Source organism: Pollicipes pollicipes, unplaced genomic scaffold (assembly GCF_011947565.3).
Source record: "Pollicipes pollicipes isolate AB1234 unplaced genomic scaffold, Ppol_2.1 Scaffold_6052;HRSCAF=7182_pilon_pilon_pilon, whole genome shotgun sequence".
Classification (NCBI taxonomy): domain Eukaryota; kingdom Metazoa; phylum Arthropoda; class Thecostraca; order Pollicipedomorpha; family Pollicipedidae; genus Pollicipes; species Pollicipes pollicipes.
Window position 1 is genome coordinate 10,818,011 of NW_023596805.1, and position 71,098 is coordinate 10,889,108.

Consider the following 71,098-nt stretch of genomic DNA (forward strand, 5'->3'; position numbering starts at 1 on the left):
GTGGGTGGCAGGCAGCCGGACGGGCACTGGCTGGCTGGGGCTGTTGAGGACAGGCCGGGTACGGTGCCGCCCGGGGGGCCTGCTGGCCTGGGTTGGTGTGAGGACAGGCCGGTACCGGTTGCCGACCGGGGGCCTGCTGGCTGCGGGTGTGAGGACGGACCGGTGGTTAGGGTCCGCCGGGCGGTCCTGGCTGGGATGTGGGGACGGGCCGGTGGCAGGGTTGGTCTGGGGCCACTGACTCTACCCGGGCTTGCTTCGGCCTCAGCGTGTAATTTATTGCGTGTGTGGGCGCGCCACCACACACCGCGGATGTCGAGCGTGTTTCTATCGATTTTCTCGCGTTTTCAGCCGTTTTTAGTGACGACGTGTAATTTCGTGAAGCTTTTACGTTTTATCCACAAAGTCTGCACCATCCATGGTGTCAGTACGTACCTATGTGTGAATGTCCGCTGCAGGATTGCACCGATGTAGCGCATTCATAATGGCCGTGTTGTTGAAGTGCTGCGAGCGATCATCCCACCCCATCTATCAGCTTTCGGCAGAGATGCGGCGGCCAAATCATCAGGTGACCCGTTGTGACGTAGGCATTACTGTGCGTGCCTATTTGTTTGTGACGACTGTGCGGTATAACACATGTGGTCGTGACGCTGCTGTCAACGAATAAAACATTTGAATGAAAGCACCTATGTGCTGTTTCTCAACATTGCTAGAAATATTTTGTAACAGAATCGCAGTGAAGAGAGACGCCACGCCACGTAATGTATGGTCACGTGACGTCTGATCACGGTTGGTCACGTTTGATCACGTCACGTCTGGTCACGTGACGTCCGATCATGTCACGTCCGATCACACCTGGTCACGTCACGTCACGTCCGATCACACCTGGTCACGTCACATTTGATCACGTCACATCTGGTCGCGTCACGTCTGATCACGTCACGTCCGATTACACCTGGTCACGTCACGACGTCACGGCCCGCGTTGCTCCGCCCGCTCAAAATGTAGTTCCCAGGGCTAACACAGGACGGCGCCACGATCCAAGCTCCGCACTACCAACCGCAAGACTGGGACTAAAAACAGTAATTTTCGGGTGGCATTAGGAAATGACGAGTGCAACTGGACATTTTATGATAGGTAGGCCTCAATGACAGGTAAATTAAATCAACTGGCGTGGGACGAGTGCATGTGCCGGCGCGAACATCACCGTGAACGACGACACATGGCGATGTTTTAAAAAAACCTCATGCAAGATCTGGGCGCAGTTTGAAATCGCCTTTGGCGTCACGTTTAGTGACAAGAAAGGTAATTGAGGTGGCACGGGTGCGTGTGAACACCATGCTCTAGGTGGTGTGATCACTGACAGAGCGCGCACGGAGAAGTGCGTACGTAGTTACGCAGAAAAATTGGGTCCAAATGTGCAGGGGAAATCTTGAAAGTAAAAAACTTCCTCGAAAGGACATGAAAATTTGTTTACATTATCCTATTTATGTGCAAATAGGATAATGCACTGCTTCCCTGTGTGTTAGTAAGTTAGGCTGTATATGAGGTTTCCGAGGTTAACAAATCCGAGGTTAATGGTCGAGTCGGGCATATGTGCACGTGAAAGACTCGTCAGACTGTAAAGTTTCGCCAAAACCGGTCCAGGCGGTCAGCCCGCGTCTTTGCTATTCTTCTCATATCACGCGACCACACTCAAACACAGACTGCACATTCCCAACGTAAGGCGGTAACATTTGCCGTGACGTCAGGAAGCCAGTGACAAGCCAAAATAACACAACCGTACTATTCCTCAGCCTCTAGTATAGGCCTCAGTACTAGGTCTCCAATGAAAGGTGCGTGCTTTAATTCTCTTGAGGTCGCTGTGTAAGCTAGGATGAGATTACACTTTCTCTTGAGGTTGCTGTGTAAACTAGGACGAGATTACACTTAAGTCCAACCTTTAAGACTTTGTACTGCGCCGCATTCAGCAAGTTTCCAATATGCCGATTATTGGCAAGGTGATTGAAGTCTTTTTGTATGAAGACGCCACTCAGAACCGAAACTTAGCATTATAACTGAACATCGTACAATAACACGCTCATTTTGCGTCCTAGTTTCACTAACAATGTATTTTTCACAGATTGCGTTGGCACGATATTCGCCTTCCATGACATGTGTATTTGCAGTCGTACCCGACTCACAATTTTAAATCACCCCGCGCCCGGGTGGCCGGTTGAATACCGTTTGCTCGGGTGGGGTCAATTTGACCCCCTAAGGTCTAAGAAGCTAAGATAGCTTAAGACATTAAATCCACAGCGTAAATTGACCTGTACGTGAATACACTTGCCAAAATTTAAAGTTCATAGGACATGACCTTGGCATCGAATAAGGTCAAACAAGGTGAAACTCCAGATTGGTGTCTCAAGTATCTCCAGACCTCCTCATGCAAACGCCGCGAAGCTAGATACCTGTTCTAAACGAAAGGTTTATTAATTAATGGATCTTGTGTGACCTTTATAAGGTAAAGGTAACTCAATACCCACGAACTTGTTCCTATTTTGCTAAGAAGCGTCAGGAATTACGCTAAACGGCATGTTCTTAGCAACAAAATACTGACCTAGGTTACTCGAGGTCAGTGACCTACCCTGACCTTTACAAAATCCATAAGACATGTGTTGCGGTCCATGTCATTGGTAAATTCGAAATGAGCACCAGAAACCACCTTACTAAACCAAGCTATCAAAAAGAACAGCAGGTTAGCTTTCACCTCGTTCTGGCCTTCATACTTTACCCAAGGAATTACTCAATGCAATTAGCTTTAATTCTAAATTTAATTGGCCCGTCGTCTAAAAAACTATCTCAGATATGCATTGCTTTGTCTCACATATCGTTGGTTTATCACATTGAACGATTCCCTAGAAATGCCGTTTGCTGACAGCCATGGCCTGAATTTGACCTACCATAGGTTGGCGACCTTACAAGATGCGTATATTTTTTACATTTAGACATCCGACATTTAATTTTCTAAGGCTATGCCAAAACTGGCGTGGCTACGCCGCAGCGGTCAGAAATCATTTCGTAAAAACCTTTGAGGGTTAGTTTGACTTTCACCCGAAGGCATGCTAAACCTACCACTAGCTTGTCTTTCCGCAGTCTTAACCCGAGCCACCCTAGTCTGCTAGAGTGAATGTTCCTTCCTTCATAGTCAATACAATACTGTCACGTCCCGTTCGTTATGCATATTTAGACACACTTTCCCGTTACGGTTTAAATATACTTTGAACGTCGCACACTTTTCAATTTCACTACCCTGGCCAAAATGTCAATCGCATATTGTCCCAATTGGTGTCGTGTGGAAATTCTCCGGTTCGATCGTGTTCAATCGATAGCTTATTCGTGAAGCCAAGGCTCTCTCCACTCTATGAAGAGCTTTATTGGGCGCATCATTCACCAACATCGCAAATAGAGAGAGAAGCAAGCACCTGTCTTCCGGCGTCCAAAAGAGGGCAACGCTACCGATGGAGCATTAGCCATTGCCAGCTATCTGGTAATATAGGTACAATTGGTACAAACATTTCAGGGCATTATACAAGAGGCACTTTAGAGATGTAGGTTATAGGTGGCAGGCTGGTGGTTCACGATCTGGAACTCGACTTGATCGAATAAGCCTTATGTATAACGCCGGTTTAACTGAATCGAAACCGGCTCAAACGCCAGTTTTAGAAAAGGTGACCAAGCTAATTTCATAAGCGAGAGACACACCCATGGGATTTCTCAGCCCAGGTTGAATGTATCGCAGTATGGTTTTATGCATAACGACATAATACGCAACAAAAAATTTCATGATCTTACCCTTCTGAGGAAACTGCACGACAGCTGTCACGATGTTTTACGAGCAATTCCCTTCAGTCTTTTATAATTAGGTACATTCTGATCTCCGCCCCTCTATTTTGGAGCATATCCTGGAGCGCGGGCGTGCCGGGTGACAACGCTTTTATCACCAGATGATCAAAGAATTCCTTCACACGCTCGGACTGGTATTAAGGGGTCAGTGGGCCTCACGCAACAGCGCAGTCGCCCAAGGCGGACCTGGCGGTCGTTTCCAGATCAACGATCGATCGTGATCAGCCTCGGTCGCGCCAGCTCTCCATGTCAGTCGCAGGAGTTGTCAGTCCGATTTCAGTAGCTTTGCGGCAGCTGCAGCCACGGCGCACGAATAAATAAAAATAACCATACCGGATACGCTCAGCGCCGTTATATCAACCCGCATGATGAAGCCGGCTGAATCAGGGCTTCCAGGGAACCAGACGTTCCGTAAGTAAGGATAACGCCATCAAGCAGTGGGATCATATGTATTCGCCCGTCACGACACACAACACGAACTTTACTGCGTACAAAAGCTGCGCAACAAATATCTCACAACACATCAAATGGCGTGAGGGCAGTGTGGAGTCGGTTCATACGCAGACGGCATAACATTGCGTCGCGGCATTGTCAGACAGTGAGAACATGTGCGCTTTATAATATCTGCCTCGACTCCGTCATGAAGTCAAGAACCGCATCAGCGTGCGACCTGAACACAAACCGCGCGGATCACTACATCACTGCGTCACGTGACTGCAATGTTCACATCACACGTGTGACGGCAGCGGACACATCACACCGACTCACCCTTTCGCCGGGCATGTAGTCACACCGGCACACAATCCACAAGTTCGCACCAAAAGTACGGAAATTGGAACACTTATTGGTCCAACTGGCACATGCCAAACGGGAAAACCGCTCATGCAACCTCTGTCAACGAGCCAACATGCCGTGGCACATGGGCGCTGCAGAACAAACATGCCGTAGCACGTGGGCGTTGCATGGCAAACGCATGGTGTCACATGGGTGCTGCTCACCGCGCCGGGAACGCACCGGTGTCCCGCCCACGGTCGTGTGGGGATGGGCCACGGATGGCTCCGGAGATCAGATGAGTCGGTTCTTTAGCTGTTTCCGTTAAATCAATTTCTTTACATTCACTGATATAGGCCTGGTGGTATCGAACTGCTCTATGCTGGATTTATGGGAGCATTCAGTCAAACTTATGACGCCTAATTTTTCACGGCGCCCCGTGACGTCACAACTCAAGCGGATGAGAACAAAACATTTCCACCTCCACGCTGGATGGCAGCACACCACACAACGCGCGATCGCTGGCAGGTCCAGGACCGCCTCGTCCCGACCCTGACCGGCCATAGTTCGCATTGCACCCGCCCAAACTTGTACTTGATGAACCTTGTGTGGAGACGGTGCGCAGACCACCGCTCTCACTCACCGTTCTCAGACCAGCACACGCGGCCACAGTCCGCGTGCATTGTACCGGACGCATACGCAGGGTCCTCCACAGCAGACCAGACCCCGCACTCGCACTATCACCACACGCTTGTACTTCAGGCGGCCGGCGCCGCGCCCGGCCGACGTCTGCCGGCGCAGCGTCCGGCTCGACACCGGCGACCACATCGTCCAACCCCCCCCCCCCCCCCCCCCCGGCGGGCGACAGCGGCGCCGCTACTTCTTCTTGTCCTTGATGCAGCGGGGGCAGTACCACTTGCCGCGCGGGCTGGAGGTGAGGCCGACGCACGAGAAGTGGAACCACTCGATCGGGCAGTCCGTGTTGTCGCAGCCCACCATGTCGCCGTAGCTGACCTGGTTGCAGAGGCAGTAGGTGGGCTCGTTCGGGTCCACCGGCATGTCGAGGCCGTCGGTGGACACGGGCTGCGCCGGGTTGATCAGCTGACGGATGGCCGCCTCCACGGCCACCGGACTCTTGATGGCCTTGGCATAGAGCGCGTCCTCGTCGGCCGTCTTGCGCGACTTGCGGCTCGCCTTCGCCTTCTTCTTGGGGCGGGCCGGCTTGTCGGCCGGCCGCGCCGCCTGGCCCTGGACCTGCGCCTCGAACTTGGCCAGGTCCACGTCCAGGTTCTGGATGTACTTGTCCACCAGCTCGTACGTCTTGGTCGCCAGCGCCACGTTGTGCTCGCTGTGCTTCTTGAGCTTCTCGTACATCTTGACGATACTGTCCGGCGGGTGTGAGCCGCCTTCGGGCCCGAGGCCGGCCAGGTAGCGGTCGCAGCGCTCGTCGATCAGCCGCTGCAGCGTGTCGCACTTGTTGTTGCGATCGCGGATCATGGCGAAGTTCTGCTTCAGCTCCTGCGGCAGGTTCTCCAGGCTGTCCAGCAGCGTGTCACGCGAGGCGGCCATGGTTCACGTCACTGAAGGACGTCACTGGAGGGCTTTGCTGGCAGGTGACGGTGGTGAGCACCACTGGCAGACGTCTCTGAAAGACAGAGCCAACTGTCAATGCAATGTTGAAGGAAAGCATGATGCCAGTGCTCACCTTTCAATAGCTGCTGGATGATCATCCAGAAATACTATTCTGGAATGATCTACAATCCCTTCATTGAAATGAGCAACACCTACACATTGTCGGGTTAAGGTACATCATCTAGGTACCCAATGAAAAAACAAATTAAAATATTCAGACACACTCAGACACTTCATGATAAATACAATTCACAGCATTCTGTCCATATGAAAGACCAATGTACTGTACTAATTGAAAATGAGCCTAAAAATTGTCAAATTGCCCATTGGCATATTTGGCATATTATTATTGGCATATTAAATATATATATATATATATATATATATATATATATACATTCAGTGAAATTTTCTTGACTGTGATAGAGGCACTCCAAGCTCTCTGTTAATACTTCAATTTGGTATGAGTATCTGTTTGGCCTCTTTTAATGGCTCAAACACTCTATATTGAAATCAGGAGGTCCAATTTTCTGGCTTGGCACCCCAACAGTAGCTGCCTCAAACATATAGGCTCCCTAAGTACTCTATGGCATCTCAAACTGGCAAAAAAACTCTGGTTTTCTGCCTCAAGTAATCTTTGCAGCCTCTATGCAGGAAAATGTCACTTCAAGGGGAACAGGATACTATCACAACTTTTGGATAAGCTGGGAAAAGAGCCTGTAATGGGCAGAACCTATAGTTAATCAACAGTGCAGGCACCAGGCATATTCCAAGAGGCCTCTAGAGCTTAACAAGGCCTCCAAAATAAAAAACTCAGAGCCCATCAAGAGAGACACTCTTAGCTGAGGCAAGAGAGAGCCTAGGCTGCCAGGAGTTGCTCAGTCAGATCTGCCCACATCTTAGACAAAATTGTGGGTACATTACCCAGGAGGGTGTGTAGAATGAATAGCCTTGGTTGCAGAATGTTTGGAGGTATGGGCACCCTTGCAGATCAAGCACACCTATAGTGTCCTATGTGTCGCTTATTTAATGTGTCCTAACACTATGTATAGTGTCCTCATCAAGTGTCCTATCACCATGTCATTTAACATCATTGCTGCAAGGGCACATTAATTAAAATATTACATTCATAAAAATCTTAAATTTATAAACATTCCAGCACACACACCAAGATCAAGGATGCTAGAAATAGAGTTTAATTATATGCAATGCCAGCCATTCCTGCCACAATTAACAGCAGATGAAACCCCATAGCTTCATCAGCTGAACATGTTGTAAAGCCTCAATGACAATACCAGCACTGAGAAGCAATATTGACTTTGATGCGGACAGAAATTCACACATACCAGCTGCCACCACCTGTGGTGCAATGGTAAAGACTACTAGCACTTATTTCTTTTATGACATTATTAATGACATTATATCATGCTATTTGTTTTGTTATATTGTTTGCCTGGTACACATTCTCAGTGAGATCATAATGAGTGATGGCCAAGAGTACTTAAAGGGAGTATTCCAAATTTGTATGAGGTTCTTAACTGAAAATCCAACTTGCAAAAACTTTTGGAGCTGCTCACAATCCTGCCCCATGTAATATCTAAGCCTCTCTTGTTTCTGAGTTACACTTGAGTGAAATGAGAAAAGGTATATATGGGTAAAGGTATTTCAAATCATCTCAGTATTCAAGACAAGACTCCATAACAAGGTCATTCGAATATTTCTGTTCCATAACATGTGGGGCAATCTAGGCAAAAATATAGTTCATGAGATGTTCATATTGGGTGTTTGAGAGTGATCTCTAGGTGAATGGCTGCCAATTAGCCCTGAATTATTGCTGTGCATGGTATGCATACTTAATAAAACCATAACACATTAAGGAGCACATTAACTAAGCAAAAAATTGTGCTGTCTAGAATGGTCTTCCACTTAGAAAGTATACCAAATGATACCAAGTGAGCATACTTCATCTTATCTGATGCTTGCTTCAATGTCTTCAAAGGTGAAACAATCCCTTTATGGCATTATGCATTTAATAAGAGTAAAAATTAGTAATCATAAAGGGAACATCACATCATGGGGAGTCTTTGTGGGTCTCGGGCCCCTAATCATGCGGGAAAACCAAGCCCATGTCTTACATCAGTGCGTGACGGCCAAGAAATGTCCCAAAGTACTGAGCCCTGATGTCAATCCTTGACAGATATCAATACTCCTAAAGAAGTTACTTTTCCTACCTTCCTACCTTCCTATGTACACCCTTCCACGTTTGCACACAAAACCAGATATTTCGCTTTGTTCAAACTCTAATATTTGCTCTCAAAACTGGTATCCATCCATATTGCGAACAGCATGACATATGCAATGTCAGATTCCAAGGACATAAATAACGAGATCATGTAATCTGTTAAGTCTCCATATTTAAGTTAAAAAGTGTATATAATTCTACAGGTGAGGCATTTTTGGACGTTTTGTAGCTGCACAAGTTGCTCAAACCTGTAGCATGACTTGTTGTGCACCACTGAACTTTCACCCACATAGCGTCTGGCGCAAAAAGTACACCAAGAATTACCTGAAAAAATAACACCGTTCCTTACCTCGTAACTCAGTAATTTCCGCAGTTACCACCTAACACATGTACCCTTACACGTTCAATATCCCCTAAGCATTACAGGAACTGTTCGCACTGAATTTTCAAGGCCGTAAAAGACAGCTAAACCATCCGATGATTCTGGCTTTTTTCTCGCTTAAGGTTATCATGACGTCACTGGGGCCAACGCTTCAATGCGTGACTGGCCGCGAGACGCCGGACGCAATACCGAGGAGCAATTGGAACATCGAAATGATTTTGCGGATACAAATAAAATGCCGATAGCGGAAAATGTATGTGATAAACCAGCCGATTACGTGGAATTTTATGCGATTAGTATGATGTGCCCTGCAAGCCTATACGGCATATCAACAGAATGCAATAGCATGAAAACTGAAGACGCATGTGCAACACTTATTCGCAGTAAGACGGCAGGAACATCGGACTGTCTGCATACCAACAACGAACAAGCTGTGATTAGCAGACGAGTGTGAGCAGCGAGCCGATTGCGTAGATTTGATTATGAATATTGTGACACGCGTCGCAACCTTTACAGGCGGCAAGACATTACAATGCAACCTTCGGCCTCATACGGCCTCGCGCCCCGTACTCATAGGGCCGCCGAGGGTGCACGTGAGTGGCCAGCGTGGCGGGTGTGTTGTTCGTTGCATTTTTATTTACGCTAGATGTGCTACATGCACCGTGCTTGGTCCATGCCTACCTATATTCCGGCGTGCTCGGTCTGTACCTGCCGGCGGGGCCGGTCGTACTCGACCCGTACCCGCCTACATCCGTGCTTAGTCTGTGTCTGCCTACGAGACGGCCCGAGCTCGGTCTTTACCTGTGCGCGGGGCCGAGAGTGGCCGGTCCACATCTACCTGTACAGTTACCGTGAGTGTCAAGAAACGTATGCTGCGTTCTTGAGACTTTTTTTGCGTTGCTCTGTTTAACGCCCAAGTGGTATGGGGCAGCATTATAGCTGAACAAGTGGAGGTGAAGAGTACGTATGAACTCGGGAGTGGACAGCACGTATGAGATAAACAAACGGGGGTTAAGGGCAAGGGCACGCAGCACGTAACCCGGGTGTGTGCAAGAACGGTATCTGGGGCCCTGTTCTATTTACCCAGAACATCGTTACTGTACAGCGATGAATCTCTGTGTGTTTCATGCAAGTGGCAACGCGCTGCAATCACTACAAATACTACACCCCTGAGCATAGTTTGTTTTTCCACGACCGCTCAAAAGCCACGAAACCGCAACGATGTCAACCAACAGTCACGAGTGCAAAGAATCAGGGGCTGCACGCGCGTCAGTGTGAGCATGGCTCATCGCCGGCCGGTGTTGGTATCGGTCACTACTTGTGCAGTATTCCGTGGCAGCATTTGTGCCTTGCAACAAGAAAGGAGTTGCTTCGGTGCCTGCTCTATACCGCTGACTGAGACGGCCTGAGCAGGGTTCAGTGGCCACCCAAGATCGGCAGGGTAAGCGGAGCCGAACATTACGACTCGTTAAATGAACCTTGCTCGGCACGGGTCCCCGTAACACTGTGCCTCGCAAAAAGGTTTGGGATAATCGTTCAGCGCATGCGCTACCCGGCTCATGATTTTGAGCACAGGGGCAACGGAAATTCTCCTTAATTGGAGGGGCTTATACAGCCTTTTTTGTTACTTTTTCAGTCAAAGTCCGTGGCGCCAATACCAAATTTCAAGAAAGGTGGGCATTTATTTCTCCTCCATAGTGTCCTTGCCCCCCTCCCCATAGGTGTATTCACTTCCTACGTCGATTGAATTGCATCGGCTTGTCGGAATATAAGCTTGCAGAGCATCCGATCATGCTTGTCATTTAATCCTACCTGATCGGTTTGCTCATATACGCATTGATCCGTAAGAATGTACTTTTTTCGCTTTTCACACGGATTACATTCTGAACCTAAGACAGATAAGCGCTTGTAATTAGCACATCAGAATACTCGCCATTGAGTGTCACGTGTCGGCTACGTGGTTATGCGCACTTACCCACAACAGTGATGGCGTGAGCAATGTGGGATGAGGGGGACAAGGACTTAATGAGGGGTCCCCAGCCGATGGGCCCCATACCGATGGGCCCTTTTATTTCATGATGACTTCTGATTCGGTCGTAAAACCAGACTGAATACCACTATATCTCAATGATTTTAAGTGCCTGCATCACCTCAACTGTGTGAAGGAGTCGCTTCGGTGCTTGCTACATGCCGCTGGCTGGGAAGGCCTGAGCCGAGGTTAGGGGCCGCCCAAAATCAGCGGGATGAGCCGAGCCGAACATTACGGCTCGTTAAACGAAGAGGACACGAGGACAAAGAAGGGTACATCGAGAGAGGCTCGAGGAGCCCTTGTGACTGACGATAAGGAACGAGGGCCGAAGGGCTCGCTGTAGGTCATGTTTAGGGTCCCGGCTCGCAGGCCTGGAACCTCAGTTGGCTGCCGGATGGCCTTTTGCAGTGGTGAAGTAAGCACAGGGACACTCGGGTCTTGATTCTGGCCAGGGACCACCAATACTGAACAGTCGGATCTTGCCGGTCTGACCACTGGGGTCCCATTTCCCAGGCAGGAACAAGGCCGGACCCGCGATTTGCACTGGTTGGGCCCCTGAAACAACGAGTGCCCAATGTTTCGGTCAGGGACCCACAGTGTCTAACAGTGGGTGCTATGTCTGCAAGGTGTACTGAGTCGGCCATGAGGACATTTGCTTAACAGGGACAGGGGCAGGACCCCGAATTCCAGAGGGCTTCTTACGTTGGTCGAGGCTCTCCAGCAATGAAAGGAGATGTAACAACTTGCGATGAGAGGCTACAATGAGACAATGGAGGAACTCTGTTTCAGTCAGGGGCTCCAGTACCGAATGGGGAGCCGTCCATTCGGTTAAAGACAGGGGTCCTTTTAGAACCGAACTGAAGTCTTTGTGCCAATTATTGAACACAATGGCGACAAAAGATGGGTCATCTGGGTGGGTCAGAAGGCCTCCGGCGTCAAGGAGGGGAGCAGTTTGATACGACGCATCCCTTTCGACGCCTCCGAATCGACCAGGGGACCTGCCGCCGTACCGCCAAAATGGCAGCCGGTAGGTACACTACGCTGAGACGGAATGGTCCTTCAGCCCCAGACCTTGGACGATAATGTGCCTCTGGCGCTCTTCCCACGGAACCCCTTGCCTGGCACAGGAAGAGTGGTCTCATGAGTGCTCAATGGGGTGGTGCGAAATTAGCTCAAAATGGAAAAAGTCATCCCATGTCTGCCTGGGGACGTTCATTTTTTATAAAGTCGGCATGTGAAAGAAATTGATAAAATATTCGAGCGTGCGCGCTCGAAAGCTTAAAAACAGCAATACTGATGACTGCGGCGGAATTTCCGTAAAAACCGAACAGCATTGGCCGCTGCAGATAACACTAGGCGGGTAGCAAGTCAATTTGTACCGTTCAAAGAGACTGGGGACATATTTCACCTGTACCATATTGGAGCTGCTCTCCAAGTTAGCTGACAGGTACAGCAAAATAAAAAAGTCATTCCATTCTTGAACCTACCATTTCCACCACCACCAGACTGCAGCCCAGATTGTGGTGTCGTAAATGCTAACACGTTCCTGCTATCAATCTTAAAATTGCACAGATAAATGAGGCGTTGCAGTTGATGTCCTAAAGCGATCAAAAGCTCTTATTTTAGATACCCATCACACGGGTGTCGATTTGTATTCTTTTGTGAGAGCCCTGCCCCCCCCCCTTTCCAATGTTGAGTTGAACCTCTCAAATGTTGGCTCGCCCCCTCCCAATGTTTTTGGCTGGAATACCACAAAAAACATTGGTAAAAGATAATCATAGCACGAAGACTATCTTCTTTCATCTTTCTGTGTAGTGGCGTCTCGTAGCACTCTCATAACAAAGAGCCATAGTTGCTCTCACCACAGGGTAAAAATCGTAACGGGTGAGTGGATAAACGATGGAATAAACTTCAAATACATAGCGTCATAGTATACGCAATGGTTTGTGAGGTTAAAGTGAAAAGCTCTGGAATATGGGGACGACCTATGTCGTTCATGGCTAACCCCGTCCCCGTCCCCCACAACCAAACTGCGTGTCGCCTCCCATGACCGTCATAGAAGAGCGCCATCAGCGCCCTAAGGTGGCCTTTAAAGGAGCGCCTTCACGTGTCGATCAGAAGAGACGCGTGCGTCCAGTGCCTGTTCCCTGGATGCAGCCCTGCCTGACTTCTACACTGCCTAAATTAAGGACTTTTGTAAATGATACAAAGATTAAAAACATACATTGCGTTTTATCAAAGCAAAGTGGGCTGAATCGGGTGATAAAAGAATGGGGGGGGGGGGTAGGTTGAACGGCCCCCGGTTCACCCCCCCCCCCCCCAATTATTCACAAAACTTGACGCACCTGCGTCATCATGTTTGTCAGCCTGTTAGCCGCCACCTAATGCTACCCACTGGGTTGTTACCGCGCGACCCTTAAGATTGCAAACCTGGGCGTCGGGACTTTTATGAGCATGCATGCTCAAAAGTCGTCCTTTAATTTTGTTCTAATTGATTCTGAACGGGGAATGGCCATTTATGGGCGGCAACGCTTACGTCATGGTGGGCCCAGGTGGTCAGCATTGAAGGGATTTTCACATTTGAAGATATTGAAGCAAGCACCGGATGTGATGAAACAACCTTGGTTATAACTATTGTCTATTGGTGTAATTTTTAAGTGGAAAAGACTGCTCTGGACAACGCATTTCTCTTTTTAGTCAAAATACTGCTCAGTGCGTCATGATCTTATTACGTCATCGTACTTTGCATAACATTCATTGAGAGCCAATTGATTGTCGTTACTTCGGGAAATTGCGCTCACGAACGCCAGATATGAACGCATCAACAACTATATTGCTTTTACCTTGATTGCCGCATGACTTATTGAATGGCAGGATTTCAACGACGTTATTATGATGTCATGAATGCCAAGGTGGCGTTGAAATACTCTCCCCGATATACCTTTCTCCATTTTTGCGGGCGTTTAGCTCAGAAACTAGATTGTCTTAGGGTCTTAAAGGACAGGATTGTGGATAGCACCGAGAGGTCTTCAAGATGGCTATTTCTTTTCAAAACCCCATATAAATTTGGAGCTCTCCCTTTAACAAGACATTTCCAATTGCGTTATACCACAAAAGACCATTACTGAAAATCAATTCGAAATATAAGGTGATTCATGAGGCCAGATGTTTCAGTTCAACTCACTTATACAACTAGTTAGAGCGGCACACTTTCATTATGTCATCGAAGCCCACATCACTAACGAGACGTTGGTGTGTCAAAAGGTTCCGGCTCGGGTAGATTTAAAATAAGCAGTTTTTCTCAATGTCATAAGCCGTCAGCCATCGCAGCTTGAAGGCATCCTCCGAGCCTTTCGGGCTTACACGAGCAAAGTAAGCCATCTTGGGAGCCTCTCTGTCCTGGCCTTCCCCAGGCAAGTGTGGAACTCACCGGCCAAGGATCAGACGGCGTCCGGCTAAAAGTCAGACAATGTGTAAGACAGACAGACAGACAGACAGACACAGACATTGGCGCTCACCACTTACATCAGTGCATAGCTCCACCCCGCCGCCACACCTTCCTACCACAGCTGAATCTCCCTGTGTGTTTTCTAACGTCACGCGTAAATGGAAATGGCCCTTGATTTTCGTTTGATACAAACGAACCTTAAAAACAAAGGTTCCGGTGGGCTCTAAATAATCTACAAAAATTTCCTCCTGTCGGTCTGAAGGTTATTGGCGACTAACGGGGTCTCGAGCGGTCTGCTGTCTACGATAGTTTTGTGTCTCTTTCTACTGACATGATGTACGCTGCCTCAGTATAGATTGCTGTGATGTTGATTAGACTGAGCTCTGAATTCTGATCATTTATCTTCTTATGCCGCACAGTCAGCTTAAACTCTTCCCGCGACATCTTTCCCCAGTCTTCCGTAAGCCTCTTCCGTAAGTAGCGATTCGGCACTGTGTGCGGTGGGTGAAATGACTTTACTTATTATCTTTGAAATTCTTACTAACGACTGGTAGATGTGCAGTCCAAAAGCGGTACATGGTATCTTTTCACAAGGGCCATAACCAGAATATCTTAATAGGACCCGGCTGCCGCTTCCATAGCGGGATTGTCTTCCTACGAACGAAGAAGACTGCACCACGCATGCGTGGTGCAGGAGAGGACTGCATGCGTGGTGCAGGAGAAGACTGCATGCGTGGTGCAGGAGAGGACTGCATGCGTGGTGCAGGAGAAGACTGCATGCGTGGTGCATGAGAAGACGAAGGTCTTAAGTCTTTATCAGGTAAGACTGGCGTCTCCTTTGTTAGGTAAGAGTAACCTCTTACGGGGGGGGGGGGGGATGGGCTTCTCGTGCTGGCTACGCCTATGGCTGGCTACACCCCGAAACTCTGCGACGGGTCGGTTGAAATATTGCACCCAAGAGATTTCTAGGCGGCCCGGTTGGGCTTGTGGGGGACCCATTATCGGACCTAAGAGGTTTTGGCATTTCGGAGTTCGCCATTCCTCCAGTTTGAACGTAGTTGCCGCGTCCCTATCGGCCTGTGTCTTTTCGGTTGCGCTGCTATCGGCCTGGGCCTTTTCTGGGTATAAAATATATATTTTCAAACCTAATGTGCGTCATTTCCGAGTTAAACAAGACGTGGGTCCATCCCGGGTCTAAAAGGTTAGAGGTGCTTTTTTGGCACGTGAGATGCTTACTTTTTCATCCTAAAATGGATAGTTCCCGATTAATAAGGGTCATTTTGAGCCCATTTTGGCTCTAACGGACCTGAACCTCCGATGGGCCCTTCCTGACCGAAAACGAGTCCTTCCCGGGGCCGGGGGGCCTTTCTGGGTCTATAGGGGGATCTATCTGGGTCGATGAGGTGGGGAGGGGGGGGGGGCTTATCCTGATCGGAGATGGATCAGTTCCAGGCCTAAACTTACAAAGGCGTTTATTACCAGGAAATGGGTTCCTTTCATGTCTAAGATGGGTACATCCTAACCCCACACGTGCCCGGTGGCCGGTTGAATACCCTTCACCCTGGTGGGAGTCAATTTGAGCCCCTGAGATCCTGGAGAGCTAAGATAGCTAGAGACACAAAATTCGCAGGGTGAGTTGCCCTATATGTGAACTCACTTATGGCTGAATTTGAGTTTCCTGGGTCGCAACCTTGGGGTCGATTAAGGTCAAACAAGGTCAAACTCCAGATTGGCGTCCCAAAGTGTCCCCAGACTTCTTCATACAAGGCCGCGAACCTAAATACCTATTCTAAGCAAGAGGCCAAAGGATTTCAGTTAAGATCAGTAACGTTATTTAGCCCTTAAGAGGTCTAGATAACCCAAAACTACGACATTACTGCTATTTTGTCATTCAAACAAGCGTCAGGGAATACTCTTGGTGGTATGTTCCCAAAAACGAGATGTTGGCATCGGTCATTTAGGTCAGTAACCTGATCTGGGCTTAAAAAGGCTCATGGAACACGTCTGCGGCCGTCCCTGTCAATAAATTGAAGCTTTTGGAATGGAGTACAAGAAAGTACTTCATATAGCAGGCTCTAACATAAAAATAGGTTTTGTTAAAATAGAGTACAAAAACAGGCTGTTGTGCTTAGTTTTGTTCTCGGTCTGACATTCATACCTGATCCTAGTTCAATGAAATTGGTTTTGAGTCTAAATTGAGTTGGTGTATTGCCTGAGAAACTGTCTCAGATGTGCATAGCGTCATCTAGCTCTTCGTTGTCGCATCAGATGGAACGATTTCCTAAAAATGGCCTTCACTGAGAGCAACAGCCTGATTTTGACCTGCTATAGATCAGCGACCTTTCAAAGCACCTTCAGTTTTTTATACAAAAAATCGGCTATTCAATTACATATGGCTATGTAAAGTTTGGCAGTGAAGACAGTGAAGGGTACGCAATCAGAGGGTGAAATGATCCTGTACCAGACACGAGTCCGGCAACGAACGTGGTCCCGGGGCTCCATCTCATTTCGGCCAGGGGCTCCATTCGCCGAAATGGAGTTATCTGCCAATTTTTGGACTCCTGCATTGGTAAGCGACCCCTTGGCGTTAATAAGGATCCCTACGCCGATCCCAATGTGTTTCGCGTCGTTACAGGATCAATGATCCGGTCTGACGACCTTCCGCGTCACGAAATTCCTAAAAACTCCGCCGAGGGGTCCGGCTTCTTGAAATTTGGGGAAAAGTTAGTTTTGGCCTTTGCCTCATGCATGGAGGGTACTTTGCCACGCGGGTACACAACCACTGGCCTTTTGAGCTCACAACCATCTGCCCATTTCAGACCAAAGATGGCCATTCCTAGGCCAAAAATTGAGACCAACCTTTTCCAAACCTCTGTTTTCCCGCGTTTCTCAGCGAATATTAGGTCCTTGACTCGAGACGAGCTTTTTGTAAATTTATAACGCAACTTTTCCAGACCTGAGAGAGCTCTCTTTGGGCCTGCGACGGGTCATGTTCCCGACCTGAGACGGATCCTTTTTAGCCTACAATGGGCCCTTTCAAGACCAGAATGGTGCCCCACCATGCTTGTAAGTGACATGGGTATTTTACTTTCTTAAACTGAGCTGTTTCCAACCTAAAATGGCCCTTCGCGGACACGAAACAATTCCTTTTTTCAATTCAGATAGGCTCTTTTCGTCATAACATTCAGATGAGCATTTCGTGTCACAAAATTCCTAAAAGAAATTTGACCCTAAGACGGTCAAAGTACTGTACAAAGTGTACGTGGGCTCTCTACGCTTGCTTTGATAACATAATAAGAAAGTATTGCCGCGTACAGGAGGATTTCTTTTGGCCACCTGAAACTACGGAGGATGAAAGTAGGCAAAAATTTAATGCTGCTTCCACCCCAAAATGATATGATGAGCTGAAGTTTGACCTAGTTCCCCCAAATAAGCCGCAACTGACCCCAAACAGCTTGTCCGTTATCGACGCGAGTGCAGTCCCGTGTCGATCTCTGCAGCAGTTCCCGCGTAAGCATTTTCAATTTACATGCCGATTTCATCACAATGGCCCGCCGCATAAGCTTGCAAAAAACGTGATCATATTCGCCATAAAGTTCACGTAATCAGCCTGTCGGTAAACTGCACCTGTACCCAACAGCTTACTCAAAATCTGTGCGAAGGTTCCCGCTGATCCGGCTACCCCGCAAGGTCACGCCCAGCGGCTATTGGCCATGTCGCATTGAAGTCTTGGCACCAGTGACGTCACTACCACGCACAGAACATTTGAAAACCTGACATATGGCAAAGCCCACACACAGCATCCCTCGCGAAAATGTTGAACCAATAATTGCAACAGATGCGTCAAACTGGATCTCTCATGGTGTGCCAGATATAGTTGATATAGAAGACATGCTCAAGATAAGACTAGGGTAATGGGAAGTGTATGTGTTCAAATTGCTAGCCATGAATCAAAACGTTGTAAATTCAGATTTTTCGGGTAAGAAATAGCTGTCTTCAACCTCGTTATATAGTTTATTTCACTCCATATCTTAGATATGCCGGATCTTTCTACTAAGCTGTAGTACAGTATCTAATTACCCAGTCGCGCTAACTGGCGCAAGCAATGCAAACTCGGCGCAGAATGGTTTGGCTACGGCGTGAGGTGGTTGAATTTTGACGCTTAGTACTTACAATTAGGATTTCTGCGCCGAGTGTGCTGGGGAGCGGGGAGGCCGAAAATACGGGTAACAGCTGTCCTCTGTGCTCGAATTGCCTCTTAGTATTACTTATAGTCCTGTTGTACGCTAACTGCCAGAATAATCTGCCCCGTGCCACTCAGTGGCCCAGCGGATTGACGGGCGTCGGCGTTCTGCTGCCGGTCATTCAACCCCTGCTGGAGCGGACGGCGGGCGACAGTGTCGGCTTGATAAGGTAAATGCACTACAGTTCTTTTTATGAGAGCAGGCTTCCAGTCGAAGTAAATCATATGTTCATGAGCGGTATGGTATGCAGGCAATAGGTCATATGATGCTAGGTTGGTGTGAGTTTAAAGTAGGTACCAGATCTATTGTATCCAGCAAAATGACTACTTGTAGCTGATAGTTCCACTCATACTTGGCTATGGTTGTGCCTGCCAGAGCCAGGGAGACAGAAGATGAGAGGAATGTTGTATTGCTTTGTCAGTTATCATTTTGGTGATAGTCCACATTGCAAATTAACATGGATGACTCCTGATATATGCTTATCTGCACATCAAAGCTGATTATCCACCCCTAGGATTATTTCTCTATTGTGGGGATGCACTATAGAATTGAAAGTGCTCTCTGACTTTGTTGTATGCTGTATTTTGTAGTCATAGACAAGGTCATGGTGGGCTGGGCATACTATGAGGGTGATAGCCAGACATTGCTGGAATCAAGAAAGAATCCCAGGATACAACAAGAGTGAGGTTTTGTGGGATCCTGGATCCACCCTTGCCATCCAGGCACATGTCTGGCAACAGCATGACCCATGAAGGTATCAGCTTCCTTCAAAATCATTTGACCAGATATTGTACAGATATTAGCATATGCAAGTGCAATGCAGGTAAAACTGTCATGATTGTCAAAGAAGCAATGACAATGGGACCACCAAAACAGACAACAAGGAAATATATACCAGAGAGTGAATAATATTTGGGGGCTCACATAATGCATCAGTTGCGAACATAGTATTACCCACATGCACAATGTATCATAAATGTTGTCTGATGCACAACTAAGCTGCATGTTTCTCAACTGATTTTGCAAAGCAGATGCAGCCAATGCTAATGCAGAAGTGAAGATGCACAAATGTTGACTATTGCAACCTTTAACATGGAACCCCTTGGCCTCCCAGATACCAGATAATCAGGCGCATGCTGACAACCAACATGGTTCATGGAGCAAAGCATGAAGTGTTGCAGGATGTAGTAGATAAGGAAATAGCAGGTCACACTTAGCCAATAATTACACTGTGCCCACAGTTCAGTGTTTCTCAAATCAAAGATGGTCCCCCCAGAGTCATTTGGTCTTTACCACCCTCCACCCCCCACAGGCCTCCACCCCCCACAGGCATTAAGGATCCACAAGGATCACAGGCAGTTGGCAGTTAAAGCTGGTGACAACGGTTCCACAACGTCTAAGATGCACCATAGGCTATCGTAAAGCTTGCAATGTATGGGACATTGCCTGCTGCTGGCAACCTTCTGAGGCTGTCATCCCAGCCCAGGCATTGCTTCAGTGTTGCAGATGCAGAGTTGTGCTACTGTTTTTTTTTATTCATTTTTTGAGTTATCCAATTTCCTTATGTTTGATACAATGTTTTTATAGTTTCTACACATGTGCTATTTGTTTCAGCTTATCATGGACACTTTGAATACACTAAGAGAAAAGGTTTCAGCGATTGGTAAGTTTTTTCATCAGATATTGTCTTGCTGTAATACAAAGAACTACCTATGTAATCCATAACAGTTGGTGAAGACCATGTTGCATGTTGCTAAATTAACATGTCAAAAGACTATGTGCACCAGGCATGAAATGTGCGCACATTGTCTATTTTTGGTCATGTGTGCATCATCATATGCACACATTTTTTTCACTCATGCATGCCAAGCAGCATTTTCTGAAACTACGTTTTTATATGATGCACGCATTGGGCCGGACATTAACTCGGAAAGCATGAATGGTGATGGAAACTGGCAGGCTATGCCGAAGTCCGTTACTTTTCGCGTGTTATGCCGTGCGACATAATTGCTGACAGAATGACAGGACTGACCGAACGATTTGCCTGGCAAAATGGCAGTCCAGAGATAATGACAGCATCTGACAAAACAATATTTCGGACCAAGTGGCAATCCTTGACAGTGACATGTCTGACAGGTTCGTAATTTCTGACGAAGTAGTGACCTCTGACACTGGGCATGTCTGATAAGTTAGGAGATCTCGCAGAGTAGCAGTCCCAGGTCATATGATGTCATGTCTGATTGGCATCACCTGCAGCGGGTCGGCAGAAGGACACATCCGACGTCTTCCCTATGTCTGACGTGTTGACTGAACATGTGACACAGTAGCATTCCGTATTGCGCGGGCCTTGTGTCGCGCGGTACCGATGACAGACCCTGACAAATTGACACATCTGACAAGCTGACCTGCTTTGCTTGGACGACTTCTGCTCTTGTCTCGAAAGAAACGTGTTGCCGAAATATCAACCCATCTATATCTCCATTCTCCCGGTTTTTCTCCAAGGAATAAGGCTATTACTTCTGTCTTTTCTAGGCGGCTTTCTGACGAAAATCTGGAGACCTGTCAAAATGACGGATCCTGACGTGTAGACTGACCAGGCAGTCGCGCCCGTAGTGGCAACCGCTGACGAAATGACAGATCCGAGAAAACCACGATGCCTGTCAAACTGTCAGGCGAAGGCGTCAGGCCAGCGTGGACAATTTCCATCGTGAGGAGATAAAACACTGAGATGGCGTGAACTACCACCATGTGATAACGTCGCGTGCTTTGAAAAGCGAGAGGTTGTCGGGAGCATTGATTACGTCAGTGAACGAAGCAGGCTGAAGTATATTGATATGTTGAACCAGACACGACTCCGCCTGCCCGAGATTGCTCTTGGATCAATGAGTCGTCGCCTGGATCACGGCCGGGGCTGGCCGTTTGGGTAAGGCAGGCCGGCGAACTTAAGGCAGAAGGACAGTCGGGATGTGGAAAACAACTGGATGATTCGTGTGGTATTCATGCACTCCCGAAGTGATTAAGTCGTTTGAATCGCACCCGACCGCTTTCACCGTCGCGCTAAGACAAGTCAAAATGCAGCGATACGGCTATACCAGCCAGCCTGCGTAGCATATTGCAGTCTGGTAAATGTTGCCGGTCGTATTTAAATCCCTCAAATCAGGGTCTTTCCGTTAGCTGAACATATGAACACTCAAGCTGCCAGGGTGCTTACGGCTGAAGGCCAAAGTGACGCCACATTTTCGTACCCCTCCATGTATGGATGAGGTGAATAAAGTCAGTTTATGCCGTCCAGATTTACAAACCAGGGCTGTAAAACCATGGATAAAGGTGCTGTAGATGTGATGTTATCTCGCAAGAAGGTATATCGGGTAGGTTCTTCTCCATTGTTGATAGCATTTCTCTCTATTCTTGCATCTTCGCTACAAAAATGTTGATCTTGATCTCTCCCTGTTTTGTACTTCGCTCTTTTATACACTATTATAACTTCTATGCGTCTTCTTTTTACACGTTTGAAGCTTCTTAATCAAGCATATTGAATGGATAAAACCTGCCGACATCTTTTTTAGTTGGATCCAAAACAAGCTGTCGCGCAGTCTCGCGATCTATGTAGCATCTGATCTGTGTCAGTTGTGTCTTCCCACGATGATAGCTCTGTAGCTCTCGGCTGGACATGGACCTGATGGGAGGTGAGCATGAGGCACTGATACCGCAGCTGACTCAGTATCCTGGGTGACCTAAACACCCCGCCTAATGATCAACACAGCCATGATAAACGCTGCCGTGAGCGCGGTGTGCACAGCGTCTCGAAGCGAAGGTTCTACAGCCGAGGGCACAGCGCAAAAGTAGCCATATTTCAGTCGGAAATTTGTTGAGTTTGACTAACCGCCCTTTGAACTTATTAATTTCTCGTCCACGTGTGAGATTTAGAGAATCGTTTGATATGCTGAGTTCATTTGATTTTATCTGAGACATTCAATGCAATGCGTCTGATTTTTCGTTGGATGGGTTGCGGCTGTTCTGGTAAGAATACATTTTGGATAGCAGAGCCTATTTTTGCAACACGAAATTATGAGCGTGTGTGCTTTAGAAGGATGTCGTGTAATGACATGGGCAAAACACAGTTCAAGTTCGCTTTAGCCTGTGATTAGTAAGTCATTCGTGGATATAGCTTTCCAATAAGCGTCGTGGCTTATTGCGAGTGGCCACACAATCATAGTGCGGTTAAAAGCGCATTGGTTCGAAGTTTTGTGTGAGCACCCTCAGGTGAAGCGCTGTTGAATGTTGGGCTTTGAGATCACCGACTGAATGGCAAAAGTTCGCGGAGCGGGAGTAAAGCAATGAAGACTGAACTTGGGGAGTTTTCAAAAGCTTAAAAACTGCATTTGTTGTATGACCTGTAGAAGTAGGCGTCATGCCACATCCCTCTGCAGCCAACAGCCACTGCCCAGCCACTATTTTGCCTGGTGGCGGGAAGAGCGGGAACAATTTAACTGGGAATATGATAGTAAATACCTTGTGTATGTTGGTGTCAGAACAATATAATTTCATCATTTGTAGTCTGAGCGTCTCATTCAGCGTGTCACATAAAAAGGAACGTGGCGCTTTGGAGTCAGAGTGTAGAGCTAACCGTTCTGGATGGCGTAAACGACTACAAAGCGATATTGCCAACCGTAGTCCTGCGAGCACGGACGGAGAATGTCGGCCGCAGCTGGTGTGGCCAGGCGGCCAGATTCAGCACGTTCCAAATGTCGATGTCGAACATTGTGCGACTGTTAGCGCTCAGCCAGCGCATTGACAAATGACGCGAAATTTATATGCAGGCGTGCGCGTACGACACATTGCTTGCGTACAATGCTATAGATATGGCGGTTGAACACATGGATGGATTTTTTCAACACAGTACAGGCGCCTCCCCGTCGGCCGCATGGTGGTGAGCCTGTCGACACCTAGACCCTCACCCCTACTCACGCGACGCCACGACGCACGCGTGTACCATCGCTGGGCCTCTTTGATGACAATAATTGTCCTGCACACCTGCGGCAGCGACAGTTGTGGGTTCTAAATGTGCTCTCGTGACGTCACGGACCACCCCCGGTGGAAGAAGGGTTGTTCGTATGCCCACTGCGCCTTATGCTTTCGTTACAGCCCGTTTTTGCAGCTCGCTGTACATGTGGCAGGCATTGGCGACATTAGAACGTCCAAATGGCGTTTTCATTGTTCGGTATGAGCCACTTGTGTTTTCAACACTTGCTTAGGTCCATCATCCCAACGTTTTCTGGAATGAATTGGATCGATTACACCCACTACAGCACAATGCTCGAAAGGTTCTGAGGCATTCCCCTATCTGTAGTGCTTTGAGACGTCCTTTTGGTATCATGTCTGCAAGTGTACAGCTGAAGATCGCAGGCAGCTGGCTATTAACTGTTAGGGAATGGTTTTGACGTCGCGTTTTGCTGAGTGAAGTTAAATGACTTCAAGCTTGCTGGAGATGCGACGAAACGCACCACAAATATTTCTTTGAAGGCAGAGTCCCCTACCAAGCATAATTTGTTGCGGGAACCAAGACCACCATCCCAGTGGAACAGTTCCAGTTCACGAGGATAATTGTCCCGGAACGACCGCACCACGCTGTCGCGGCGCTGGCGCCCGTTTTAGCGCGGCGCTGCGCCAGTTTTCAGTTGACCGTCAAAGACGAGCCAAACGCGTGCGTTTCTAGGGCACGAAGCCACATGTCTGTCGCACATCTCTAAACGTCTATGCTTTACCAGCTGATCTGCAGGGACAACCCCAGCTCAGGTGCAAGTGTTCAAACTACGACCGGGCAGAAAAACCACCGTCGAGGCCACGCGCAGCGCGCAATGTTACGTCGTAACGAAAGGGGCGTGGTCTGTGTCGTGACGTCACGCGTCGACGACGCACCTCCAAATCGATGGTAGCCCGGCTTCGGATTGGTCCAGGGGCGTCGGGCCACTAACCAGCTGACTGTATCGATTTTGCCGGGAGTCGCGCTAAGGTCCACACTCGCGTGCAACCCTATGGAGAGATAGACTGTTTGGAAGGCTGTCAATCCCGCGGGCGTTTGGTCCTTGATTCGAAGCGCTGTCTACACGTGAATACCACCAGGACCGGCTTCTCGTAAGGTCAGTGTGTGAGAAGCTCTTGCCGCCAGCTAGGTGGGCGCTGAGAAAGCCTGCCAGGGAAAAGCCGTTCATTTTTGACAGAGGTCTGTCGTGCAACTTGTGTGCCGCATGCGCTGTACTTATGTTGGGCCTGTGGTAACTGTTCACTGTGCTGTTTTCCTACCTTTCGCGACATTGAGTCTGTTGACGCGGCGTTCTGCGGTGTGTGCAAGTCATGTCGATTGTAGGAAGGTCAGCTGAGCAGGTTTGCACGTATCGTGGAGGTATTGCCAAGCCGGGTTTGGGGCGGGGGCAGCAGCGTCCAAACCTACGTGGGCATGGCCATGGGCTCCGCCACAGAGGAGTAGGGGAGGTGCAAGTGCCCCAAGTTAGGAATGACTTAACCTGACGCAAATGAATACTGCTTCGGAAAAATCTTAAAACCTCGGTGTTCCCCAAGTTAAAATTCGTGGGGAGGGGCCCTTGGCCCAGTTCACTATTCCAGACCTGACGGAAAATGGGCACAGGGCTGGTAGTAAGGGGCGGGCCAAATATTCAGAAATGAGATTACGTTACGTTACACATGGAGTTTTCCTATTGCGTACCCAATACTCAGCTAGGGGGAGGGAACAGCGTAACTTTACGCTCAGTAGTGTTTGCAAATCATGCTAGCATTCTTAAATGCTATAAATCCTTTGGGCCGGGTGTCATTCACTTTCTTCATGACAAGCAACACACCCGTTTTTGCTCTACACGTCTAGCTTAATGGGGGGGGGGGGGGGGGGTAAACCGACGTTGCTTTTAACGCAGCGAGCCAGGTGAGTCGGGTTTTACCCATTGCAATCTGCAAAATTGGGGCACCGGGTTGAAAATAGCAAAACGTTGTGACGTAATTAGTGGACGACCGTCGAATGTCGAAGCTAGACCGGGGCGGAATTTTGAAATCAGTGATTAAGTTTTGCAAAATCATCTGGGGAGAAGAGCTTTGCAGTGAAAATGGCTAAACTCATCCACGCCCCCCCCCCCCCCCGCTCCCCCAAGTTTCTTCCAGCTGCTTTAATCCATTTTCTTCTAAAGGTGCAATGGGTATATAACTCAATGGGAACGTGACCCCTTTTCTAAATCAAAGGTACTATGGGTCATGTGTATTGTTTTGTTTAAGGGAGTGGTGTGCATTTTCACGTGTTTTGAACTGAAATTAACACCTTTAAGGTCATGCGGTGTAGTTCGCAGTCCTGCCCTGTTTAAGAGCTAAACCCCTTCAGTTTCTGAACTAAACGCCCGCGAAGATGTGCAGACTTATCCAGGTTACCCAGGCATCTGTGGCGCCTTAATACCACTTGAATCCCGTCATCCCTCTAGCCACGTGGCGCTCAAGGCAAAACAGTTAAGTCCAGCCGCCCACACCTGGCGTTTGTGAGCATGATATTATACAGCGGTCGTTAGTGCGACCTCAACCGATGTTTTGCAACCTGGCTGACGCATGCAGTCTGTCCCGGACAAGCGAGGTGTCGCGAGGATGCAGAGCGAAGCGAGACAGTGGGGGTGGGGCATTGTCACGGATGGCTTTTAGTGCTACGCGATACAAAAAGTTGTGCATTCTCGCTAGTTATTACGGGAATAAGACTTGTAATGGAATGACTTAGGAATAGCGCTATAACCGAGTATGTAAATGCAAGTAAATTTATTAAACGCAAGGATAAATATGCAAGAGCTTCACGAGGAAGAGCCAAAACACGAGCATATACCGGTATTTGGCTCAGCAAGCACTTCCAGCCCGTACTGCCATCTCTCGGGAGATTGAAGACCCACGCGTGAGTGCTGTCATCTACACGTTCCATGACGCAATTAACAATGACGTTAACAATGACGTATTGAAAAGCATGTGCACTAAAAAGAGAAATTGCGTTGTCTAGAGCAGTTTTTCCGCTTGAAAGTACACCAAGTGGTACGAGTTACTTCATTTCATCATGTCTGATGCTTGCTTCAATATCGTCTAATGTGGAACGTTCCCTTAAAGTTCCGGCGTACGCCCCGCCCCCCACAGTTTATGGCGCGTTAATATGCACGTGACTAAACGGTCACCATTCAAAATTCCAGGTAGACGTGTGAAAATACGATGATCGAGAACATACGATACATACGATTTAAGTAGTTACAATACAATACGATACGTACGATACAACATGGACAACATGCTCTCATCCCCACTCCCCCCCCCCCCCCACCCCGCAAGCTCCCCCTGTCCCCACACATATAGCGTTAGGAGTGTTTCTGTGTGTAAAGGTCGACACCTCAGTGTACCGTAAGACCCATATGGAACATCCCAGTTGTGCCTGTGGCACACCTTGAAAGGGCTTTACAATTGGCCGTGGACCCGAAAGAGCAGCGTGGAACTAATGCTGCATGTCACATCTCATAGCTTTTAGTCGACATTTCCTACGTGCCCACGGATGTGCCATCATGTGGGAGTTCTGACCTAGGTTGAGAGGTTGACCTAGGCCCGTGCGCCTAATCTGGGTATCGTCGGATGAATAAAGACACTGCTATTCATGGGTACACACTTAAGAGGTTCCAAGAAAGTCCTAAACTTAAAAGAATAGGCAGGAACCATAGAGGTTAGTCCGTTATTCCAGGGAAAGGGCCTAGAAACCAGGGTCGGTCTGGCGCTCCGAAAAGGGACATTCCTCAAATTTCTGCTCTTCGTCAAAGCATGCGTCGACGAGCAGCCGACGGGCTTCAGTAACGTCCCCCCGCCCACCGTTCGCCCTGCTGCCCCGCGGCACCTCCGCCTGTCCCGCTGGGTCAATACCGGGCTCGGTGTGCCTCCCAGCAGGACGACACCGGCAGTACGGACAGGTCACTCCGTCAACACGGCACACTGTGTCGGGTAATGGGCCCCAGCGACTGTGGCTGCCGGTGCCACCGGGACTTGGATTGCCGCCGCCGGCTGATAGTTCCTAGTGTTTGCAGTGGTCGCTATATATATATATATATATATATATATATATATATATATATATATATATATAGATACACAATGTAGGCCACTATTTATAGTGTCCTGCATTTGGACTGTGGTGCTGTCAGTTTTCCTGTGGAACGAGAACGAGGGCACTCACGCGTCACACTGGTGGAATAATGCCCATTGCGGCAGTTTCCACTGGAGTGAATAGAGTCCAGCAGTGCCATGAATGGTACTTCATTTATGTGCTTTGTTCATGCAAAACAGCACCTATGAGAATGAGCCTCAGTGGTATTGCGGGTTTGTTCACGTTCCTGGCGATAACGTGTCGTTAGAGATCCTGATTAGACACGCTGTGGGTCCGCGAAGGTCTGAAGGTTTGGGGCAGCTTTTAGCCGCGCAGATAGAAGACTGGGTGCCCGTAAGCAGGAAAGACACTGCCAAGTTGGCAGACCAGCGCCGCCTCTACCCCGTGGCACATGGCTCCTGCCACACGAGTCCGGCGCGCTGTGACCATGACCCTTTCGAGGTCCAGGTCTCGGATCCAGGGTCCAGGTGTCCTGTGTCTCAAGGGTCCCGACAGACGCCGACTCCCTCGCGTTGTCGTTGACACAGGTCTTACGAGGGCGGTCCGGACGGGTCCAGGTCAGGGGAGCGTCGCGTCAGGCGCCGCCCTCGCCGCGTTTTGTTCCGCCCAGGCGGCGATCTGTCGCCGGTGGGCTATGGCGCCATGTCACACCGGCGATCTTTCGTCGGTGGGTTATGGCGCCGTGTCACACCGGCGATCTTTCGCCGGTGGGCTATGGCGCCGTGTCACGCCGGCGATCTTTCGCCGGTGGGCTATGGTGCCGTGTCACGCCGGCGATCTTTCGCCGGTGGGCTATGGCGCCGTGTCACGCCGGCGATCTTTCGCCGGTGGGCTATGGTGCCGTGTCATGCTGGCGCCTGCTGAGCATGACATGAGGGCCGGCGGCATCCGCCGTCGCCGTTGGTGGAGCCTCGTGCTATAACGTGCACAATCACGGCTAATACCGGACACAATGCAAACAGGTTGGCCTTTCTCCTTGCGCCTGCACGCGGCGTCGGTATTCGTGCCGTTCTTTCTGCTCTGTCCGTCGCTTCTCAAGGGCGCTCCGTAACCCTTGATCGACGCGCTGGTGGGCTTCAGCAGCTGTGACGGTAAGCAGCGGGACCTACATCAGCCCGTCGCCAGTGACCATGCCGCTGGAGTGTTGACGTCAGTGCTTTGAAGCCGCGCGGCCTCCGTTTTTCCGCCGTCTCGTGTCGGCGCAGGCCGGCTCCGCGGTCCGGAGACGCCGTCCGACGAGGTCTGCTGCTGACGGGGCAGTTGGCAGGCGGGGCTGGCAGCCGACGCTGCGCCGCCTGGCGCGCAGGGCCGCGAAGCCGGCCGCATCTCAAGGCCGCCGGCTGCCGACCCCTGTCTGGGTCACGCCGCTCCGTTCCGCTTGGGGCTAGTGCGGTAAGGGCTGTCAGCTTCCGCAGGAGTTGGCGTGGACAGTCGGTGTTTGCCATGTCCGGTCTCTCCAGCATGCGGTCGTCTCTCCAGTGTCCGCGTGTTACTCCGGTGTGCAGAGGAGTGCGGAGAGGTTGACACGGTGGTCGGATCACGGCACCGCGCCTGGCGCTCGGCGTGTGGGGCGGCGTAGTCCTGGTCCTCGAGTGCCAACTCGCAGCGACTGTGACCCCCAGCGACCGGTGACTGCGGCGGAGCGATCAGAGGTCGTGACGTGGCCAAGGGGGCGGGGATCATGCGGCTTTGTCTCCCCTCCCCCGTCAGGGCGGGGCGTAATTGATAGTTTTTAGCTTCTCACTAAGGCACTGAAATGCATTTCTGCAATGTTGAGATCAGGCTACTTCTGTTGGCTTCAAATCCCATTAAATATCATGGGCAGTTGCATGGCGCGCTTAACAGCACTTATCTGAGTACTTGTCCGCGTTTTTTGCATCGAAATTAGCTGTACTCCATTGGCTTGGGCATACAATATTGTAAGTTCAGTATCTGCCAGTAGTACATAAAGCGGAAGGGAACAGCAGCAGCTCAACGCCAAATACACCTGCACGTGTCGGTGCCCAAAATAGAGACCACGTCCCGGTGGGAGCCTGTGACGTTTGCATCCCTCACAGTCGATGTAGGCACCGAATGACTGGGGTTCAGGACTGGATCGCTGCCATGCCACGAACTAGCCGACTGGACTACCTGACTGGGCACGGACTAGCTGGACATCAGCGCTGGATCGGTGCCATAGAGCGTGCGCAGAAAAGCGTACAGATCGTGCGGGCCGTGTCGGAACAGCAGTTGACATGCTAAGGCAAGTAGGGCATACTGCTTCAGCTCGGATCTGTTTCTTCGCCATTCAGATCTGTCAGAGCCCGGAATGTAACTTAACATGCCTGGTTTGGCCGCGGCGTCGTAAACGCCGCCTGACGATGGTCGCCGGCGAACCTCCGCCAGGGGGCGCCGCCAGTCGTGCACGTGCGCCCGGCCGTGTTTCGGTGGGCCGGCGGCGGGCGGCGGCGGCCCGTCTGCGCGATCGCCGGCCCGGGCGGGCGGTCTGACCGGCTCCGGCAGCGGCGGCAGCGGAGCCGGTTAGGCTGCGGTCGCGGTGTCGACCGGGCAGGCCGGTACGGCACCCGGCCGCGCCGGTCAGCGGCGACGGATGACCGCAAGCCGCCCGGTCAGCGGGCCAGACGCAGCCACAGCTGCGGAGTGCGGTCGCTGCGGCGGGGCGTAGGACGGATACGACGCGTTCTCTCGGTCCTTCCGGTGTGCGTCGGCCTGTGGGAGGCCGTGGACGGGGGTCAGTGTGTGGTGGAAGAGCCTCCTTCCCGTCCGGCGAGCGTCCCGTCGCTCCACTGTACAGGTGCGCCCTGTGTGGTGGAACAGCCTCCTTCCCGTCCGGCGAGCGTCCCGTCGCTCCACTGTACAGGTGCGCCCTGTGTGGTGGAAGAGCCTCCTTCCCACCCGGGAGCGTCCCGTCGCTCCACTGTACAGGTACGCCCTGTGTGGTCGAACAGCCTCCTTCCCGCCCGGCGAGCGTCCCGTCACTCCACTGTACAGGTACGCCCTGTGTGGTCGAACAGCCTCCTTCCCGTCCGGCGAGCGCCCCGTCGCTCCACTGCACAGGTGCGCCCGTGGGAAGGCAGTGTCATACTCCGCACATAAATGCGGAGACTAACCTGGTGACTGCTATGACGGCGATATCCTCATACCGTGCCGGGATGCCCGGTGGTATCTAACGGCAAGTGCCCGCTGTATGCCCGAATATGTGACATTTTGGAATGTCGGTACGCCAGGATTGACATCCTCAGCACGGCTGATAATTTGTGCGTCCGCGTGGTCTCCGGCACCCAGCTTCTGACGCCAGGTGATCACGACAACGATGACGACATCAATGGCTTCTGTAAATGGATTTGCTCAACCGTGCGACCATTTTGATCGAATTTGAGCACTTGCACTTAGCTAGAAGAATATTGTGTCAGCTGTCGTGAGTGGAACGGGGAGTTTTGCGTGTTGAATTCTGGTGTTGCTTATCGACGCTGTTTGCTGGTCGAATAACGTAGAGCGTTCTTGACCTTGTCCAGTTAGGTGAACTAACTACTTAAAAACACGATGTAATGATCCACTTCCACTGAACCCTTGACACACATACAAGTGGAATGCTTCTGCGTTGTTTTGGAGGACATCTCCACCCGCCTTCAATTTATCAGAGGCATTGCCGTGGTATCCGTGTGTATCACTAGACATGTACAAGCGTCCCTCATCGGAGTGCTGTCAGGCCTCACCTTGAACTTGACCTCGCCCTCAAGTTGTTTGGACATTGCGAGACCCTTCATTAGGTGTTGATATTTCCCGTGTGTGCCCAGGCACCAGAAAGGCCTAGCCGGCTCGGTATGCTTGTCGATTTGATTTGCTGCTTGTTTGTAGTGCCCCTGCACTTAGTTGGGGGCACCCCTGCACCTAGGATTGGAGGGCGCCCCTACACGTAGGCTCGGGGACACTCCTGCACCCAGACCTGCGGGCGCACCTGTACGAGTGTTTGGGGTGCCTAGATAAGTCTGAGCGTGGATTCGCGTAGACCTTGAGTCACGATGCCTCGTAGGCTCGGAATGCTCATCTCTCAACATGTACGCACCCCCCCCCCCCCCCCCGTGCATATTAACACGCGCCCGGGTGGAGGGGGCCAAGTTGACCCCCCCCCCGGAGGTTTTTCCAGAATGGTTTCCGAACGGGGCGGCGCATCCGCGCCAAATTTTGCATAGTTGTAGAGAATTCAATAGCGGATCGTTTGGTAGAAAAATGTAGGTGTGCCTTGTAAGGTCGGTTACCTATGGCCGGTCAAACTCAGGCCATGGTTTCAGCGAAGTCAATTTCTAGGGAATCGTTCAATCTGATGAAACAACGGAGTGTTAGACGAAGCCATCCATCTCTGAGATGCTTTCTTAGGCAGCACCAATATTGAATGAACAAGTAACGTTGATCTAAGGTCAGGTATGAAGGTAAGACCAAGGTCAAAACCAACCTGTTTTACTGCTCTAGGGCTTGCTGTGTGGGGTTAGTTTTTGGTGCTCATTTCTAATTGTTTGATGGCAGGAACCGCATTATACATCTGCCATGGACTTCTTAGAGGTTATAATAGGTCATTGACCTAAAATGACCCAGGTCAACATTTTATTTTTAGAGATATACCGCCTAGCGTAATTGCTATCGCTTATTCAAATGCAAAACTCAGAGCAGTCTTGTATGATTTTGGTCACCATGACCTTCAGAAGGTGAAATAAGGTCAATGACCTTTACTGAGCGTGTGACCGTTTGCTTAGAAACAGTTAGCTAGGTTCTGGGGGCACTTTGGAGACCAACCTGAAATTTGACGTTGTTTGACCTTATTTGACCCGAAGGTCATGACCTAGGAACCCCAAATTTGACCTAAGTGGGTTCACGTACAGGTCAACATACCCTGTAAGTTTGGTGTCTCTAGCTCCTCTAGTTCCCGAGATCTCAGGGAGGGGGGGCTCAAATTGACCCCCACCCAAGCGAAAGGTATCTAGCCGGCCACCCGGGTGCGTGTTAAAAAGTACATCTGTTCTGGGACTTGGGGAAGAGGGGGGGGGGGGAGGGGATCTGCAGGTACGCTCATGGACTCCCATGTATCGTCTGTAGGCTTGCGTATACTTCCGTATCGACCTGCGGCGCTCCTCCGCTTCATGTTCTATGGGTGACCCTCTACAGGAATTCTGGAGCGCCTCTGCTAGGCTTAGTTGGGGGGGGGGGGGGGGGGGAAGGAGGGCAGGTGCTTTTGTACCCAGGGTTGGGTGACCCGTCTTCCCAAAGGATTGAGGGTGTTCATTTTCAGCGGCTTGTGCTCCACTCTGTCGGGGCATTGGACCGCTCCCCTAACATTACTATGAGTGCCACCCTTCCTGGAGTCTGGGGCATCCCTCCGCCTAGGCTTGCGCCTTTCTGTGTAAGCTTGGGATGTGGGCCCGCCTGGGACTGGCGGACGCCCCTCCACATGGACTTGGAACGCCTTCTGCCCGGGCTTAGAACTGTTCCTCGATGCCGGCTAGGAATGCTGTCTATCTGGGCTTAGGATGTTTCTCTGTCTGGGTTTTGCATCGTTCATTCATCGGGGCTTGAGGGCGCCGCTTTACGTATGTTTTGTGGGGCCTTTTGTGTCCTGGCTTCTTGGCGAAGGGAGTCTTGGTGGGACGACAGTGCGGCAAATGTCCATGTGCGAAGTGGGCCTGGGGCGCCCTGGGATGCGCCATATCCCCACCCATCCCCCATCCCTCATCCCCACATCCATCTCGTTCGTTCGTAAAGCGTGCCACTGCCGCGCTCATTACAGCGAGCGTCCCAAATCATTTGGTCCGCCTGTCGTGGGAGGGGGGGGGGGGGGGGCGGGCGGGCTGATGTGACCCGGCCTCGACGCAGCACAGATCGGCCGCAGCCGGGCACGCCACAACCAAATCAGACTTCGAAAGTGAACTCGCGGCGAACGGCAGAAATCGATGGCGCTAGTAACGAGGTTTGTCCTCGTTCAGGCCTCGAGCCAGCCGCCCAGAGGTTCCGGAATGGGGAGGAGCGTTGATGCAGGCACCTGCGCTAGGCATGTGTAGACGGCCTCTAGCGTTACGAAGGTCGGCGCGTGATGTGGGACCCGGCCTCGGGTTCCAGGAAAACTCTCCACCAGAGGGGATGAACTTCGTAGTGCCCCGTTCCCAACCTACGTCCTGCAATGTTTTGGTACGGGACAATCAAAGTGAATTACCGTTTGGAAATGTGTTATGATCACGGTGAAGCACATCAATACTTACGGGCTGGGTTCTGCCGGCGCGTTTCCTTGTTTTGGCACCAACGCACGACGCGGCTATTATACCGACAACCTCAGCCCGCGTGCGTGGGTCAGTCCGCTCGTGGCACCCCCCGTATGACTGCATTGCCCGCTGCGGGCCGATCGAAGAAGCACGAACCGCTTAGTGCGTGCTGGCTGGCGCGGGTGACGCCAAACCGCCGTTTGTGTGCGGTGTGGTCCCTGGTCGATGTGTTCAGCATGTAACTGACGTGTGTGCTGTTCAGTATGTAACCGGCGTGTGAGCAACCGAACGTGAGGCTGTACCCCCCTCCCCCCCCCCCCCCCCCCTCCGCCCCGTGTTTGAGAGTGGCGCTTATGGGCGCCGTAGGTGGCGCTGAGAACGCCGGTAGGCGGCGCTAGCGGCGGAGCGGACTTCGGTGTCCACAGCGTGTGACTGTGCCCGGTGTTCACAGTGGCGCTGATGGACCAGTACCTGGAGCCGATAGGCGGCGCCAGCGGCGCGGTGGCGCTGACCGCCGTGGCCGCCGCCGCCACCTACTACTACTCGCACCAGCCGACCCCGCTCACGCCTCTGGTGGACCTGGAGCTGCAGGCGGCAGAGGTGAGGCGCGCCCGACTCCCTGCCGGGCCGAGCGGCCGCTCCAGCCACTACAGCTGCGCGGACCGGGCCGGCCCCAGCTGACCCCGGTCACGCCCGCGGTCCAGCGGACGGGACCGGGCCGGGCCCAGCTGACCCCGGTCACGCCCGCGGTCCGGCGGACGGGACCGGCCCGGCCCCAGCAGACCCCGGTCACGCCCGCGGTCCAGCGGACGGGACGGGCGGGGAATGCTGGACTGGACGCATATTGATCCCGAAAGATGTAAAAAATGTCATCTGACAAAGATGTGTTGCAAAGCTACTAAATAAGAAAAGTGTTCTTACTCTGCTCCCACGCAACTATTGCATACAGATGACGTATTGCGAAAAGGCTGTTCGCATTTCTTGTGCGTGGGCGTGATCACGACTCTGAGATGGCGGTGACAATCAGGATTGGATGGGGGAGACTGGCATCTAGGAAAAAACCTGTAATGAAAACGACATTTGGAGTTGGAAGGTAAAAACAAGCCTTCTACAAGCAAAATTGGGGGGAGGGTAATCGCACAAATGGGCGTACAGTGCCCATAAACAATAGGGCAGACATGAATCCCTACGAGTAGTGACGTTTTTCGCGGACCTAGCGGCCCAGCGAGAAAACTGCTCATTGAGTGATTTTGCAGCATATTTTTTTCCACTAATGACGTTTTTGTGTCCCGTAATGAATACGCAAACAGGACAGCGAAAGTCGCCCCATGATGGTGACCGGGGTTAGCGCTCCGTCCGTTCAGGTGTTACGGGTGGTCGGAATCCCTGTAGCAGACCGACTCCGTGGTGTTGCATTCTGTGTGAAGTCCCCGCTTTTGTCTGGGATGCTCGCGGCACCCTAGACAATCTTGCATAGGTTTGCAGGTCTTATTCTATGCCACTCCACCACGTGATACAACAAAGGTCGAAGCTTTGTGATGCAATTGTCATTCTTGACTCGAAAAGTGAAAACAATATGGTCCCGCTGAAAATTATCACCAGCACACTTCTTACGGACTTACGCAGCTGATGACGTCATATATCACACCACGCTGCGTCATAGCTGCGCGCTTCCATGGTCGCGGGCCATTGTAGGATGACGCAGCTAACTGCGTAGTTCCGTACGATGACTCAGCACACAACGCGCATTTTCATCGAACAGCGCTGGCGTTGCCTGGACAACGTGTCCTTACGTCATTCTTGCGCAATCGTGGGTGTGACGTCATGCAGTCCCAAAATAAATCGGCAACAGATTTCGCCGTCGAACGAAAACAAGAAGGGACGGAAAATGATCCAACGGGGAACGCTGCCAAATTGTTTGTCACGTGCGTTTGCAACAAAGTGCCTGTAATATCCAAGGCCCTAAAACAACGCAATATCAAAACTGTTCGTAAATCAGTCTCAGTTCCTCGCGTCCTGCTGTACAAAAGCCCGTCCGACGAATATCGTTGTACGCCGTTGGAAGATTCCGTCCAATGGCAGTGCGACTATCGAACATCCGTCTGTTCTCCTCGGTAACGAATTGGCGACGGTACTCAATTGCGTGAACGACTTGTATGGACGGTGCCTTCGTCAGTCGCCGTTCCTCCGAACCAGCGTTGAGTGGTATGCGGACGTCCGCTCGGATGCCGGAAGCGACCGACCCGCGGGAGCGGACCTGACGGCGCAATGCGTGCCGTGGGCAAATACGATTGCAAGGAAGTGTAGCGTAGGTTCGGTGGTGAGCAGTGCACAACGCACGGCGTCCGGTGACGCATGTCGGCCAATCAGAGCCGGCCGCTGTTCCTCTTAGCCAGAGCGTCTTTGTGCGCCATACATTCATACAATTATGTTATGTGTCTCTGGGCATTAGGTATAGTGTCTGACTCGGACGCAGTAAATAGTAAATGTTTCGTATTGTTCGGGAACTGATTTGCCGTGAAGAATTCAACGTAGACGAAAAGGATAACCTACAATGATAGTAGAATCATTGAATTAGACAGGTTGGGCGTTGAGTATCAACAACCCAGTGCGTTGACTGTTTCAAAGACATGCATCATATTGCGTACTAACATTCCGCTCTTAAGAGGATTCCGTTGCGATTTTGTAAACGCGTTTACCCCTGGAACCGTTGCGGGAAACTCGTCACCGGTTTGTTCGGCGATGACGCTCGAAGAAGCCTGCACGGCAGCACGCGAGGCTGACGAAGCCGTCACCGGTGGAGCCCGTCAGGGGGCGGGTCCGGTCAGCTGCCTGCCGGCGGTGGTCTTCAGGCGGGGGCCGGGCGCTGACACGCCTCCAGACCCGGCTCGCCGCCGACGCACGTGACCTGCATGCGTTTATCTGAGCTACCGGGCCGCCACGCGATGCTGCGTGATGTTGCCGGACCGCGGGCGGCGCGTCTTGGCGTCACGTGACCGCGGCGAACGCCGTGTGACACCCGGCGACGCCGGCCCTCGCCATGCTGCTGACCTGGTCGGCCACGTGACGTGCCAGAAACGCCACGCTGAAAATACTAACTCGCGGCTGCGCCGCGTGGCGCAGCGGGCCGCCACTGGTCACGGCCGCCGGAGCCTCCCCTGCAGATCCGGACTCTGGGTCCCGACACCGCTTCGCCCCCGGGCGGCAGCACGTGCTGTCTGTGACGTCACTGGTCTGCTAGCGCTGCGGTCGGGAATGCACGGCGGACAGTGTCGGCATGACGCCCACGCGGAACGCCAAAAAACGAGGAGTGCGAAGTGGGGCGCGTGATTCATGCCGGCTTCCGCCGTCGCGCTGGCTGTCACGTAAAGTGACGCCGGACGTGCTGTCCTAACAGCGGCTCTGACCTGAATTACCGCCAAATCCAAGCCTCAGTGGCCTTACTGTGAGACGCGAAGTGTTAGCTCGAGGGTGTGTGTGTGTGGGGGGGGGGGGGGGTACTACGTACCCTGTTGTACTACATCCTGGCGGGGCGGGCCGACCTCGGCTGGACCCGATCAGCGGATGCTCCCGCGGGAGCCGGCTCTGACCGCGCTGGCTCCTGTCTCTTGTGCGGACGCGGACCGCTCCGTCCGCCGTGGCGCCGTCGGGGGCGCCGTCGGGGCGCGCCGCTGCGTCACCGCGTGGCGCGATCGTGGCGTGATGGTGGTCTGGCGGGGTCGAGCGTACCATCCGGTAAACGGCACGCGGTTGCCGCGATCGATGCAGCATCACGCGCACCGGGCTGGTCCGGCCTGCGACGTATCTGGCGCACGGCTGGGACATGTGCACCGGAGTCGCGGCGTTGTAATGGTCGTACGGTCGGGTTCGGTTTGAGCCGCCTCGGTCCGATTTCAGTTGACGAGGGAATGGCCCGCCGCTTTCTTTCGTCGTCTTGGATTTGACGTCAGGATTTTGCGGTGATTGGATTTTGTTGACATTCCGATCTGGCTTGACGCGGCCGCCTTGGTGGTTAAGACTTGGCCAGTTCCTAAGCCAGTTCCGGACGGACCTTAGACGAAATACCGATACTGGAGCTTAGGTAGTAATGTTACCTGTCGCGGTCGACCAATCCTTGAGGCAGGTCTTAAGGCTCGTGTTTTTGTTTACTCCCAGAAACATCATTGACTAAAAATATCATTGGCAGACAAATCAGAAGGATCACTGTGGGCGTCATGTGACTATTATTCGGCCCGTGAAGCTGAATAACAACAACACGGTGACTTGTTCCCCGTCACCGTCTACCAGATTTGCTGCGTCACGTACGCGCTCGGCGCCCAGCGGCAGTCACGAGGTACCAATCAAGACGTGACAGGTGTAAATCCAGGTTGGCATCAGTGTATCGTTCCAAAAATTAAGCGACAGCGCGTGCAGCTTGCTCTGAAGAAACGGAGGAGAACATCTGTTTGGGAATATGCTTGAAAATATTACTGAAGAAAACATCTGCTGCTGGACGCGGAGGATGGCTGGGGAAGCGCCCTCGGGAGCTGCGTCCCCAGTCGGCTGGAGCGAGTCGGAGTGTGAACCTGCGGCGGGCGTGTTCTGAGCCACTGCCGGCCGCGCGCCGGTGTCGGCCGCCTCCGACCGACGCCAGTGACGGTCGGCTCGGCTGGCTCTCCGGTCGTCTGCACTCAGGCTGCGTGCGTCACTGGCCGCCATGCTGGCCGGCTGATGACGACGCGACTCTCTCCTGATGCGCCACCCGCCACCGACCCTGCCCCGGTTGTGCTGGGGATATCGACCGGCCGCCCCCGTACGCAGCTGGGGCCCGCGCTCCGCCGCCGGCTGGGGGTGGGGGTGGGTGGGGGACGTTGCACGCAGTTGGCGACCCTATCTTTAGCGCGGCTGTCACGGACGGGGGATAGAACGCGTCCGGCACCGGATCACCGAAGCGGCGGCCTCGAACCCATGTGTACCGATCGGGCAGAGAAGAGGGCAGCGACTGTTTTGATCGGTTCACACCAACAGTGGGGGTATCGCCCTGTTGCTGCGCCGAGGCGCGCATTGAACGTGTCGCTGGCGCCCGTCAGGGCCTGAACTGGACTCAGACCACCGACGCTCCTCTCGCCCCTTGGGCGCTGTCAGATCTGAGAGAGTAGCCTGGGGAGAGTGCGCGGTGCACAGCCGGCGACACGGGCTTTTCAGTGTCGACACGATGCTGGCAACTTGTGCAGGCTCCGATGGGCGAACGTTTGGCCGATATTGTACGTTCTTATAAAAGTTATGTGAACGTCGTAGTGATCAAACTTGGTGGCCGTTTTTCGCGGGTTCTGGGTCGTAAGTGGACATGGCGACCGTCGTATTTTGAGGAAGGCTGCGGTTATTTGGAAGCGGTGAGACGGATTCGTGTGGACATACTCGTTCATCAATGTCTGCCAGGCCTTGCTGACGTCAATATACCGCCGTGGATCACGTGTTCTTGTCAAGCTTTAACCGGAGAAACTTAATCAACTGGAAAAATCATAGCTCACCACGCCAAAAATCCTTGGTTGTCAGTTCACACAAGCGCAAGTGGTCGTCATCTTTCATCATTCGCGTGATCTGTGCTGTTAGCAGAGCAGTCGTGCCGGCCGCCGGTTTGTTGAGCAAGTCAGGCCGCGACCGTTTGAGTGCCGGTTTGATAGCCGCCGTCGTGCTCGGCTTGGAGCGCAGCTCTTGTCTCGGCTCGTCTCGCCGAGCCATACGGGCTGCAGTCCCATGGCGACTTTGCAAAGTGCGATCTCCCACGCGAAGCTCACGGCATCAGGCGAGGAAGCCCGTGCGGCCACGTCACAGGCCCGCGCCGTACGCTTGTGGCGGTGGCATATGGTCAGGAGGGCCGATGTTCGGGGCCGAGAACGAGGCACCATCTGCTGTAGGATGGGGCTGGCGAGCGATCTGTATGTGGGGAAATCCGTGCTTACCATACAGCTGTGGGTACAACGCATCTTTAAGTGTCGCAGTTTGCTGTCTTGGACCTCCTTTGCTGAAGTCCCGGTTGTTCAAGTCTGACACAAGGCCATATCGTAAGTGGTTCTTAAATGCCAACGTACTCAGCCTGTAGTGCCACGTATTCCGTTCTTGAATGTTCTGGCATACAAGACCGGGTGAGAAGCCCGGTATATAAGAGGAAGGTGAGAAGAAGTGGAGATGAACCGTCCCCTATCGTCACCTCTTCGCTTGGGTCCCATCCCATCCAATGGTCATGTCGCTGCCCCTGCAGGGACTCCTGTGCCCTGAATAGTGTCCTCGATTTCACAACATGCAGAGGCTTTCTCTGAGGATCGTCCCTTCCCACCCGAACCCTCTCTGGTGCTCTGGAGCCTCCCTGCGCCTCAGCTCCCAGCTGCCCTCTCTCCCCTGACCGCGCTCGGCTCGTGCGGGGCCGCCTGTCGCTTGACGTGGCGTGGCGTGCGCCGTCCGGCCGGGGGGTTACGTGGCGCGCCGCCGCGCCGCCGCCGCCAGTCGCCGGCCAGCGCCGCTCGGGTGATCACGTGCCGACGGAGGCAGGGTAGCGGTGCGCTCCAGCATGTGCAGCATTATGGGACACCGGCCGGTGGTGCCGCCCGTCGACGTTGACGACCAGAGCCTGCCGCAGCGGGTACGTGAGCGTCGCCAGGGCGCCGGCCGGCGCCGCGGCGAAGGCGGCGGGGGCGGCTGCTGGCCGTCCGGTGGGAGATGATCGATACCGGCGGTTATGAGCGGGCTTCCCCATCGGCGTCGTTCCACCGGTCCCTCCTCGCGTCGTATCGTGTGAGCGCCTGTGGTGTGGGCCATTGGGGCATCGCCAATGTGTTGCCGGTGTCGCGACGGAAGTTGTCAAGCGCTGACACAGGGAGAGAGTTTTGTTGTGACGACTGACGTCTCAAAGAGCATGATAGACGACGCTCGGTGGTAAACCGAGCCGACCTGGTTTGAACCCCATCTCAGAGGTACTGCAGTCACCGGCGCTGCCGTCTGGTTCGCAGCTGGTACCGATCTTCAGAGGTGCCGCAGTCACCGACGCCGCCGTCTGATTCACGGCTGGTACCAATCTGGGGCCGGGCTGGCGCCGGGGCCGGGCCGCCAGCCGGTCGCCAGCCGGCGCGGCTATCTTGGTTATGCAGTTTGGCGTGGCCTCCGGCCGGGTCGGCCATCGGCCGGTATTTTAGCCGCCGCGCGCCTCGCCTTATGTTTGTTGACGCTCGGCGTGTGCACGAGCCAGCCGTGACGCCGCGCCGAGGCTTTAATGTCCTCCGGGTGACAGCGGCTGGCCCGGGTTGCCAGCATCGCTGGCGACGTTGGCGCGCTCCTCGAGGAGGGCTTGGCTTCTGACGGCCTTGGGTCAGGGTCGCGGTGACCGGGACTGAATGTCCCGCGGTCTGGTGTGACTGGTTGTCCCGGCGTCTGGCGAGACTGAATGTCCCGGCTTCTAGCGGAACTGAATGTCCCGGCATCAGTCGAGACTGAATGTCCCGACTTCTAGCGGAACTGAATGTCCCGGCGTCTGGCGGAACTGAATGTCCCGATGCCTCCTGGTACGGAGGTCCTGCCGTCTGCGTGCAGTGGTGAGGCGAAGATCTCAAGGTCCTGCTGCCTGCTTGGAGTGATGGGGCGAAGATCCCCGGGAGTGTGACCCGGCTGAGCAGGCTCCCGTTGACCTTTTGCCCTTACCAGATGGGTCAGCCCGTCCAGGACGACAGGCTGGCCACAGTACCGGGTGGGACGTCGGTGCGCACGCGTCTCCGCTCGGTATGGCCGCCTACTCCTCTGGCGGTGTTGAGCCATATGGAGCGACGGTGCTTCCCCGAGACCCGCTGCCGGCTGCCCCGGCGGTGGGCTGCGCCGGAACGGGTTTCGGGACGCACCACCGTCCCGGGACGCCCACGGGACGGTGCCGGGACAGTCCCGGGACGGCGCGCGGGCCCGGCCGCCACCTGGCGCCCGATTCAAACGAGTGCCGCGGACCGGCCGAGGGCGTCTATTCCTGTCCGGCGGGCGGCTGAGGGGCCGCCTGTGACGCAGGCCAGCTCAGTTTAGCTCGCCCTGATCAGCGGCTGCTGACGGAGGAATGTGGCGCGCTGGCGGCGACACTGCGGCGACGCGGGGGCACGCACGTCCGCACGCACAACACGCCCCCGGCGAAGAAGGCCCCCCCCCCGCAGCAGAGAACGTCGGTGTGCGCAAGAGAACGCGAGCCCGCGCGCGTGTTGACGCGCGTCCGTGCGCACGTGTTTAGCGGAAGTGCCGGCGCCCGCTTATGTCCTTGCGCGCATGTGTGATGAAGTTACCCATACTGACATGCATTTGATTGGCAAACATTATATATATATATATATATATATATATATATATATATATATATATATATGTATAAGCGTTATCATCATCATTACGTATGATCACTGAGCTCAGCACCACGAACCGCCGTTTGGATCTTGTCGGGAGGGTACGGGGAGCGTGATCACCCACGGCAGTCGTGATTTTCCAGCCGGCGCCTGCCCGCTGCCGCGACACCGGCCGTGGCGCCGCCGTCGCGAGCTGCGCTGGGGCCGGTCGGCGGTGGAGGCCCGGCCGCGGCGGCTGTGCCAGCTGGCGGCGTCGGACCCTGCTCAGCAGGTGACCGCCATACCTTTGGCAGCTCGCGATAGACGCCCGGCGCGCCGGGCTCGGCGGCTCGGCCCGTGGCACCAGCGCTGCCTGCTGGTCTTGGGCGGCGCTTGGTGGGCGCGTCTTCCGCCGATTCGTCGGCCAAAGCTTTGATTAGGGGGCGCAGTGGGTTCAACCCCTTTCGCCGCCGGAGCTCGTGTTCGTCAGAGATGCCGGACTGGCGTGACGCCGCGGCGGAAGCGTTCCCTCGATCCCAGGTGCTTCCTGCCACACCCACCACGTGCTGTCCGTCGATCCATGGATGCGAGCCGCCTACGCAGGCCGGTGCACCTGATCTACTCCGTTGTGTTTACTACGGCCGCCGGGCGCTGCCGAGCGCCAGCGTGCCCGTGACGCGGCCCAGACGCCGCGTCCACGTGGCCGGGCGGCTCCAGCCGGCGCCTGGGGCGCCGGCGTCCGCGTCAGCTGCCGGCGGCGGCGCGGCCGGCTGTGGCGCGCGCTGATTGGTCGACGCCAGTCACGCCACGGCCGCCCGTTGCGGGCCAGCCCTGCCACTATCGCCGACCGCTCGGCCGTCGACCGGACGCCGAGGCCCCGGTCCGGACGTCCCCGCGGGAAAGGAGCCGGCCCACGGCCGGAACCGGCCCCCGCGGTGGCCGGCTGTGCTGCTCCAAGGGCGGCGCTGGTCAATGTGGCATTGCCAGGGGCCACGCCAACTTCCGTCGAAGTGGGCGTGTTGAGAAGCCTGCTCATTCTGCGGGGCTGTCATGCCAGCGTACCCCGTCCGCCCCAGCGATGGCCGGGGGTGGAGCTGGGGTTCGGCCGGCGGCCGTATCGACCGTCGAGTCCGGCGCTGCGTAGTAAGACGGCAGGGCCGGGCACGGGTTGGGTCAATGGAGCGCGCCGCCACGCACCGGCACTATTGAGTCAGGCGCGCCGGCGAGCCGGCTGGGCGCGTGCGTCAATTCGGCTAGCGCAAAGGATGAGGCCGCGTGATGTACCTTGTCAACCTTAACGACTAAGGTAGGCTGTGCTGTTGCCGACTGAAGCCCGTCTAGCCAGGGATTGTAGGAGCTGGCGGCGCCGGTGGGCCACCGAATCACACGTCGGTTGACTTCAAGGGCGCCGAACGGTCCGTCAAGCGTCGCCCATGTTAGGTGCGTCGAGTCGGTGACTGCTGAAGGTGACACACCAGGATTATAACTCACAAATCGCTGTTAACTTGGAAATTTGCTTATATTTAGAGTTCTATTTCAAACCAGTATGATTTGCATAGAAATAACTTAAGGATCTAGCACCATCCTACAGCAGTAGGTCTCGTATATTTATTGATAACAGAGCAGAGCCAGGATGTTTGCTCAGCGGCCGTGGAGGGAGCCCGGGCCCAAGCCCGAGCCCGAGCCCGAGCCCGAGCCCGAGCCCGAGACCGAGACCGAGTCCGAGTCCGAGTCCGAGTCCGAGTCCGAGCCCGGGCCCGAGCCCGAGCCCGCGCCCGCGCGAGCGCCGGAGCCGTAGCCGGAGCCGGCGCCGTCCGCGGTCATGGCTGCATTCCTGGCGGCCGGTGAGCCGTTGGCGCTACCGCTCGGCCGGGCGGCATTCCTGGGGTTAGAGCCGGCGGCGGCCGCGCCACCGGCGGCGGCGTCGGCGGCGGCGGTGACTCCCGGCGGCCGAGGTCTGGCTCCGACCGCCAGCGAACCGAGGGGAAAGCTGAAGTGAGAGGGCGGGTCACGCGGCCATGCCACTCTGATTCCGTCGTTCTGTTTGGTAGCTGCAGCCTGTCTGTTGTGCGGAACACTGAGATCCGGGGGTCGTCGGTTTGCGAGACACAGAGCGTACGTTGTGGGAGGTGGGGCCTGTCAACCGCGCGGTTACTCGGGCCGGTGAAACGACGCATTTAATTCGAATGTGACGCCTGCGGATGAGTTTGCGGGCGCTCACGGACGTGGGGTTATCTGTCTCTGTCCCTGCTGTCCACGTGCTGGCCCTCGCTGCTGGCCCTTGTCCTTGTCCCTGCTGTCCGTGTGCTGGCCCTCGCTGCTGGCCTCCGTCCCTGTCCCTGCTGTCCGTGTGCTGGCCCTCGCTGCTGGCCTCGGTCCCTGTCCCTGCTGTCCGCTTGCTGGCCCTCGCTGCTGGCCTCGGTCCCTGTCCCTGCTGTCCGCTTGCTGGCTATCGCGGCTGGCCTCTCCGCCGGTAGCACCACCGTCCCTGGACGTTGGCACGCGGCCTGGTGTGGTCTGGTCTGGTCTGTGTGTGGTCTGGTCTGGTCTGGTTTCGTGTGGTCTGGCCCCCAGCCGGCGGTTCAACCGGTTCTGGCGGCCACGTGCCGCGCCCGGTGACCTGTCGGCAGGTGTCAGCCCCCCAGTCCGGTGCGGCCTGCGCTGCCGCCGACCGGTTACTGTTGCCGGCCGGTTACTGTTGCAGGCCGGTTGCTGTTGCCAATCGCTCACTGTTGCTGACAGGTCACTGTTGGTGACGGGTCACCGTTGCCGGCCGGCTACTGTTGCCGGCCGGTCACTGTTGCAGGCCGGTTACTGTTGCAGACCGGTTACTTTTGCCGGCCGGTCACTGTTGCTGACCCGTCACTGTCGGCAACCGCTCACTGTTGCTGACCGGCCACCGTTGCCGACCGCTTGCTGTTGTCGGCTGGCGCGCAGGCGGCATCTGCTGAATGGCAGCAGCTCACGCTGATACGCTCGCATTTTCCCGGAGGACGTTTTGGCCAAGCCCTTTGATTCATGTGACGGCAGCGCTGGTCAGGGAGTCGGCTGATGTTTGATCTGCTGGTGTGCTTTGGCAGTGATCGGTTTGTTGCATTCGTGGTGCCTGTTGAGTCCCTGTTTATTTATGAAATACGATGACCTCGGAGGCGGTGTGGTGCGGCAGGCAACCGCAAGGGAGGGGGGGGGGGGGGGGCTCTTCCGACTACGAGACATTTTCCTTTTAGTCATGGCCACCGTGCACCTAGAAGTCGGCGCATCTTAAAGCATGGGTCGTCGTCATCGTCCGCTTGTTGGTCGCACGTCAGCCGCATCCTAAAACGCGAGTCGGCATTATTATCGGTTTGTTGCTCGTATGTAAGCTTTTTGTCCAGAGTTGCTCGTTGGACACGGCTAAGGAGATCTTCCCCATCTCCCCTACGCTACACGAAGTCAGCCGCCGCGGTCTCCCCGTCCGGCCGAGAAAGCACGCGAAGCGCCACCGCCGTGGGAAGTGGCGCGCACCTCGTCATCCCGCCGTAACCGTATCCGACACGGTTACGGACCGGACGGCGACACCCCGCCACCGGCCGCTCACCGGTACCGTCACGTTCGCAGGGGCCCGAGCTCGTGAGGAAGTCTCGCATACCGTACGCCGGCGCCAAGGATGGGCAGTACTTCAAGTACCTGGACGAGTCGTGCAAAACCATGTTCGACGCCTTCCGACGGGGCGCTAAGCTGTCCAGTGAGTGAGCTTCAGCTGCTGCCTGCGATCATTGTGCTGGCTGCAGATTTACTGAAGTGATCTGGTCGCAGATTGTACCGACATGATGTGACGGGGTTAAATGTCTGAGTCATCGTGGTGATCAAGACCGTTTGACGTCCGCCACTTGTGTCAGCACTGTTGTGTACTTGTGAGTGCACGCTGCACGTTGAACAAACGCTGACCTCATTGTTGCTTGTTGTGATGTGTCCGTGCTCACAGATTCTCAGCGGTGGATGTGTTGGGCATCGCCGCCTTTTCTACCCTGTCAGTCGCAGCGTCTGTCCTGCCTCTCGTCTGGACACAGACTGTCAGTCCCAGCGTCTAGCTCCTGTCCCACCTCCCGTCTGGACACAGACTGTCAGTCCTGGCACTTGTCCCACTTCCCGTCTGGACACAGGCCGGCAGTCCCAGCGTTTGTCCCGCTTCTCTTCTGGACACAGGCCGTCAGTCCCAGAGTCTGTCCCGCTTCTCTTCTGGACACAGACCGTCAGTCCCAGCGTCTTTCTCACCTCCCGTGTGGACACAGGCTGGCAGTCCCAGCGTCTGTCCCGCCTCCTATCTGGACACAAACCGTCCGTCCCAGCGTCTGTCCTACCTCCCGACCGCACACGGTCCGCGTGGGTCCTGTCCTGCTGACATCGCACGTGTCCCCCGCAGACAACGGTCCGTGCCTGGGCTGGCATGAGGACAAGGACAAGCCGTACCAGTGGCTGGCCTACAACGAGTCGCTGCTGCGCGCCAAGAACTTCGCCGCTGGCCTGCTCGCTTCCGGTACGTGTGTTCAGCGATCGCCTCCGTTACGTGTGTCCAGCGCGCGCATCCGGTACGTGTTTCCAGCACGCGCCTCCGGTACGTGTGTCCAGCCGTCTCCGGTACGTGTGTCCAGCACGCGCCTCCGGTACGTGTGTCCAGCGCGCGCCTCCGGCACGTGTGTTAACCGCGCGCCTACGGTACGTGCGTCCACCCGTCTCCGGTACGTGTGCCCACCCGTCTCCAGTACGCGTGTCCAGCGCGCGCCGGTGACTGTCTGTCGGAGCTGGAGCGTGTGACATCGCCGGCATCGCCGCCGACCGCGCCGGCTCAGGGCTGGGGCCCGCGCCGCCCAGTGTGGCACGAGGAGTGCCGACCGGGACTACGCCGGTGTTTTGTGGTCGTGGCGGCTGCGGTTTTCCCCGGGTGCTGGCCGGGATTTAGCCAGAGCGGATTGTCGAGAGATTCATGGGCATTGTTTTAGTGGTGACATCTGACAGCTGTAAGCGCTGTTGTGTTTGTGTTGATGACTGACAGCGAACATGCTCGTTATGTGTGAGCCTGTCGACATGCAGACGGCTGCGTGTGAACGCCCTTGTCGGGCGGACCTGCAATCAGTGTGGTGTTTGTTTGTGTGTTTATAGAAGAGGCATGGTCGCTGTTTGTTGTCGTGTGTCGATAACTCCCGGCATGTGCCCGGCGGCGCAGCGTCTCGGTCGTTTGCGGTCCCCGCCGACCGACCCCCGTCTGTTAGCGGTCCCCGCCGACTGACCCACGTCTGTTACCGGTCCACGCCGACCGACCCCCGTCTGTTAGCGGTCCCCGCCGACCGACCCCCGTCTGTTAGCGGTCCCCGCCGACTGACCCACGTCTGTTAGCGGTCCCCACTGACTGACCCACGTCTGTTAGCGGTCCCCACCGACCGACCCCCGTCTGTTAGCGGTCCCCGCCGACTGACCCACGTCTGTTAGCGGTCCCCGCCGACCGACCCCCGTCTGTTAGCGGTCCCCGCCGACCGACCCCCGTCTGTTAGCGGTCCCCGCCGACTGACCCCCGTCTGTTAGCGGTCCCCACTGACTGACCCACGTCTGTTAGCGGTCCCCGCCGACCGACCCACGTCTGTTAGCGGTCCCCGCTGACTGACCCACGTCTGTTAGCGGTCCCCGCCGACCGACCCACGTCTGTTAGCGGTCCCCGCCGACCGACCCGCGTCTGTTAGCGTTCCCCGCCGACTGACCCCCGTCTGTTAGCGGTCCCCACTGACTGACCCGCGTCTGTTAGCGTTCCCCGCTGACTGACCCACGTCAGTCAGCGGTCCCCGCCGACTGACCCACGTCTGTTAGCGGTCCCCGCCGACCGACCTGCGTCTCTCACCGCCGCGTCTCCGTGTCGCAGGTCTGAAGCCCGGCCAGGGCACCAACGTCGGCGTCTACACCCAGAACTGCCCCGAGTGGGTGCTCACCGAGCAGGGATGCTACAGCTTCAGCATGGTGCTCGTGCCGCTGTACGACACGCTCGGCGAGGACGCCTGCACCTACATCATCAACCAGGTGTGCACTCCGTTCGCTTCACGCCGAGACGCGCGCCGAACGGCTCCAGTGTTTCAGTGGGCGTCTGTCGGTGACCACGCGCCGCCAGCATAAGCACGTACTTGTATTGCGGAGAACGTTCTCCACGATCCTTCCGCAGTTGGCTCGGGCGGCAGGAGACGGGAGCCGGGCTTAATGACGGGACGTCGTCGAGATTCTTCAGTCGCCGGTTATATCGATGTCGGCTGACTCGGCACGGGCTACGCCGCGGGCCGACGGCGGGGCGGCCGGGCCGAATTTTTGGCCGTGCTCTGGCGTCGTCGCTGCGGCAGCGGCGTCAGCACGGCTGTGACGTCAGCACGGCTGTGACGTCAGCTGTGACGCGCCATCGGAGATTGGTCGGCCCCCGGTGACTGTGGTCTAGGGACCGGGACTGCACTGCTAGTGCCCGGCACTCGTGTGGGCGTGTCCAGGTGCTGGGTCTTACGTCCGGCCGGCCGGTGTCGGTCTGCTGGCGACGAGGAGGCCCGGCGCTGGAGCCGATCGCGGCCGTGGAGCGGCACCTCACGGCCCCCCCCCCCCCCCCCCACAGCCCGGCAGTTTTTTTATAAATTTGATCCGAACCCTTTGAAAAGATGGATTTCTGGGATCAGCGCTCACGCCAAGCAGCGCTTGTTGTGTGAACCCGGACCCCCACCATCCGATCGCGCAATTCCAGGCAAGGGCAGAATTTAGTGCCGAAAGCTTAACGTGCCGCAGTGCTCGGCACGGTCCGTCCTGCCCTCTTGTTGATGCGTAGACCACGCTGCTGGACGACACACATGCGATGATGCTGATGATGACCTGGCGGCTGATGTCGCCAGGTCATCAGGAGGTGCTGGCAGTTGCGTTGTAAGACCCCGTCGTCGCTGCAGGCGCTAAAAGAACGCTAGGACCGAAGCGTCGGTACATCCCGGTACTCGCCTGACGAAGCGTGTCCTCGGTGTCGCGGTGCCCGCTCGCGGGGCGGCGTGGGACTGCCTGCGTGACGCCCGCCTGTCCGCTGCCGACAGGCCAACATCTCGGTGGTGGTAGTGGACACAGGACGCCAAGGTGAGCACGCTGCTGAGCCAGCGACCGCGCCCGCTCACGCACGTGGTCAGCACGCGGCCTGTCAAGCCCGAGCTGGCCCAGCGCGCCAAGGACATGGGCATCAAGCTCTCCCGCTTCGCCGACGTCGAGAAGCTCGGCTCGGCCGCCAACATCAAGGAGACGGTGAGAAGCCCCAGATCGCAGAGCCCAGAGCCCGGACCCAGACCCAGACCCAGACCCAGACCACCTGGACCCCAGACCCAGACCCAGACCCAGACCCGGACCCCAGACCTAGACCCAGACCCCAGACCACAAACCCTAGATCGCAGACCGCAGACTCCAGACCGCAGACCATAGACTCCAGACTCTAGACTCCAGACTACAGACCCCAGACCACAGACCCCAGACTCGAGACGCCAGACTCCAGTTCCATACTCCAGACCCTAGACCGCAGACTCCAGACACCAGACACCAGACCCCAGATCCTAGACCCCAGACCCGCCGGCTGCTGGTAGATTTTTTGAGCAGGGTCAAATGCGACGTACGCCTTCCAACGGCATTGCTGTCAGCCCCCATTCTGTGAAGTGGCGGTTGAAAACTCGCAGTCCATTCTCCCTCCCATACCGCTTGTTTATATCGGGTGTGTCCCGTTTCCGCGACCTCCGGGACCCCTGTGACCTCTGACCGTGACCTCCACCCCCGCCAGCCGCCGCGGCCTGAGGACCTGGCCACCATCTGCTACACGTCCGGCACCACGGGCAACCCCAAGGGCGTGATGCTGACGCACGAGAACATCGTGGCCGACGTGGGCGCCGTGCTGCTCCAACTGGGTGACTGCAAGCCCGACCATACGGACACGCTCATCTCGTTCCTGCCGCTGGCGCACATGCTGGAGCGGGTCTGCGAGGTGAGAGGGCAGGCCCAGCGGCCGAGCGAGGCGAAGGTGGACTTCAGAGAAAAACTGGAGTGCGTTGGGTGTTTGAGATGGACCGGTGGGGACAACCTGAGCGATTGTATTTCATAATGCGAGCAGGAATTCGGTCTTAAGGATTTTGTTTTGTTCGGAGGTGCTCTGCATCTCACTTCTCCCCGCGGCGGTGGCGCCGCCGGTGACAAGAGCCGACAGTTCAGCTTCGTTCGCTTGCCGGCAGACGGCGATGTACATGCAAGGCGGCTCTGTGGGCTTCTTCCTGGGCGACATCCGGGCGCTGATGGACGACATGAAGCACCTCCGGCCCACGCTGATGCCGGTGGTGCCGCGCCTGCTCAACCGTATCTACGACAAGGTCTGGTCCAACGTGGCCGGCAGCAAGTTCAAGACCAAGATGCTGCAGTGGGCGCTCACCGCCAAGGAGACTGAAATCAAACGGTCAGTGGGCAGCGTCGTCGGTGTGGGGTTTGATTTGAAACTCCGGGAAAGGCGATTGACTGCTCAGACGGGATGTTGGGTGGTCGCAATACATTGGGCTTACCGTGCTTGCTTTGGGCTTCCCCCCCCCCCCCCCATTGAATCTGAATTGTTGAAGGAGTGAAAATAGAGGGAGAAAAAGGGAGCGGCATATATTCACACTGTTCGTCCACACGTTTTTCTTTTGGGTAATTTTCCAAACAATGGTGCACCTCTAACTGGCTCGTGTTATCAGCGACAAGGGTTGTTACGTAAAATTAGCCGGGGGCGGGGGTGAGTGGCGAAAACGACAGAGCATACCCCAAAAAGCCCATAAACGGGATTGCCCGCTGATTTTGCCAACTTTCTCTTCAGAGTTAGGTGGGAGCTGGAGCTCGTCATCTCCCAAATAAAACCGAAACTACACCCGTGGTCAGTGAGCAGACCCTACCATGACTCACTCGCGTCAGACTGCTGTGCGTGTCAAGCCGCGCCTTCCGGACGAAGTCGCCTCCCCTAACGAGGTCCCCTCTCTCCCTTCCTCACAGGGGCATCATCCGGAACGACTCGTTCTGGGACCGGCTGGTGCTGAAGAAGGTGCGGGACTCGCTGGGCGGCCGCGTCCGGCTGATGGTCGTGGGCTCGGCCCCCATGGCCGCCAACGTACTGACCTTCATGCGCTCCGCCCTCGGCTGCACGGTGAGACGGCCGCCGCCGCCGACGAGGGGTCCGCCGCCGCCGGAACGGCGACTGGGACGGGGACGGCCGGGGCGCTGCCGGTGGTCGGACGGCGGGAGGTGGGCAGCGCTGGCCCGCGTGTCTTGGGTGGTGTTTGCCATTCACGATTGCAAATCCGGATGGTGTTTGCCATTCACGATTGCAAACCTGTTCAGCTGACGAACCCGACTACTTCTTTTCACGGGGTTTGTTATTATTACTGACAGATTGGTGCTTATTATTACTGGACAACTCAAGTTGTTACGGCTTATTAGATCAAGATGGTGACGACTGATTAGCAAATCGCTGTAGTTTTCCTAGTAGTGCACTATTAGGCATAGGCAAATGCTGTATGAGGCTGTAGCTCATAAGTCAAATTTTGTACTGTTTTCGTTTCCCGACCCGTGTCTGTGCCCGTGCCCTAGTGCCGCAGAGGGGAGGGGAGGGTGAGGGGAGGGGCGGCGCGGCGTGCGCGCGGCAGCTCTGACCGGCGCGCCGCCGCCGACAGGTGCTGGAGGGCTATGGCCAGACGGAGTGCGTGGCGCCGTGCACGCTGACGCTGCAGGGCGACTGCCGGCCCGACCACGTGGGCCCGCCGCTGGCCTGCTGCGACATCAAGCTGATGGACGTGCCGGACATGCAGTACTTCGCCGCCTCCAGCCAGGGCGAGGTGTGCATTCGCGGCACGAACGTCTTCAAGGTGAGCCGACCGCCTGGCGGGGGGGGGGGGGGAGGGGGGGGGGGGGGGGCGCCGCGAGCGGCGGGCGCCGACCTGGGGCGACCCGACCGCGCCCGGCCCCACCGCATCGAGCGGTGAGGCGTGATGCTGCCCGCTGCGATAGTCTGTTGCTGTTCGGGTCATGTCGCGTGCTTCGGCTGCCCGCTCGGGCGTGGGAAACCTGCCGTCACCTCTGAGCGGTGACGGCTGATCGCGCCGCCCGTGCGCGCGCTAGCCGGGCGTCCAGTCGGCAGCAGTGTGTGGGACAGCCGCGCGTCCCCGCCGGCCTCGCCGCGAGTCAAGCGGGCGCCGCTGTCCGGCAGGGCTACTACAAGGACCCGGAGAAGACCAAGGAGACGCTGGACTCGGACGGTTGGCTGCACACGGGCGACATCGGCCAGTGGCTGCCCAACGGCACGCTGCGTATCATCGACCGCAAGAAGCACATCTTCAAGCTGTCGCAGGTGAGCGCCTTCGCCTCGCCCCGCCTCGTTTCGTCTCGTCTCGTCTCGTCTCGTCTCGTCTCGTCTCGTCTCGCCTTGCCCCGCCTTGCCCCGCCTCGCCTCGCCTCGCCTCGCCTCGCCTCGCCTCGCCTCGCCTCGCCTCGCCTCGCCTCGTCTCGTCTCGTCTCGTCTCGTCTCGTCTCGCCTCGCCTCGCCTCGCCTTGCCCCGTCTCGCCTCGCCTCGCCCACAGACGGGGGACTTCCGTTAGGCTCGGCCCCGGCGCGCTCGGGCCGTAGCGGCGGCTGTGCACGCGCCCACGCCAGTGCTTTGGTCTTTCAGCTGCCTTTACACGGAACAATCGTGGACGGTTACAGTTCGGTGCGGTGCATGCCGCCGTTGGCGCTCGGGCTTGCTAGTTGACGCCATCGTCAGAGAGGACGTTCTTTGTTGGGTTAGATGCGGCCGGTGCTGCTGCTGATATCGGGTACTATGGGCCCGGCTTCTATGCCCGTGTGCATGACATGAGGCCAAGACCGCTCTGGCTCGATCCTTTCTGAGTCCTCTCGATTCTTCCGGAATCCTCGGTCCTTCTAAGTCCTCTCGGTCCCCCCTGAGTCCTCTCGGTCCTATCTGAGTCCTCTCGGTCCTCTCCGAATCCTATTGGTCCTCTCTGAGTTCTCTCAGGCCTCTGAGTCCTCTCGGTCCCCTGGGAGGACTCGGGGAGCGTCGGTCCGTATCCGAGCGCCCCGGCCACTCGGCCGCTTACGCCGCTGTCCTCCGACCGGCAGGGCGAGTACGTGGCGCCGGAGAAGGTGGAGAACGTGTACATCCGGTCGCAGCTGATTGCGCAGCTGTTCGTGCACGGCGAGAGCCTCAAGTCGTGCGTGGTGGCGGTGGTGGTGCCGGACGTGGAGGTGCTGAAGGCGTGGGCGGCCAAGCACGCCGTGCCCGGCACTCTCTCGGTGCTCTGCCAGAACGCCCAGGTCAAACAGCTCATCCTGGACGACATGAACCGGCTGGCCAAGGAGGCCAACCTCAAGAGCTTCGAGCAGGTCCGTGGTGGTTAGCTGGTAGAGTTGTCCGCGGCGCCGGGACTCACGGGGTGTGTCGCCGCGAATTAGCGGACGCGTCACTGACTGGTGCTGGTGGTAATGGTCGTAGGCGATGTTTTGGCTGCTAAGGCAGCGTTCGTAATGCGAGCTATGTGGAGTGGTGCTGGCCTGGCGGGAGAACTTCCTGCCAGGAGGAGATGCTGCGGGCGGCTGGGTGAACCTGACCAGCTGCTGTGAGCGTCGACGGGTCTGGCTCGACGCCGGCGATCGTCTGACCGCCCGGTCTTCCTCACAGGTCAAGGACATCTACCTACACCCGGACCCGTTCAGCACGCAGAACAACCTGCTGACGCCGACGCTGAAGGCCAAGCGGCCCGAGATCCGCAAGTACTTCAAGCCACAGCTGGACGATCTGTACGTGAAGCTAGCGTGAGCGCCGCCGCCGGCGTAATCTGGCGCTGTCAGTTGGCTGTCCCCTCGCTAGATGGCAGCAGGTGGCCGGTTTGCGCAGCCACTCACGACCACTAGGTGATAGTATGCTAGCTGGGTTCTCAAGGCTCGGGAGTGCGGTGTGGAGTAAATTATTTGTTGTAGACTGGTTGTGCGTGGTGACCGCGTGGAGCTCACTTTGACTAGATGTGCGCATTTCTCTGCATCATCGACTGCATAATCTCCGAACGGGTGTGTGGAACTGGGAATCTCGTTATCGGAAAGACAGGCGAGGACGCGCGCTGGCGCCGAGCCGAGCCCCGGCTGAGCGTGAGATCGGGCCCAGTCCGAAGACGGGACGAGTGAGCGCGTGATGGCAGCAGATGAGGCTGGCCGCGGGCGCATGGCGTGTGGCCGGCCGGTGTGACGTGTACGATGTGGGCAAGTGTGATACGTGCGTGTGCGTGTGTGCGCGTGTGTACGCCTATGGACAGTATCAGCAGCAGGGTAATGGCTCTGGCGGGGGTGCGTGGACAACTGCGTCATGTCCCGCCCCGTTGCGGTGTGTGTCATCTGCCTGTCGCCACGGGATGCTGGCCTCAGCCAGATCCACCTTGTGGCTCCTCCCCGCACCTCGTGACTCCCCCCTCGCGTCTGTGACTGAGATCTTCGCTCCCTTATTGCGTGTCCTGCGGGGAGGAAGCGTTATGCGTCCCCCTGGAAGTACGCCCGGCGCGAGGAGTCCCGTGTCCCTCCCAGGGTGTCCCAGAAGAGGACCGTGTGCTTTCCCATGGATCCTCCGGCGCAGGACCTGCGTGTCCGCCTGCGGGTTACTCGCTGCGTGCGTGATCTAGACGGGTTAGGCTGTTCAGTTGATGCTTAGGACGATGTTGGCCCGGTGGTTGCCGCCGCGACCTTCGCGCATGTGAGTCTGCCGGACGCTGCTGCGCTGTCGCATCGAGTGAACCCTGGTAGCGGGAGCGAATCAGCAATGTCAAACCGAAATACCGCAGAGCACGAGTGTTCCGAATTCACTTAACATGCGTCGTTCATGTCAGGAACATTACTGTCCGTGCAATAAAGTACTATCCTACACCTTTGTTTCGCTGGCGATAGAACGGGATAGGCGCCGGCCGCCCGTTGATTCTTGCAAAATGCACGCGGTTTGTTCAAGATCATACAGCTGTGCGTTAGGAGACGCCACGCGCTCCGAGAATCCTGGACAGCACTGTGCCGCGCATCGGCAGCTGTTGAGGGTGTTAATTAGATCGACCGTGACGCAGGCGCCGCGTTACAAGTACAGGCGGGACCTGAGTCACCGGATGGTGACGGCGGTCCATCCTAGCGAGCGCCGGACGCCGGTGGGCGCGGAGCGACGGCTCTGGTGATGGACGGCCACGAAAGACGGCTCTGGGGACGGCCGCGGAGGGACGGCTCTGGGGACGGCCATGGAGAGACGGCTCTGGGGACGGCCATGGAGAGACGGCTCTGGGGACGGCCATGGAGAGACGGCTCTGGGGACGGCCATGGAGAGACGGCTCTGGGGACGGCCATGGACAGGCGGCTCTGGGGACGGCCATGGAGAGGCGGCTCTGGGGACGGCCATGGAGAGACGGCTCTGGGGACGGCCATGGAGAGACAGCTCTGGGGACGGCTATGGAGAGACGGCTCTGGGGACGGCCATGGAGAGACGGCTCTGGGGACGGCCATGGAGAGACGGCTCTGGGGACGGCCAAGGAGAGACGGCTCTGGGGACGGCCATGGAGAGACGGCTCTGGGGACGGCCATGGAGAGACGGCTCTGGGGACGGCCAAGGAGAGACGGCTCTGGGGACGGCCAAGGAGAGACGGCCCTGGGGACGGCCATGGAGAGACGGCCCTGGGGACGGCCATGGAGAGACAGCTCTGGGGACGGCCATGGAGAGGCGGCTCTGGGGACGGCCATGGAGAGACGGCTCTCAGGACGGCCATGTAGACGGCTCTGGGGGCGGCCATGGAGAGACGGCTCTGGGGGCGGCCACGGAGAGACGGCCCTGGGGCGGCCATAGACGGCTCTGGGGACAGCCTACCGCGGATGGACGGTTCTGGGACGCCGGCGGCCGCGGGAGGCGGCTCTGAAGACGGCTGCCTGTGGCAAACGGCCAGAGATCGCCAGGCCTCGAACGTCTCCCAACACCCCTTCCCAGAGCACAGAGCTTCAACACAAAGTTTATTTCCAAAAGCACAACACCAGCGGCGGGCTGGAGTCCACGCCCGCCCCACTGAGTCCACATAAAACCGGCACGTGGCCGCCCGGTGTTGTGACACCAGGCGAATCTGCCCGGTCCAGCTCGGACCGGACAGCGAGCCGTCCGCCGCTAGACACGGACAGACCAGAGCCACAGTCACCTCCAGCTACAGCCGAGCCTCTGGGTCAACCGACACCTGCGGCTTCTCACGGGCGCTATGACGTCACGCGCACGCCGGTCGCGGCGCAGTCCCGACATCGACGCCGACGGTGCCTGGGGCCGGCACCGACAGAACCCGGGACAGACACCGACGGCTTCCGTCTGCACTCGACACGAGCACCGCATGACCGCCGGTCCCTTCGCACACAGTCACAGGCGCATCCGGGCTCGGTGCTGGTGCGTCGTGTTCTCCAATCACGCTGCCTGAGCCTGACTCTCGGCGAGCGCTACCCCTCCCTCCCGCGTCGCCAGTGCCCCCTCCTCTCTGCCTGGCCACGGGCGGCGGCGGCCGGTCCGTCCCGCCGGCCCGTGCCGCGTCCATCCGCCTGCCAGCGGGCATCACCTCTTGGCGGCGGCCTGCCGCTCCCGACGCGCCTGGTAGTACCCCGTGTAGTAGCCGCTCACGTACCACGCCATCAGCATGTTGGCCAGACTCTCGGGGTCGGCGCCCGGCACCGGCGGCGGCGGCGGCGGTGGCGGCACGCTCGGTCCCAGCCACCGGCCGCCCTCCGACGCCCAGGCGCCCTGGGCGGGGCCCTGGGATGGGCCCCACGGGCTCGGCATCGGCCCCGGGTAGGCGCCGTGCGCCCCCCAGGGCCCCGGCATGGGCCCCGGACCCTTGGGCGGCCCCCAGAAGCCCTGCGCGGGCTCCGCGCCGCCCTGGTACGAGCCCCACGGGTTCGGCGCCGGCCCGGGGTAGGCCGGTGTCTGGGCATGGATGGAGCCGGCACCGGGGTCCGCCCGGCGGCCGGCAGGGGTCGCGGCAGCCGGCGGCGCTTCCTCCTCTCCCTCCTCTTCCTCCTCTTCCTCCTCGGCGGCCGCGCCGGCCTCCTCCAGCTGCGCCTGGCGCCGCTGGCGGCGGCGCGCCTGCTTGCCCCCTGACGGCCGCAGCTCGGTCAGTGCGGCGCGCTGCCGGTTGCCGTAACCGACGAACTGCAGCTCACAGCTCTTGCCGTCCACGGAGAGCAGTTCGGCCTCGTACGGCAGGCCGTCCACCGTGTACAGCGCCACGCAGTGCTGGCCGACGCGCCAGCGGCGCCCGCCGCCGGCCGCCGCGCTCGAATCGCCGTCACCTGCCGGCGCGCGCCACCGAGGTCAGGCCGGGGGACGCTCGAGTCGGGCTCACAGGGCAGCGTACGTCACGCATGCTCAGAGCGCATGTCATGCGGTGAGCAGGGTCAGCCTGCGCCGTCCGACGTCACAAAAGCAGCACGAGACCGTCTGACGTCACAAGAGTAGCACGCGAGACCGTCTGACGTCACAAGAGCAGCACGAGACCGTCTGACGTCGCAAGAGCAGCGCGAGACCCTCTGACATCACAAGAGCAGCACGAGACCGTCCGGTGCGACCAGAGATCGCATGTTTGTTCAGAGTCGAGGTCCATTCGTCGTGCCGTCCGGAGTCCGCAACATATCGGACCTGACGTCGCGACGTCGATACATAAGGGTCACATGTAGCCCATACAGACCGGCACTGGCTGGATTCATCGGAGCCCTCGTCTTAGCAATCCGAAACACAAGTCTGAACATCCAACCAGCGTAATTGGATGGAAAATGACATATGACAGAAGCTTTGCATATCCTTCACATTTGACAGGTACGGTACTTTAGATGTGCAAGTGTGCACACTGAAAATTGTATGTTGATGATAATGATGGCAATGCTTAACACGTACTCGTGCCTTCAGGCGTTCAAGAAGGCACATCCAGAATTGATTAGAATTATAGAATCGCTGTTACACCTACAAGCGTTCAGGAAGGCGCAGCAAATCCAAAATCGGCTCCATTTCTGCACGAAAGTTCAGCAATCACGACGGCTGTACAAAGGCATAAAAGGTGACAAATCAGCAGCACTAGAGCAGGTGCACACAGCATTATGCTTCCCCCGCCTGAACCGGGCGTGTTTGTGAGCCGGCTGGCCAGCTGGCTGGCGGCACCTTTCATGCCGAGCTCAGCACGAGCCGAGGCGAGCGCCCGGTCGTACGCCTGGATCAGGGCCGTGTCGTCCCAGATGTCGTCGTGCTCGGCCGGGTCCTCATCACCGCGGCAGAACAACGTGCGCTCGTCGGACATGGCGGCAGCGCTGTGGCACGCGCCCGGTGTCCGGCGGCTCAGCACGCGGCCCTGCGCTGATGCGGCGCCCGCTGCAAACATGGTGTTCATGTGATAAAGTGGGTGTGTGGTATTGGTTCTGGATGTGAACAATGCCAAGTGTCGGTAAAACAAGGCAGATTCATGTTCAGAGCACAGGGCAGGTGTGTGTGATTAGTTTTGGATGTGAACAATGCCAAGTGTCTGTGAAACCAGGCAGCTCAATGTTCAGAGCACAGTGTGTACCACAGATCTAGATCACAGATGTAGACAGATAAGAGATGAGGGTTATAATGATCACAATAAGAATCACCACTTCACACATTCATGAACCTTCCAGTGAATAGCTGAGGATGCAGGAGCTTCCTAATCTGCCAAGGAAGGGGTCTCCATAATGCACAGTGAAGTGCTTTACCCTAGGCCAATGTTAATAATGCCAAATTTGATATGCACTTGCTATTCTAGAGCAAAATGTTTACAAATAAGACCACAAGCATGCAACAAACACTCCCATCATTACTGCCACCAAGAGATGAGGCAGTAATAATAGCCTTATTCCTCAAAGAATAAATGGGGCAATGAAAGGAAGATGTAGTACATTAGGTCCATGACTTTGATAAAATGAAGATAGTCGTTTCAATAACCGCATGAGGCCAAATATCACAGCCATCTCTCTGATATGCAGAATAAGGCTAGTAGTACTGTCCCATCTATATGCATAAAGTTCCCTGCAAATGCATTTAACAACTCACAGCCACCAAGAGTTTAACTAACTGTGACATCTTTGCGCCGGAGCACCATTCCACCTAAGCCTCGGATTAACTTCTTAGCCACGTAGTATTATCATAGGATGACTCTCATTCTAGTCAGAACCTCCCTTTGTTAAATGAAATCCTACCTGCACTATTAGGCTTATGGAACCTCTAATACAACTCTAGTCATGATTCACAAACTCTTCATAAATGAGCACTTCTTAGAGAGTCAACTCAAACAATTCCTTTATGATGTGAGCTACTGAGCATTCATCAAAACCTCCCTATACAGCCAGACACAGGGCCACATAGGCCACATATTGAACATCCCATTTGTTCATATGCACAGAATATTGTATTAGCTTCATTCATGACTATCACTTTATATTGCAATATTGCTCTCTATGCACATCACTGAAACATGATTGACAATGAGCAGCATGGAGTAATAAGTCATGACTGATCTGGAGTGCAATAAGCAAATAGCTATTTTCTCCAACACTGACCCAATGATGTACAGTACCAGTGACAGTTGCTTTGCAGGCCAAGGCATAAGACAAAAAAATATGCACAAACATCTACCAGAAGCTTGCAAAAACAGACACATCAATCATTGCTCACAATGATACAAAGACACTGCAAAAACAATAAAATAGTCCAATTCTTTTCTACAAATGGTGCACATGAAGGCATGTACTGTCATCCATCCATTCGCCATCCATGTTAGGTGGCCTTGCTTTTAGCATCACAACTCCTAAGGCTTTTTACATCAACAAAACAATGTCAGCCCAAAGGTGTGAACCCCAATCGACGGAGCGCGGCAGCTCTCGACGAGATCTCGGGGCGCGGCTGGGGCAAAATAAAAGTTTTAGAGAGGGTAAATAGAAATTTTTGGGCAGAAATACATTGAAATGCGATACTTACAATAGTTTGGAGCAGATCGGCTATCTGGAAGCAGGTAATAAGTCCCCGCACCGGTAACTCGCGGTCAACCGCGAAGCACATCGCAGAGGGGGTAGAAATGAAAGCAACCCCAACGTTAAAGCAAGGTGCGTTGTATTTGTCTCACGTACGTCATATCTGTTTCACCCACTTCCACATTATAAAGAAAAGTTTCAGTTGTTTCCCTCAGCCATTTTTCAGTTGTTGCATGCAACGTAGTGCTTGTTTTTAACAAATACTTCCATCCATATCAGCATACAATTTTATTGCAATTCCGTCTCAATGATGAGCTTTTATTTACAGCGGATGGTTATAAAAGACCGTCAGCCAAAATTTTCGGGGACAAACTTAATTCGGCAGCCAGGATGGCCAGTGTTATCGCTCAAACGTACACATTGATTACCAATTGAATCAGCAAGCCGGAACGGCCAGGTTATCACCAGAAGGCCGAGTCATCGCCAACTGAAATGCATGTGTATCAAACCGACCTGGCAGCAGCGCTTACACCTCCGATTACTGGTGGGAGGGCACGCACAATCAGCGGAATGAATTAAATCGGAACCAAAAGCGACAGCTTGTCGCCCTCCGTTAATTAATTGGTGTCAGCGGCTGGCGATCCCAACCCACCCGTGGCGGTGTGAGGGTTCAAGTCGCTATGCTCGCGCTCGCAGTGACACATTTAGGATAACCAAACACGGGGGAAGCATTCCAGTGGGAACTCATCACATAGGGGTGGTGGTGGAATGGAATTGGCCCTCGCATGCTAAATATTGGCTATGCCTATGTGCACTTGCTATTTGACTTCCGACTCGGGCGGTCTGCGGTCGGTGGCAGCGGCTGTTCAATATCAGGGAGAATAAAGGGCAGGGAGACCGCTCCAAGCATCACGTTACAGGCAGCTTTTTCATCAAGTTCGGCCGCATAATTGAAATTCCACAACAGGAAGGTGAAGTTCTTGAGGAAATACAAGAATGCTGCTTCGCGTGAGCCCTGATCTCAAAATCATCGAATCAGAATGGTTTTAAGGACAATCATGACGACAACACATGTGCCATCCAAGCACGTATGTGAACCGCAGTTTAAACCACAGTTAGGGTAATCGGCCCCGGCTCAAGCGGGGTCCCGTGTCCTTTTCAGGGCCCAGGACAGAACTCCGAGGGGACCCTGTTTGTAACTAGAGCCTCTGACTGGCCATATCTTTCTATTGCTTCATTGTGGATCATTTCGTTAACATTTCTCTTATTTCCACCCCATGCCAGATAGAGGGCCTCGACCAATGCAGCAGGCTCTTGACATTCCGGGTCCGGTCCTATCCCTCTTCAGCAAAATGTGTCTCTGTTCAGCTAGAAGCCTCTTACCGACACAGGCTCCCTTGTTAAGCACCCTGTGCGTTAACACGCGCCCGGGCGGGGGTCAAATGGACCCCCCGAAGGTTTTTTTAGAACGGTTTCCGACAGGCGCGCCGTAGCCACGCCAAATTTTTCATAGCTGTAGCAAATTGAATAGCGGATCGTTTAAGATCAAAAATTTAAATGTATCTTGTAAGGTCACTGACCTATGGTAGGTCAAAATAAGACCATGGTTTCAGCGAAGTCAATTTCTAGGGAATCGCTCAATCTGATGCAACAAGTGTTAGACGAAGCCATACATCTCTGAAATGCTTTCTTAGGCAACACAACCGTTGAATAAGCAAATTACATTGACCTAAGGTCAGGAAGTAAGGTCAGACCAAGGTCAAAACCAATCTGTTTTATTACTCGAGGGCTCGCTGCATGGGGTAATTTCTGGGGCTCATTTCGAATTTATTGATAGAAGGAACCGCGTTATACATCTTCCATGGACTTCTTAGAGGTCGGAATAGGTTATTGATCTAAAATGACCCAGTGTAACATTTTTGGAACATACTGCTTAGCGCAATTTTTGTCGTTTATTTAAAGGAAAAAATCAGAGCGGCTTGCATAATTTTGTTTACTATGACCTTCAAAAGGTCAAGCAGGGCCAATGACCTTAAATGGGGATGCGACCTTTTTGCTTAGAAATTAGGTTCCGGAGGCACTTTGGAGACCAGTCCGGAATTCATCATTTTTATACCTCATTTGACCCGAAGCTGATGACCTAGGAACCTAAAAATTTGGTCTAAATGAGTTCACGTACAGGTCAGCACACCCTGTAAATTCGGTATCTCTAGCTCTCTTAGTTTCCGAGATCTCTAAGGGGGGGAGGGGGTGGTGCAAATTGACCCCCACCCGAGGGAAGGGTATCCAGGCGACCACCCGGGCGCGTGCTAATGCAGGGAAACACCTTGTTTCAGGGGCCCCGGCAAACCCAAGAGCCATTCAGTAACAATCACGGACACCGGCCTTGTTGCTGCTTCGTAAATGAGCCCCCAGGGTCCAAGCCGACTCGCGGCCAACCACTCAGCATTAGTGGCCTCGAACCTAAAAAGTCACCTTCCTCATCCCGTGGACGCCCGACAACCGCAACGAGTCCCTTTGGCCGACCTTTTGAGGGTCAGACCTTCGTCCGGGGTCGTCCCCTGGCCAGCCCTTCGGGCCCTCCAATCGGGCCCTTGACGGTTTGTGCCGAGAGTCCCGAATGCCACTCAGGGCTTAGCGGGATGATATGTCCTTCCGCTAAGCCCTGAGCGCCCCTCCCCCTCCCCCCTCCCCCAACCGCCATCGCCAGCAGCTGGCTGCACCCTTGGATGTTTAGGCACATGCGGAACTTGATGCCTGTCAGCGACTCACCCTCAGAACGCAACTCCAATGCGAATAATGGCATCTATGTCCCAAGACACTCGCAAGTTGATGCCAGCTTGGTTTAAAATATTATCGTTTTTCCTGGTAGACTTGGTACCCTGGTTTCCGACAGATTCTTGATTTTGTTTGCACAGATTACATATTTTATTTCCTGGGTGGTAATCGCCGGCCATCGGGTCTGCACCTCTGCCCATGCCCCTGCCCCTAGCAGAAGAGCCGGCTGTCCCCATTCGGAGCGGAATCGCACCTGGCCCAAACATCTCGGCGACAGGTCCGTGACCTTTCGCTGACTGGTGGAAGGGTATGTGCAGGCATGCTACACCTACTGAAAATGTAGCACAATGTGCTCGTGCCTTTAGATTCTGAAACGAGAGACGAGTTTAGCCCTTGTACTGTTTTGAGGCTGTGAAGTATTGGCCAAAATAAATGAGACATGATAAATGCTTTTATGTTGGTTCCGTACTTCATTCAAAATTGCATTCTCACCAGGCAAGAAGCTGTCTTAAATATGTTATCATTCACTGGCTTACGGCAACTTATTGCACATGTTTTCCCAGATAAAGAATAGCAAATAACTTAAACATTCTTAACAGTCAGGAAGCTGCCTGAAATATAACATAGTTTCCCATAAAGGCTAGCAAATAACTGAAACGTTAGATACTCAGTTGAACCTAATTTGCAATTTAAAAAAAAAAATCCTTCATGTGGAGGCGTATAGGCACGGATTCATTTCATACACGCTTCTGGTAACTTAGACCGGTTTTAATTGGGTTAAGAAATCTAGGCGATCCAGACACGATCTGCGCGCAAATCCTCTAAAAAGAGGATTTTCGGCCATATTGTATCTTGACTAGCCGGACTGGGCCAGGTCCGAACACTCAATTCATGAATTTCTCTAGGCTGAACAACGTATTTGATCCGATACCTATTGTCAAAATCAGTGCCTATCTAGTGCAGTGTGCCGTTCTAAGTCAAAGTCGGCATCAGCCCCTGGGATGTGCTCCAGAGTCGGGATCAGAGTTTTTAACGCGGCTAGGCATACGTTTGTAATTGAAGCGCATATATTTTCGCACATAAATTTCGCACATAAATCTTCTTGCACATGTTCGGTTTAGCGTTTTGTGCGAATTTGGGGTTGAGCGTTAAGTGTGTTAATACGGTTGAATCCTGGTCAAAATTTTAGTCATGCATATTTCAATAGAACTGTTTCATGATTGGCAAAAACGACAGAGTACCGCGAAGGCGCCTTTGCGCTGAAGCTGGACTCGCTGGATCTGGACCCAGCACCGGATCCTGAACATGCTGCCCGGAGTGGGACTGGATCTCGTGATCTTGATTGATCTTGACTTGATCTTGATCTGGATCTCGAAAAGTCTGCCCGCCGAAAGCTGCGCTGCATCTTTTAGTCACAAGTATGGCAAGGCTTTTGGCGGTGAGGCTATAAACGTTGTTTTTGTTGTTGCTTTTACGGCACTTGTATCCTTTAATCATTCTCTCTATAGAACAAAGATAGGCCGGATCCATTTTGACGTTTTAACCGGAGCTAAGCACCCCGGCGTTCCCGTCCGTTCAGATGCCTTTTACTACAGCACGGGCAGAAAAACGGGGAAACCGAGTGGTGGAGGGGGATGGTCAGGAACAAGTCTGGGTTCTGTCCACGTGTGTATTTTGTCGGGCGAGAAAACAAGCGACCAGAAAACGTGCACGTGGTATTCGCCGTTCAACATTCTGCATTTATGTGTTTCCATGTCCTCTGAGATTCCTACAAACATTCTTGATATGACTGAGAACATGTCTAGCCTCCGGGTGCTTAGATAGCCGATATATCTTAACTCGAACCTCTCAAATATACCTTAACTCGATATATCTCAACTGAACTCGATTCCACAGACTGTCAACAATTTCTGTATACGAAAGAAGAATATGCTATCATACGCCATGATTAAACAGTACAATCTCTTTCACACACGATGAAGGATCATAGAAAACATTTTCCATACAACAACGCACATGCTACAGACGACGACGCCACGACACAAGCCGCGGGAGGTTGCTGCGCAGTGCACACACGTGTATTAAACATTCCAAGACGCTGAACTGCCACACCAATGCGCCACAAACAAAGAACAAAATGTAGTAGAGTATTATGAGACGTTTTCACACCGAGGTACATGTGCCATAGCTACGAGACAAACAACATGACACGCAAACCGTTCGCCGTCCTCGTTATACAAGAACACGGGTGTCGATTTGTGCTTTTTGGGAGGGCCACTACACCGCCTAATGTATGATTTGCCCCCAACGGTGAGTCCCCCCCCCCCCCCCGCCACACCTTCTGGAGCCAGAGTACACGCAGAGCTTGAAACATGGAGGATAAAAAACATGTTAATTTCAAAAACTGTCCCTACTTATTGTTTCACAGGTAAGAGGAGCAAAGTAAATGAAAAATGCGAAGTAGTGTTCAATTGAGTGCAACTGACTTAGCTATTCACTCTGTTAAAGCTTCTCGTTCGTACTGCGTTTGCTTCAACATTGTGTGCTTCTTTTTTCTTGCATGATGCTTGCTTCCAATTATACGATGAATATGTCTTATTGACTCTGACATAGTCTTGTGCTACTGTCTACGTGTTTTAGCATTGATCAGTGATATTTAAGCTGAAGCAGGTTGCGTTATTTTACCACGATACGATGCGATGTTTTATGAGGAATTAAAGGCAACGCGGCCAAATATTGGAACCCAAAAACGTGAACGAATTTTAGCTGGCAGCGCCCGAAGGAACCATTAAAATGTGCCGGCCTCCAATTTGACGTGGATATTCGATGAAACAGTTACGAAACTTGCCGATCGACACCAGCCGACTTAAATGATGGCGGCAGTCGTCCGATAATGGCCAGCAAAACAGCACTAACCGTGTCAAACCCTAACGCGAGTGATACGTTTTAGCCTGCATCCCACCCCACGGCTACCAGCGGGGGGTTTCCGTGGCAGCCTGCAATTATCGCGCACATCTACTCAAGTGGTGGAAGCTTTCATACTCTCTTCACGCCCAAAGATCCAACACGTCCAATAACATCATGCAACACGTCAAATAGCGTCTGAAGCTACAAAACGTCAACCCTGCGTCGATTACAGAAGCCTAGTTTCGACGAGCGCCGCCTAACAAAATGGTAATGAATCCCGACAGCACCGTCCGCCGAAGGGGAGCGAGGAAACGTATTAGAGCAGTGCTGTGGTTTCCTATTCAATTGGATGGGAATTTCACTTCATTACTTTGATTTCCCACTTTCACCCACTTTCATGGGTTTCATCGAATATTCACGTCAAATTGGAGGTCGGCGCATTTCAATGGTTCTTTCGAGCGCTGCCAGCTAAACCCATGAAAATGGGTCAAATCCGGGAAGAAACCCATTTTTAATGTATTCAGGGCTAAGGTTCCCTGCTCAAACCCTAGCCATTTGTGAAACAACACCCCTGTGGTGGAGGCTTAACAGCTGTGACACGCGACGGATTCGCCACCAGATTACCCCATCGTCAGGTTCGGGACTCAGGGTCCATTTTCCAAGCAGGGACAAGGCCGAGGCCTGCGATTTACATCGGTCGGGACCCCGGAGACAATGAGGGGGCCGTGTCAATCTGGGGAGCACAGTGCATGCCAAGGGTCTTGTCTATGTGCATCGTAAGGGGCCAAGAATCTGCTTGGAGCAGTGTTCGAGGAGGCCCAGACCCGAAGGCTCCTCGGAACCGACGGCCAAATGCCTGATTGAAAAACGAACGGTGGGCCAATCAATGCAGCTGGTGCCTGGGCTGTTGGTACATTAGATCCTTAATGCATCACTATCTCTATTGACATGTGCATGCCATCATTATTTCTGTCACATTGGCTTCAAAAGAGAAGTGATTCCTCAATATCAAAAACAACTTTGGAAACCACCAAATGTTTTCCACTTCAATTTTTAAATCAGGGTTGCAAATCAGAGTAGCCAAAAATCAGAGGAAAAAAACGGGATTTGATGGCAACTTAGGTCAGCCTTATTGGCTCACCCCCTCACTTCCAAACCGATTTTAAAAGTGACACTACTGCGTCCATCCTTGTTCCGGAGCAGCATGCGAAATAACTACATAAAAAGCTTTGAGTCTACGCGCTCGCAGTCTAAGGAGCAAGGATACTGATGGCCAGCGGCTGCAGTTTCCAAACCGAGCGGCACTGGCGATACAACACCGGGCGGCGGGCGCCTGACGCGCGAGAGCAGCCGTCGTGAAATAATGTCTAGTCTTTCAAAATGAACTCGTACCGCTCATGAAATAGGCTGGGACGTGAATTTCACATGAAGAATTTGAAGATGTCCTCTAAAGTGACGAAAACGCCGGCAACAAGGAAACATATCTCATGTTTGTTTGTCTGGTTCCATCACCAAATCCTGCACCGGTTCGCAGCGCCGAAATTAGTAATCCGCTCCTTTTAAAATAATATAAATTGCACGGGTGAGGCATCTTATCGCACCACATTTTAAGTGTACGAGCTGACATCTTACAGCGTTCAAAGGTACTTCCTTCAGAAACGTTGCCGCTTTCGTCCGCTTACTCGTCCGATGGTCGTCTGATTTGCCATAGATTCGCACTGAAACGGACTATGGTCACTTTTCCCTGGGTGGCACAACAGCTTGGAACGGTGTCTCCTAGAAGCACACCTGGCTCGCAATGTGTGTTTGATGGAGTGAGTGGGTAAATATTCTTTGCAAGAGGAGGCTATGTACCTAGGCGTTTTGGGGAAAGGACTGAGAAACATCTTCTGAAATGCTGCGAGGGGGAGTGCTTCTGTTTTGTTTTACATTAACTGAAATGCATGCTTTATGGGTGAATTTTTTGCTATGTCGAGAAGCTTCATGTAAACGGCATACAGTGCTAGATAAAGTGTGGACACTATCAGTAACGCATGCAGAGGGGAAGGAACACAGGGGCACGTGTCCTCCTTAGGCTCCGAGGGCCTTCCGGGCCCTCGGGACCTACAACTAAGGGCTTGATTTGAGCGCCACAAGTGTCCAAAAAGCCGGGCGGAGGTCGTATTCAGGGGCCCGGCCCGCAGGTCAGGTATTGTTATTATGCAGTGGGCCCTCCGCGCTAACTGGGGGCCCCTGAGTCGATAACGGCCTATATGTTCGTCTGTATGCAAGCAGGGCCAACAATTTACACTGGCCGGGAACTGTGTATCTGTCAGGGGTCCACAGCGCCTAACAGAGGATCCTGCGTTCGCAAGTGACCCCGAGCCGACCAAAAGCGCCGCCCGATGGGGCCCGAAGAGGGGCCCGGCCGGCTCACGAGAATCGACGGTGAAGGGCCCAGTTTGAGGACATAAGGGCGTAAAGGACTGGCTGTACGCCACATAAGGGATCGCGGCCCGTGGTGCCGTGACCTGAAATGTCAGTCGGAAGGCCTTTATTATGGCCCTCTCATTAGGGTTACCTGTTCCTATTACATAGGGCCTCGACACGGAGTCGAACAGTCGACCCAATGTCCATCTGAGTTTTTTGGGCCCATGTTCCAAACAGTAACGAGGCCGACGCCCGCGGTTTGCAATGTTCGGTGTCCATCACACAATGAGAGGCTCCTATGTCGGTCAGGGGCCATAGTGCCTGACAGGGATCCTGTGGCGTTGAGCGGCCCCGAGTAGGTCAGGAGCGGTATTTGAGGGGGCCCGAGCAGGCGCCGAAGAAACCAAAGACCAGAGGTCTTTCGAGACCAAGGATCAAGGGCCCTTTTCGGATGACTGAAGGGCCCAAAGGGCTGGCCGTAGGTCACATAAAGGACCTTCGCCCGTAGGACAGTGATCTGAAATGTCAGTTAGAGGGCCTCTGCCACCGACTGGGGGCCCTTGAGACAGAGTGTTCCTCTGTTCCGGCCAGAGATCGACAACACCAAGCAGTCTGTTCCATGTCGATCTGAGCTCTGGGGGCCCATTTTCCAAACAGGGACAAGGCCGGGCCGTGATTTACGTTGGCCGGGGCCCTGCAACAATGTGGGGCTCCTGTATCGACGAAGGGCCTACGGTGTCAGTGCCTAACCGGGCGTTCTGCGTCAATGAGGGCCTCGAGTCGGTAAAAGAAACATTTACTCAATGGGGACAAGGACGGGACCCCGAATCGCAGAGGGCCTTTTGCGTTGGTCGGGCCCTCTGACAGTGAATGGAAACCTGATAGATTACAATGAGTGTTTAAATTGAGCCAATGAATAGGTCCTGTGTCAGTCAGGCCCCTGGTACCGAACGGCGGGCCCTCAATCCCAGTTCCAGCACCGGAGCCTATCTGACAATTATAAGACCACCTGCGGCGATCAGCGGTGTTATTGCGTCCATGAGGGCTCTTGCATCGCTTCGGGGCCAACTATGCCGATCAGAAGGCCTCCCGCATCAGGGAGAGGAACAAAATGGTACGAAATATACCTCTAAGGGCCTTCGGATCGACCAGGGATCCCACCCCGTTTCACCAAAATGACAGGGGAGGACGACCCGTGGTGGGACGGAATGACCCTTCAGCCCTTTACCGGGAACAGTATTGTGCCTCTAGTGCTCTACTCAAGTGGGCGCCTTGTCCGAGAAGAAATAAGAGGTCTGATTAGTGTTGAGTAGAGTGGGTCGAATGACGTAAAAACGAACAAGGCCGTCCCATGTTTGCTTGAGAACGTACCTTCTTTTGCACAATCGGCTAATGAAACAAATTACATCAAAATCTTTGAGCCTGCGCGGGGTGCTGATAGTGAAGTGGTCCATGTGCCTGCGTTAACCACTGCGCGGCTGGGAAACCACAGGTACGGGGTTCGATTCGGAAGGTTTGTTCGTTCGAAAGATTTGAACTTACGCACCTGCAATCTCGGGAGTAAGGGCAGGGATGGCCTGGGTTGCAGCTTCCGTAAAATCGAACGGCGACGGCCAGTGCAAGTGACACCAGGCGGTGGGCGCCGCACGAGAACGATCGTCGTGAAATGATGGCTGCGAATGTCTTTCTAAATCTAGGTTAAGCTGGGCGTATCTTTCTTTACAACTTCGAGAGTGTCTTCCGGACAGAATAACAGACGCAGCAACACGGAAAATAGAGATTCCACCCTTATTTTGTTAGCATTGGCACCAGATTTCAGCACCACTTCACGGTGCTGTGAAAGCTAATCCGTTCATATCATCAATCTAAATATCGCACACCTGAAATATTCGTCTGGGTTACGTTCTAAATGCGAAAATTAACGCCCCAAAGCGTTCAAAGATACTTTTTCAGAAGCATCATAATTTTTGTTTGCCTGTTGACGACGACTCAGCATTAGTCACCGGGTCAACGCTGCGTGGGCTGAGAAGACTGCAACGCCCGGCGTCGAGGTTTCGTTGCCAAGATTTGCAAGCGCGCATGTTCAAAACTATGTTACGTAATTTGTACTACTTATCAATGCTGGCTGACTATTGGCCATTTCCAGGCAAATCTGGCTTGGCCATGTTACTACAAATTGTTGACCCATTTAGATCTGCAATCTACATTCGCGCGTCCTTAATATGCATGTAGAATCCATCTAAAAATTCTGAAAAAGTTTCGAGGTCTATCGATGTAGAAAGAGCCTACTCGACCATTGTTAAAAAGACCACCGAAATTATATTTTATTCAGTCGTTTAACGGAGTTTGTTATTTTTAACGTAGCTTTTCAGCCTTTTTATTGTGAAATTATTCATATATATATATATATATATATATATATATATATATATATATGGATAAGAAAATTAAAGACAGAATTGATCTCGCGGTAGCTTCTGGCGTCCACCCCATTTAGACCTAATATAAATATAAGATATCCAAGAAAAACGTGCCCTTGTCATGCCCACTTCCCCTTTGCAGGGTTCTGGCTACGCGCCTGGAC

General features: G+C 54.2%; 3 protein-coding genes across 3 annotated transcripts; 1 reads left to right on the plus strand and 2 right to left on the minus strand.

The window, feature by feature from the left end:
* Positions 1-5,514: 5,514 nt before the first annotated feature.
* Positions 5,515-6,294, minus strand: LOC119104450 (inhibitor of growth protein 5). The gene has a single exon (XM_037228150.1). It carries the CDS (start codon positions 6,220-6,222, stop codon positions 5,530-5,532), a length of 693 nt encoding a protein of 230 aa, XP_037084045.1. The 5' UTR covers positions 6,223-6,294; the 3' UTR covers positions 5,515-5,529.
* A 12,280-nt stretch (positions 6,295-18,574) lies between these two features.
* LOC119104449 (long-chain-fatty-acid--CoA ligase 1-like) lies at positions 18,575-55,311 on the plus strand. The gene is given in 15 exon segments (XM_037228149.1): positions 18,575-18,799; positions 20,245-20,293; positions 34,502-34,650; positions 45,972-46,098; positions 46,777-46,890; positions 48,265-48,419; positions 49,451-49,477; positions 49,479-49,652; positions 50,176-50,376; positions 50,621-50,838; positions 51,405-51,555; positions 52,082-52,273; positions 52,615-52,755; positions 53,524-53,787; positions 54,083-55,311. Coding segments are annotated over 14 exon segments (2,094 nt in total). The 5' UTR covers positions 18,575-18,799; positions 20,245-20,250; the 3' UTR covers positions 54,221-55,311.
* Positions 55,312-57,001: 1,690 nt separating this feature from the next.
* Smn (survival motor neuron) lies at positions 57,002-58,733 on the minus strand. Its single transcript, XM_037228503.1, has 3 exons — positions 58,623-58,733; positions 57,566-57,679; positions 57,002-57,097 (listed from the first exon to the last, which is right to left on the minus strand). The coding sequence occupies exons 1-3, from the start codon at positions 58,731-58,733 to the stop codon at positions 57,002-57,004; spliced, it is 321 nt and encodes a 106-aa protein (XP_037084398.1).
* Between the last annotated feature and the right edge of the window lie 12,365 nt (positions 58,734-71,098).

What these genes read in the sequence shown, in the direction of transcription:
- LOC119104450 (XM_037228150.1), bottom strand. Translation starts at nt 6,222, where the DNA reads ATGGCCGCCTCGCGTGACACGCTGCTGGACAGCCTGGAGAACCTGCCG.
- Smn (XM_037228503.1), bottom strand. Translation starts at nt 58,733, where the DNA reads ATGTCCGACGAGCGCACGTTGTTCTGCCGCGGTGATGAGGACCCGGCC. An exon ending in ACGACCGGGCGCTCGCCTCG is followed by an intron (nt 57,680 to 58,622) that starts GCTCGTGCTGAG and finishes CGCGTCGGCCAG; the next exon opens with CACTGCGTGGCGCTGTACAC. An exon ending in ACGGCAACCGGCAGCGCGCC is followed by an intron (nt 57,098 to 57,565) that starts GCACTGACCGAG and finishes GCCGACCCCGAG; the next exon opens with AGTCTGGCCAACATGCTGAT.